The sequence below is a fragment of the Gallinula chloropus genome (assembly GCF_964237585.1).
Source record: "Gallinula chloropus genome assembly, chromosome: 2".
Taxonomy (NCBI): domain Eukaryota; kingdom Metazoa; phylum Chordata; class Aves; order Gruiformes; family Rallidae; genus Gallinula; species Gallinula chloropus.
This window is the reverse complement of record NC_140086.1, coordinates 40,277,215-40,349,303: the sequence shown is the minus strand read 5'-3', so window position 1 is coordinate 40,349,303 and position 72,089 is coordinate 40,277,215. Positions and strand designations below refer to the sequence as shown.

The window sequence follows — 72,089 nt, the reverse complement described above, 5'->3', positions numbered from 1 at the left end:
GTGCCTCATTCAGATCAGATTTGCACCATGGGATGATCCAGGAGCACACAGAACTTACGCTGGGGATGCACAGCCTGCATGCACCCTCTTGACAGAAATGGTATGTGACAGAAAAATAAAATCTAGGAAGAAAATAAAAAGTATAGAAGCTGTAGGAAAGCTGATGAGCAAAAAAGAATGAGATCTAACTTTAGAAAAAAAATAATAATAAAAGATGTGAAAACCATGCACAAAACTGCATGTAATGCAAATATGGATACACACAGTACCAGATGTAAAGCACTGAGAATATAGATTAAAGATAATTCAAGACTAGGCAGAAGGTCAATGCAAGCTTCTCGACTTGATGAAGGAACTACTGGGTGAAAATCTGTGGTCTGTTTTATGAAGACCAGAACAAACAGAGCGAACTTTTCTGCTTTAATGTTGGTTGATCATAAGTAATTGCAAGTCACTTTGGAGAAGCAGTCTGGATTGCACATATGGGCTTGAATATATTTTTACTACAGCTCTGAACATAGGGCTGTGCAGCTGGAAACAAACAGGAAAAACACACCAATAAAATGGGAGGACTCTATCTGGAGGACATGAAGAAAATCTCATTAAAATCTAATGAAAGACAATGTAAGAGACTAAGGAGATAAAAAATACCACATGATCTCGTTAAATCATTAACTGAAAAACTCTGAGAGTAGGTTTACAATTTGACAGTTTTATAATTCCGTTCTCTAGCTAAATGTCCTCTTCTTCCAGGTTTGTTTTGGGTGTCAATAGCTCTACCCCTGTATGTAGACATCCATCAAAGCTAAAGAGTCAGCTGGAATTCTTTGGTGGGAAGGAGATCATGTTTTGAATTTTTTTCCTCTCCTTCTGGCTCCTAGGGAAAGGGACAGGCATAAGGAAAGTGAGAACAGGAGTATCTCATCACCTGGTCTCTTGCTACCTAATGAGCTTGCCAAAATTGAAGATATTTGGGTTCTTCCTTTGTAGAAAAGGGTGAGAAAGCAGCATTATTAAAAAAAGTTTAAAAGCAATCTCATAATTTTTATAGATGTTTTTCTATATAAAAAACTTAATCAAAGTAATATCAAATTACTCTTTTCCAAGGGGTTAATTAGCAAGAGGAGGTGCGTATTTGAGACCACAAAGTCTGTCCTGTTTAGCCACAGCAATATAATCACGTGTTATCATGCTCTGCATTTACAGGACAAATGCCAGATACTTTCTCAAAGAGCTTTTTTTTTTCCCCTCTGTCTTTGAGAAATAAAAACAATCATTTAACAAAACAAAGATAGAATCCAGGTTGGACTACAAAGGAGCTGGAGGGTAAATGAAAAGAGAAATTTAGCTCATACAACGGAAGTCCTAGAGTGTTACTGAAACTGGTTGAAATTTGAAATCTCAATAATTTAGGGTATAATGGCATAAACTAAAATTGCATTTTAGTTCAGAAAAACACTGGAAGTGTCAAAAGAGCATTTACGTTTCTTGCAGGTAGGATAAAGACTCATCTTCAGAAGGTGTCGTGGTTTCACCCCGGCTGAGAGCCGAGATCCACGCAGCTGCCTGCTCCTTAAAGGAAAAGAGCAGGGAAAAGGGAAGGGGTGTGTGTGTGTGTGTGTGTGTGTGTGTGTGAAGAGGTAGGGGAAGGGAAAAGGAAGGGGCAAATAACCCCAAAACCAAGAAATAAGAGGCCCGTGGGTTGGGATAAGGATATTTTACTAAGATAACAGAAAGATACAATATAACAATGCTAACAGGACTTTAGAGCAAAAATATATGAAGCTGTTGATACCCAATGCAGTTTCTCACCAAACCCACAACTCAGGCCGTGCCACCCAGAGCCATCCCAGAACCCGACCGTCCCCCAAGAACTGCGCGTCCTGGAGCCGCCCCAGGCCTTCCTCCCCTCAGCCCCCGATATCCTGGGCAGGACGTAATTGGCGTGGAATACTCTCTTTGGTCAGTTGGGTCACCTGTCCTGGCTTCGCCCCTCCTTTCTCATGAAGAGCTGAGAAAGTCCTTGACCGTCTGGCAGCAATTAACAACATCAGGGTGTTATCAGCAGTACTCCCATTTTAACTCCCAAACACAGCATTCATCTGCTGTTACAAATGAATTTAACTCTATCCTGACCAAAACCAGGACAGAAGGCTTCACTAGTTCCTTACTTTTGAGACCCCAAGGTTAGCCACACTGTGGTCTCTTCTATCCAAATAATCTCATCAACCCAAAATAATTTCAGGACTTGGGTGAACTAAAACCCAAGTGTTGCTGTGCAGAAATGCAATGAACAACACAGTTTAGCACTCACTTAAATGGACATGGGATTCTGCTCTAATTCCAAAAAAAGTGTTAATGTCAGGCTACTGGCTGCACCTTCATTTCCTAAGAACAGAAAAAATGTCCTTGTCCCTCTGTCCCTCACCTTCATGAATTTGACATTCGCTGTTATGGGTGGGTTGACTCTGTCATTCTCCTCCTCAGCTGGGCAGGGGAGAAAATATATAATCAGAGACTTACAAGTCAAGATAAGAACAGGGAGAGATCATTCCACAATTACTGTTATGAGCAAAACTGACTCAACATGGAATAAAATGCATTTAATTTATTACCTAATCAAAGCAGAGTAGGATAATGAGAAATAAAACGAAATCTGAAAACACACTCCTCCCTTCTTTTCAGGATCAGCTTTATTCCCAAATTCTCTCCCTCATCCTCTCCCCACCCAAACCAGCACAAGTGGGACAGGGAGTGGGAGGTGTGGTGAGCTCACCACAAGTTCTCTCTGCCAATCCTTCCTCTTCAGGGGAGGAATCCTCACACGCTTCTCCTTCTCCAGTGTGGGGTCCCTCTCTCAGGAGACCAACTTCTCCAACATGAGTCCTTCTCCACGGGGGCTGCAGTTCTTCATGAACTGCCCCAGCATGGGTCCCTTCCATGGGGAACAGACCTTCAGGACCAGACTGCTCCATGGTCCCCCATGGGGTCACAAGTCCCCCCAGCAAATCTGCTCTGGGTGGGCTTCTGTCTCCACAGTCTGCAGGTCCTGACAGGAGTTTGCAGGCTTCCCACCAGGTTACAGCATCCTTCAGGTGTCAACACCCTCTCCCTCCCATTCTTCACCAACCTTGGTGCCTGCAGTTTCTTATATCTTCTCACTTCCTTCTCAAGCATGTTACCACAGAGGCATGATGATCGCTGCCGACTGGCTTGGCCTTAAGCCAGTATTGGCTCCGTTGGAGCTGGGGGAAGCTTCCAGCAGCTTGTTGCAGAAGCCACCCCTGCAGCCCCCACCACCACTACCAAAACCTTGCCATGCAAAGCCAAAACATATGGACAGTGAAAGAAAGTTTCTGCAGCTCATAACTGCAAGACACCAATTGTATCTTCCTTCTCTGCAGTTAGCAAATGAAAAGGGTGTGAAATGAGCTTGTTAGCCTCTTAGTGATTAAAAACAAAGTTAATTGTGATGGAACACTAACCACAATTATGGTAATCAACTCTAAAATGAGAATGAATCCTTAATATTAGATTCAATTTTGTTAATGAGAAACTGGGTTTAAAAACTGTTACTTGATTAACTAACCAAGACATGTAAAGAAGCAGAGAAAGCCAGAACAAAATACACCACTCAAATCCTTCTGGGGAAGGGTAAATACAACAGTATCTCATAGCACACAAAAAGCAGCTGTGCTCTGCTGCCACACTAGATGTGGGAAAGAACCCACATCAGCAAGGGAAGACATCTGATCGGGAACAGCAAGAGGAAGTTGTATCTTGGAGCAAAGAAACAAAAAGCAATGCAATGCAGGTGTCCAGAGGCCTTGGAGGGAGGGTTAAAGGACATGGTTAACCTGACTGTAGTGGTGCTCATGTGAGGCACTGCAGGTACTGACTTGCACAAAGCAGCAATTTTCAGAAAACTTCACAAACTTCACTCAATCCCAGATTATCACAGAATCACAAGTCTGGAAAAGACCTTTAAGATCATCAAGTCCAACCATATCTGTCCTCTACTTAACCATATCCCTAAGTACCTCATCTACGTGTCACTTAAATACGTCCACTTCCCTGGGCAGCCTGTTCCAGGCCCTGACAACTCTTTCAGTGAAGAACCTTTTCCTAATTTGAACCTGTCCTGGCACAGTTTTGTGCCATTTCCCCTTGTCCTATCTCCTGTCACCTGGCTGAAGAGACCATCGCCCACCTCTCTACAACCTCCCCTCAGGTAGTTGTAGGTGGTGATAAGGTCTCCCCTCAGCCTCCTCTTCTCCAGGCTAAACATCCCCAGCTCCCTCAGCCGTTCCTCATAGGATTTGACCTCCAGCCACTTCACCAGCCTGGTTGCCCTTCTCTGGACTCACTCAAGGACCTCGATGTCCTTCTTATGGTGGGGAGCCCAGAACTGCACACAGTACTCAAGGTGTGGCCTCACCAATGCTGAGTACAGGGGCACAATTACCTCCCCAGACCTACTGGCCACAATATTTCTGATATAAGCCAGGATGCCATTGGCCTTCTTGGCCACCTGGGCACACTGCTGACTCATATTCAGTCAGCAGTTAACCAACACCACCAGGTCCTTCTCTTCCTGACAGCTCTCCAGCCAGTCTCCCCCAAGCCTGTAGCACTGCATAGGGTTGTTATGTCCCATGTGCAGCACTCTACACTTGGCCATGTTAATCTTCATCCCATTGGTCTCAGCCCATCGGTCCAGTCTGTTCAGATCCCTCTGAAGAGCCTCCCAACCCTCAGGCAGACCAACACATCCTCCCAGCTTAGTGTCATCCAGAAACTTACTGAGGGAACATTCAATCCCTTCATCCCAGTCACTGATAAAGATGTTGAACTAAACTGGACACAGGGCTGAGCGCTGGGGGACACTCAAGCACTACTTGCTTTCCCAGCAGTGGCAAAGGCCCTGAAAGCAGAGCATTTTTTTTTCCCACCCCATTCTTACTATTTCTGCCTAGCAAGCATTTAGGAAGGGCTGCTCATCTTGTGCCTTGGGGAAATCCCATGAGAACAGTGTTTGTGCCAAACAGGTATGCAAACATCTGCCCATGCTGCACATACTTAGGCTGGGCTGCCCTATTGTTTGGGAAAGATGTGTTCATTGCTTTAACAAAGTAATACACAACCTTATCTTTATTACGAAGGAAGAACTTGGGGGCTACACCAGGGCTCACAGTGCTCGCAGCTCCCCGCTTTGCATTTCCTAACACCACCGATTGCATTAAAAAGTCAGATGAGCTCCATTTTGTGAGTAAGAAGCAGCAGAACTTCCCGAAGAGTTGGAGGCAACCCAGTGCCTGGACTCATCGTGCTTCTCAAAGCCAGTGGTGGCTCTGCTGCCACGAGCCCCAACAACCGTGGAGATCTCCGGTGCAATGGCAGTGATGCCAGGAGAGCAGCACCCTGAGCCACGGGTGTAGTGAGAACCCACTGGGGCCACAGGGCTGGCTCTGTAGCCACCTTTACTCCTGGGGACATCGGTACAGCAGCCTGACTTGCTGCTCTCTTTGTTGGTGGTTGCTCTCACCTCGAAAGGTGCCACGTGATCTGCTCAGCTGGAATTCACAAGTGGCAACTGGGTAGTGGCAATTCAGATTTGATTTCTGGCATTTATTTGCTAATTTTATCTGAGTAGACACGATCTCAACAAATGGCTCAATCTACAGTTTCCCTTCCATTTTTAGCAGAAGCCAGCCTCAGTTTTCATGCATGTAATTTTTCTTGCAGATGTAATTTTCTCTTTGCTCACAGATCCCAAGGGGCATAGGTCAGAAAAAAAAAAAAACAGATGCCAAATTACAATGCTGAGAGAAACAGAGAGAGAGGAATTTTCTTTGTTTGCCTTTTATACTGGGGAACAAGCCCTGCCTGAAGCTCTATGGTATGCAGACATCTAGTGGCTGGATAATATAGTGCAATTAAACATCTTTGCAGGACACCTGTACAAATTCTGCGCTGTCATATCATCATCTGAAGGCCAGATACCTCGAGTCCTGTCAAAACCAGATTATTTGGCTCTGCAAGTTCACTTTTCATTCATTATGGCCCTAGTCACAAGTATTTCAAAATACTCTGGCCTCAATATGTTTCTAAAATTTTGTTCTCAACTGTGTGGAACAGGAGTGGTCAAAACATAAAATGCCAAGAAATCCGGACGGTTCAAACTGCTGCAGCACATCTGCTAAATCACAGCCCATAATTTCACACCGAGACTCATGCACTTGATAATCATTATTGGCTTCCCTGCCAAGAGCCCGCAGCGCTCGGCTTTTTGTGTTTGTTTTTGATTTGTCTCCTGACTAAACATCTCCTTATCTATGTGAATTACTACATGTTTCTAAGCCATGAATAAATCTTTCCACTACCTTCGGTTTGCATGTTTCCTTCTTGCTCAGCCTCACATAGCGTTATCCAGCTTAGACCAAGCCTTTTTTCTAATTATGATTCCAGATAATGAAATTCATTTCCAACTGACCTATAGCACATCCAAAAAACCCCCTGGCACCCTCACATGAGGTCAAACATGCATTTTTCCAGTATCATTTCAAACCTGTTGTTTTAAATACTGATGACATAGTGCATCATGTGCAGTTGCATGTGTTTCACCGACGTACCATCGCTTTCATCTCTTTCATGCTCACCACTGTCAGATGTTTACATGGGAGACACTTCAAAAAGCACTGTTTGTAGTGTGTATTTGTATTGAAGCCTAAGGGAGGAGAGGAGTTTATGTCTATGTAAGATCAAGATGTTTTTGTCTCCACCTCAGACACTAACATCCCCTTAAATAACAAGCACAAGAGTTGCTCATGCGCTTCCAGATCCAGCCTTCACTTTTGAACAGAATTGAGTTTGTGTTATTTCTTTATTCTCTTCTGGGGGGAGGTGTAACCCAACATAAGGAATGTAGTGAGTAGCCAGAGTTTGGGATAAGGATCCGTGTGTGCTGCCCAAGGACAAGCAGCCGATTCCCTGGCAGTGATGGAAAAGGGGCAGAAGAGTGGACTTGGGAACAAGGCTTTCTAGATGTGGTTTCTAATCAGTGGTTTGGGAGCTGGCTGAGGGTAAGTCAGCTGGTTTTACCCAACCTGGAATGGACCACTTCCAACACAACTGAGTTGAGATTGAAATAGAGAATGATATCATGCCCCTGATTAAGAAGTTTCTTTATGCTGTTTTGGGTTTGTGCTATCTTTATGCTTTCTTCTTTCATTGTTATTCAAGGCTTAAATAGCTCATTGTGTACTTTATAGGGCAAGTTGTTTTCAAGTTTATGTAATATTCTCAGGCCCCATCTTCAGTTGTTTGTCTGATACCTGGAGAGGAGAAGGGCCTCTCTGGATCAGCACTGGGTCAGGCTTTGAGAAAGACCAAGCAGAAATGAAAAGCTGCCACTGCCTCTGTACAAAGCTTGGTAAGAACACTGGTGAGGATGTAAAGATACTGGACAGAATGGTCACCAAAAAATGACTGAGCAATGAAAAAAAAACTTTGCAACAGAAGTCATCATCTCAGCAGTTTTATCAGGGAGAAGACTGCAGAGGTGACTTGACTACTGAGTCAATGCTGGGGTTTTACCTTTGCAGGTAAGTCATAGCAGGAACTCCTGGACAAGGACCACATGTGTTGCAGGACAGTACAAAGAGTCTCTCTCTAAAATGGCTGCCTGCTGAGTCATCTTCTTAGTCCTGGCATCATACAGATGGTCAGTCTATTATCAGAGAGAAAAATCCCTCAGGTGATAGAAGAGAGAAGGCATTTGCAGAGTGCAAAGGTAGGTTCATTAATAAATCTGACACGTTTGAACAAATGAGCTAAGAGAGAAAAGCCCCATGAGAAAATGAGTGATCATGTCTTCAGAGCAAGTCTTGAATGGCATTACCTATAAAGGACTTGGGACTGAGCAGTGAATAGTGTGGGGGAAGAGAAAGGAGCAGGACTTTAACTCATGTCCACTAAGCAAAGGGGAAAATACTCAGCCATGCAAATGCCAACAATACCAGTACCATCCTGGTGAACTGATGCGAGGCACGCAGGCTTCATACTGGAATTTCTCAGCTTTAATTAGGAGGTCTGAAATTCATTTTAAATTGTCCTTGTTTTAAAAATAGTTCTATGTATAGTGATCTAATGATAAGAACATACAAAGAGATGTGTGCTTACAATGACAGTTTCATAACTAAATGTGCACATAAACTCTTCCAAACACATCCTGTGTGGTCCAGCCGCAGGAGATGTGGTGGATGATTCTCCCGCCGCCTGAGACGTCAGCAGGCAGCACCACCATATAAAGCAAGAACGTATCTCAAAATTTGCATCCATGGCTGATGATGCCACCATGAAACCCAGCCAAGAAGGAAAAGGCAGGCCAGAATTTGTCCTCTGTCTAGAGTCCTAAACCCTAAGACATGATGTTTTTCCCGTTTTTTCTGCAGCCTTCACTGACCATGGGGTTCCCTGGGATCTATAGGGAAGGAACCTTCATTCTCACTGGAGTTGATCTGACAACTACAGAAGGATTCATTTGCACAAGGCCATTACTGCTCCAGGGCTGTGCCTGCCAGTCAAACTCACTGAAGGCAAGCCTGAGCATATGGCAGGTTTTGGAGAACACTGCTGTGTATGAAGGCTTTCTTGTGAAGCTGCCTGTGGATCTCCCTCTCCATGTTGCTTCTGCAGCCTCAGCAAAATTCAGCTGAAATTTCTCAGTAAAATTAGTTTTTCTTTCTGTTGCTCTACTATTAAGCGTTTCTAATACTTTGGCAACAGTAGCCTTCAATTCTCCTCTGGGATTCAGGAACACCAATGGATAAACCTTTAGGAGACAGGCAGGGATGCTGGCCAGGCACCACCCTTTCTTCTTAGATTCAGTGTCCTAGTTCACACCTGTTTCTATACACAGCTACTATACCATGCCTTCTTCCACCAAAATGTCTGGGATCAAGTTTATCCTTTAAGTCACACCAATTTATGCTTGTTCACCTCACAGGCACATTTTGGGAATGGACCTAGTATTCATTATTGTTCCCCCTATGCCATGTTTTTTCATGCAAAGGAAACAAGGTAGTCGGGGCAGAAGGCAGCCGTAGGGAGCCTCTCCAGGAGGCTCCTCAGATGTGAACAGGCAGGAAGTCTGGATCAGAACCCAGGGTGCAAAGCACACCACATCATAGTCTGAAGTCAAGCCAAGAGCTTAAAGCCCTAAGTTTTCCTGGGAACTCCAGAGAACTAGAGAGGAACCCAAGAACATGTCACATGCAGAGGGAAGGTCATCAACAGCAGTCCCAGTTCAGCTGCCTTCTCCCAAGAACTGGATTTCTTCTTATTCCCAATACCATCCTTCAACACCTGCAGGGATGGACACTCCACCACTTTCCTGGGCAGCCCATTGCAATGCCTAACCACTTTGTGAAGTGTTTCCTAACATCCAATCTAAACCTCCTCTGGGGCAACTCCAGCCATTTCCTCTTATCGTATCTCTTGCTATTTGGGAGAAGAAGTCAGCCCCCACCTCTCAACTACCTCCCTTCAGGTAGTTGTGGAGAATGATTAGGTCTCCCTAATTTTCTTAATCAGTAAGTAACTGCTCAACACCACTTGGAAACTCACAACACACATTTCTAAGAACTCTTCACAGCTACGTGGAGTATCACACACATTCATACTTACCTTTCAGAGTATTTCCAGAGCAGACAGCAATCTGATTCAGAAGAATTTTAGCGGCCGTAGGCTTGAAGAGGAAATTATTAATTTAGAACCTTACACTTCCCTCCGAACACCTTTATCAGTTTTCATGGCTTCTTGAAAAGGCTAACACAAAAGCAGGCACGTGGAAGTCTAATTGGAGAGTAGCAGAGCCTCGCCACGCTCAATAAAACCTCTCACGAGTGCAGCGTAACTGAGTAATGCAGGGCGAGCCCTTCCTGCAAATTCCTCCCTGCAGATTCCTACCGAAACCAGAGAGACCAATTTACCTTCTCCCTGTACACCACCAATGTGGGTTGACCAATCTGGAATACAGAATGGGTGTGTTTTGTGAATGAGTTTGGTGTGATACTTAGATCTGGTTCTCAAGACAAAATACAGCTTTAAGTATTTTTACCAGTGGGTTTTGGTTTTTTTTTTCCTCTTTCAAAGCCAAACCTACAAAAATAAGAGTCTGACAACCGTTGAGAAAATCTCACTAAGCTCAGCTCCTCAGCAGCGGTGTTTATACAACTGGAAGTTCACGGCATAAGGCAATGCAGGACAGAACAGCGAACACAGGAAGGGAACACAGGAAAGGGAAAACATGGACTTCAATTTTTTGGTGGAGACATTACATCATTTGCTTTGTAATGTATCTGCATTTCACAGCCAGGGTATTATCAGCCAGCGCCAAGATAAGGAACGTGTTTATTTAGAGAATAAATCTAGTTCAGATTTCATCATAATGTCAATATTTGCTGTATTAATAGCACAGTTCCTCTCAGTTAACACGCAGGAGTTAATATGTTGTGTGCAAAGGGAAAAGATCTTCCAAATGGACTGTGCATATAACCTGGGAGCTGCCAGGTTTGGAACACGGTTCACTCCGCTTTTGGCAGATTCCTTCATTTCTGGTTGCAAGGAGACAGGAATAGGTCTTCCACCTTGCAGGACAGGGTGGGGCTTTTTCAAGATTTTAGTACCAAACCTGACAACTAAGTCAAATTACCAGGTTCTTGTCAAAAACTGCAGCCAGTCCAGCCGAGCCACCGCAGGCCACTGCAGCAGACTTTATGTACAGCCTTCTCCCTGCCCTACAGCATGACATGGACCAGGGTGAGGCCTAGCGCTGGTGACCTGCATGTGAGGTTGGGCTCTGGCTCTTGTTTCCTGGGGAGTCATTGCTGAAGGCAGAGGGGCAACAGCCAGTGGAGCTGCTACCTGGACATTATCAAAGTGCTGGGGACATTGCAGAGGGAATGCATGGGGTTGGCCAGCACTGAAATCTTGACCCCCTTGACTAGATAATGGGGTTATACTTCATTAAACCTGACTAAAAGGTGGAGAGGGACTTCCTTAAACATAACCCTAGATTTAACAATTTTCCAGAGACCCAAGGAGCAATTTACCAATTGCTGCCTCTGCTAAGCCCAAAAATGATCTCTGAGGTGCCTTCCAACCCAACCCATTCTATGATTCTATGACTGCATGGTGGGCTGCTTGCTGTGCATTTTCTACACATTTACTGCAAGGCATGCTGTCAAGGACAGCTGTGTCTCTCTCCAAAGGAACCGTGTGCTTCGCCTGAACACACAGTTACCAACACATGAAGCAGTCAGTGGCACCCACTCTCCCCAAACCCAGCTCATGTGTGGTGTGTGGGCTTATCCTATTGTTTCTGCTGCCCCCAATACACATGTAAATAAATGACCAAGAGAATTCCTAACTCATTATTCAGCAGCGGCTCTCCCCATAGCCCTTGAAGAGGTGAATTAAGCACGCCTTCTGACACTGCATTCAGTATTGCCTGGTGATGACTTTATGATTGATGACTCACCAATCTGCTCCAGGGAGTAACCTTCCCTTTGTGATCCAAGGGAGTAACCTCCCCTTTGTGAACCCTGTTTCCATCTCCATTGTGCTCCTGCCTGGAGCTTGCCATCTGTGCCTCCCGCTTTCTTCCACTCACGTAGATCACTGAATAAACCTACCCTCCTCATGCCAGGAATGAGGACCTCACTGATGGCAACAGTGGACAAAGCTACTGCCCATCATGTTATTGATCTGTTCTTGCAGGAATCAGAAGCTATGAGCTTGACTACTTGGCTTAGATCACTATTCTCCACTCTGTCAGATGTGTCATGTGTGGCACAGGATGACAACTCCCATGCTGCGCAGTCAGCTCAAGACAGGCAGAGCAGGTCCTCACACCACCATCCTCAGCAAGGTACAGAACATAGGAAACTGTCACAATTCACAGGAGAACAAAGGCTGATCGCTTCCTACTCAAACACTTCTTTGCAAACTTCCATGACTCACCAAGTAGAAACAATCCAGATGATTCTGTTTATTGTTATTCTGGTTAATTTTCCATATTTCAAAATTTCAAAATTGTCCTTTATTTCAGTAAGGTTCCCAATAACGCAAATGTCTCTCAGCTTTATTCAGACAAACCATGTTAAGTGCACAGGTTTGGCAGAGATGTGCTACTTTCTGCCCCCAAATTAATTCTGAATTGGCATAATACTCTCTATAAACAAACAACGTGTTTATTAGCTTTACAGAATGCACCTCCCCACTACAAAAAAGATGGTTACTGACAGCACAAGAGATGATACAGAATAAAATTAAATCTAATATTCAAAACAATGATGAGTATTTCTACATATTCACATTCAGACCAAGCCTAAAATAAGTACTGTTTGGATCACAGGCCACTATTGAATGCTATAGCAAAGAAACTACATAAGCAATGATAATTACCATTTAAAAATAGTTAACAGTGTGAATCGGAAGATTTAGTGTGTTTTCTTCTTTTAATGTACAGCCCTATTCCCAGAATTTCACTGGACCATGCGGACAGACCAACTGTCACAGCTGTCTATCAAGGCTGAATTAGATGAAGACAAACAATACAGGCTTTGTGGTTCAACTGAAGCAGCAGCCTCAAAAATTTCCATTTCTCATCCGAGGGCACTGTGGGAGCATTGTCTTCCCCCTCTCTGAAAAGAGAATGGAACAATTATGTTACTGAAGTTCCTCTGCAGTGGGTCTGAAAGACTGTTTATGTCCAGCCAGGGAGACAGGGAAAACTAAAAGCAGGGATTTCATGACAGCAGGTGGGGGCAGTTTCAGGGTATATACTTCAGTGACATAATGGTCCCAATTCTTCTCATTCAGGGTAAAGTCAGTGCCGGAAGATTTACTGGCAACAGAGGAAACGGCAATAAAAACACAAAGTTAAATGCAGCGGCGAATTTTTTAACTTGAAACAGAGCTTTACAACTGGCTTTCCAAATCAATCAGGTAATTGATTCTAATGTGGAGAGCACAGCAGTTCAACTAGAGAGGAAAATACCCTTGTCACAGAGAAATTTTTACCGTTAACCATTTTAGGGGCCCTCTCTACACAGCTCTCATTGGAGTCAGGTAGGCTCAGGAGATGGAAAGCAATCACCCAATTTGTTTCTCCTAATAGCAGTAATATTCTTACTCATTAGCAGCAGAGATAGATCAACACTTGGCTTCATGCAAACATGTATTCATGGGCATCAGCATAACCTTAAGGAATCAGTTGCTTGGGTTGCCCCAGTGCTTCTCAGTTCTGAAGGGCTAAACTGTTTCATTCGGTCATACTAATAATCTCATTTTTTCCTGAGGTTATTTTAGTGCCCACTGTAGCTCTGTACACACAAAGAATCTGTTAAGTGCTTGGGTGCAAATGGTCACCTGGGATTACAACTGCTTGCAGGGTCAACACACCTCCAGAGTTACCACTCTCCTTCTTAAAGAGAAAGGGAGCGCAGAAGCAGTCAGTCACTGGCAGTGCAATTAAGAAGTCAGTGTCTACCCATGAGACAATCTGTGCCACAACTTCCACGTGCTCACTGGTTATCACCCAATACCTCCAAAAGTCATGGTGTTTGGCAGCCAGAGCATTTGATGGTCAACTTGAAGAACTTCCTACCAGAAGCCTTCTAAGGGAGGCTGTAAGCCCTTCACAGAGTGGCTCGTTTCAGGAACAGTTACACTGTCTGTAATAGCACAGAAGATTCCGAGTGCTTCCCAGGGTTTGGCCTAACAGTGTGACATTAAAAGGATGCATAATAATAAAATTTAATGTTAACAGAATAATATTTTCTCTCTCCAGAAAAGCTCTTGGCATGTTTTTCAGTGGGCTGCTGATACAAGGGTGCAGGGACCAACAAAAAGTTCCTCTTGTGTGGACAGTAGATACTGGATCAGGGAACTAGACTGAAAAATCTGAGCCAGTAAGCTCAAAAGAAATGAAAAACTTTTGTGTTCTTAAGGTTGTGTGTAGGCACACTAATGCTGTGACATAGTGACACTTTCTCAATCTCAATTAGTGCTAAACTAATTAACAAAGCTGTTTTATACACTGCAGTGAGTAGTATCTCTTTTCTTTCTTGGATAATCCCTAGCGTGATGTAAGGGTGATTGAGTATCTAATTACTCCTTAATTGAATGCACATTTTGTACATTTTTCACTAGTTCAAGCTTAATGCTTTTGGTCCAAAAATCAAAGTCAGTGAAATTAAGTTGAACCGGGATTTGGGCAGCTATTGCATTAATGGATTAGTTTTGGAAAGGAGCCTAATTACGAGCCAGTCTGAAGATTTCAGTTGTGTTTGTTATAGAAATACTTAATGTATCGTCTGACAGAAGAGCGATTGAACATATTGGTAGTGTTGTTATTCACCTTTACCCTTTATTCTTGTTTAAGAGTAATTTTTGTACCATGCTTAAATTAATAGCACATTTCCATAATATATAGGGTCAAGTGACACACTATGTGGGCTAAAGGTTTATGTAGATAGGAAGATACCTGCTAATCTTCCAGAAAACTTTTTGGAAATGCAACATTTGAGCTATAATTGTATGAATGGGCATATGTATTATGACCAGAAAATTGACCAGATGCCTTTCTTGTTTATAGATTATATTTCTGTCTCTGAAATTTCCTCTGTTTGGGCTGAGTCCTACATACATTAAATAAAGCCCCACTGTTTCTAGGGAGAGTCCTCTAAAGATCAGACAACCGTCCCTAAAGACAAGCTCTCAGGATCAGTGCCATAAAGTGTAAATGCCTGGGAAATCTGAGCACTATTAACACAACACGCATGCTTTAAAAATAAAAGAAATACCAGCAAGATGAGTCAAAATTCAGAAATCAGACTCAGAAGGTAAAAAAATCATTATGTGTCCAAGAATATTTATTTTCCATTCTTTCATATAATAATTTTATGTATTAGACTCCTCACAGATAATAGGGGGGTTTTGTACAGAACTGGGATAAATGCAAGACTGCACCTTTATCTCAGAAACAAGGAACAGCAGAAAGTGCTAGGACAGGGCCAAGCTGGAATATTTTTAAGAACCAAAGGTCCCAATGTTCCCATAGTAATAAAAGAGGAGATAGAAGAAAACTTCAGTGAAAGGGATTAGTTTTTAAAGTCTTGCAGAAGTGTTGAGAAAGTGCAAAAAAATGGACTATGGAGACGGATTCAGTGTCGCAGAAAAGAGAACTGACTACCTTGTGAATCCTTATCTTTCCAGAAACACTTTTTATTTAACAATACCTAGCTAACTAAAATGCATCTTTGTTTCCCTTGAGCTCTGGGAATGCATACAAATCTTTTTTAAAATTACAGTAAGTTCTGCTTCATAGCACTGCTCTGTCATAAACTGTGGTGTTAGCCATAAAACATTGCTAACAGTCACTGCTGCCATTCTCTTCCTTGAGTGACAATTACTAGTTGCAAAAAACATTTTCAGTAACCCCAATAACTTGGGTTAACTTTGTTTGCTATTTATTTTCCAAACATGTCTGTCTGCTTAGTGAGAGGCTGCTTGTATACTTTCATTGTTTTCATCCATATGAAATAATTAGAATTCCAGTAAGGGGAAGGACCTGTGACTACCTGGCTCTTCAGTTTCAATGGAGTAACAATGCCCTGCCTAAAACACGTGTGATTTCATCCAGGCACAACAGAGTACACTCCCACTGCCTAGCTCCTGTAACACTGCCAAAGGAGGAACGCACATCGCAGCCTTTCTTCTCTCTCAGTGGTCAGACACACGTACCCCTACGTCCTTCTGATATCCTTGGCGTTGGAGAGCTCTTCCATTGCTACAGTTCATCTGTACCAATCTGGAGGTTTTAAAAAGCAGGTGCAGTATTATCAAAGATGATTTAAGCTTCCCACCACTTTGCCTCACTGCTCATTGGCAGCATTCTCCCCATACGTGAAAATCCCGTCGCAGAGTTTCAGTGTGGGTTCAGACTCCAGCTTTTGTGCTGAAATTGCCAGTAAACATGCTTGGTTTTATGACAGGCACTCCTGGCTACATTGGCACTTCCCAAGTAGCAGCCTACAAACCATGCATGGTTTATGGTAAGCAGCTGGAAATCACACTCTCAAAATGCTTCTCGTAAAACAGCTGATGGTAACGGAGTGCAAGGTGGATAGCAAAGTATGTACCATGCTGATAGAGAGCTGGATGAAGGATCTTTTTTGAAGCATAAGCAAGGGTGATTCCTAGGCTACCTTAGGAATTTTTTTTTAGCTTTGAAAGCGAAGCACAGTATTTTGTTTCTTCTTTGTTGCTTCTTTACATGCCAAGGGATTATTTTTTTTCCATTTCTCCACCAATATCTTTGTATTTCTAAGAGCTCAGTAAAGGCTTGAACATGGACAATTCCAAATGGTACTCATTCTGGAAACAGCTACAATTCAGAACTGTTTCCTTCCTCATTTAGGGTTTGATCATTCCCTGTAGTGATGCTCTGGCCTGGACACAGCATAAATTCCTAGTACAGCAGTGACCAGTCTATGGCTCTCGGGCTGCCTGTGGCTACTAAATCCCTAAACTGTGTCTCACATCAGAGGCATGACACACAAGCAAAAAGAGTTTTGCTACTCACTAATTTGAATCCCCAGCAGTGAGAAAACAAGTTAGGCTGCCTTACATGGTTCACCTAAAGTCTCAGTGCAAACCCCATTCCCTGCTGTTCCAAGTAGCAGGAAACAACCTGAGGAGTTGCTTTCATCCATTCTTGACGCTCTTACTCCCCTGAATGCTCCACAAGTTTTGGTATGCTTCCAGTAGGTCTTGGATTGTGGTGTGCCACTCACAAGCCAAAGCTGGTTTGCTGCCCCCTGCCCTCCCCCCTGCCCCATCGTCACACACCCAAACATAAGCACATTCTCAAGTACTCTGAAGTGCCAGCACAGTGCTGGGCACCATACATGAGCTCTTAAAAACAGGAGAACAATAGTCAGTTTTGTTGATAACATGAAGTTGAATTTCTTTCAGAGACTGAAACTTAACAATTAAACCAACCACATTTCAAGCACAAAAACTAAACTCATGGGGACAAACAATGACTGGTGAAAAATCACTTGCTGAGAAGCAGCATAAATACCCACATCAAATCTAGGAAATTGGTGCTTGTATTTCTAAAGAAATAAGAGTTGATAAACTTTGTGTTAGGTTTTTTTTTTTTTTTTAACCAGGAAAAAAGAGAAGAAAGGGCATAGCAGCCTAATGATGTACTGCTGCTCAGAGCTCGCTCCAGCTCTGGATCTACACAACAGGAAAGCAAGAAATCCTCAAGTGCTGGAACTTCCACAGAGCAACTTGGTTGTGAGCTTCAGGAACTACAAAGGCTGAGGATTGCAAAGTTCACTGAGATCTGCTTAGGCAAAGAAATACAGGCCATAGCATTGCCTTCCTCTGGAGATATTCAAGACCCGACTGGACGCCTACCTGTGTGACCTGTCCTAGGGAAGCTGTTTTAGCAGGGGGGTTGGACCTGCTGATCTCTCGAGGTCCCTTCCAACCCCTACAATTCTGTGATTCTGTGATTCTTACTCCATTTCTCAAAGGGAAGGCACAGCTCCACAGCTCACTCTGTATGTGAAGGTGCCTATATTCATAACCTTGTTACCACACAGTGTGCCATGCCGCAACGAGGGGAGTGCACCACTGCCTGCTTAGTACTAGCTCACTGCCACTGGCAACACTGATCCCCCTGTTCAGTGCCCTAAGGAAAGGGGAGCACAGCTCAGCAGCCTCAAAAGCAAGTCACATGCACTAACCGCTCGCTAAACACACCGGGTACACACACCACGTTTCCCTCTCTCCTTACTGCCACAACTAATGCTGTGCTTCTCTGCTTAGACAACACTCCTCTCAATACCACACAGTCTCAGCAGCATCAGGAACACAGTGTCTGTTCCTTGCACACCCTAAATTACTCCTTACAGTTCATCAGGGCTAGCACAACCTCATTATTTGACAGATGTCATTTTATTTTCCTTGAATGTACAACTAGGAAAATGGTTATTACATTGAGAATGGGGTTTAATCTAAATTAATTTTTGTATCATGATTTAGAGGACATTGGATAAAATTGCAGCTACTTGCAATCTGAGGTCTACAAAAGATGTACGAATGAATGTGTAAGTGCATCTGTGTATATAAAAATTAATGCATTTCCAGGAGTTTCAGTCACCAAAAAAAATGCTCAGCAGAACTGCAGTAATGTAGATGGATAGATGGAATGGGTGCAAGTCATCACCACACTTGGAGGACAATTCTTTATCTACAGATACAACAAAATTGTGCCTGGGATGTGCACTTTTGAGACAACACATTGGAGATCAAATTCTTTAGTTTATTAATTATGCTCAGGAGAAAAAAAGTTATCACTTTCAAAAGAAAATATTCTCTTAATATTATTTTACTCAGTTATTTTTTAGAATTAGCTCTTACTGCAGTCTCTGAGAAGAGTCTTATTATTTTCAATAACTTTTGTACCCAGCATTTCTTTGAGCTCCTTTTAGTAGATGGGTGAAATGCCATTTAACCAGCTGATGGATGGACTCATGCTTATATATCCTGATTTATAAAAAGATAAAGACATGTAGGCATGTCATGCTGAATTCAGTATCACTATCAATTCAAGTTGATATTCAAGTGTTGGAAATCAGACACCTTGCATATTCACAGATAAAGCTAATGTAATAGAGGAGAAGCACCTGTCTATCAAATCAGCTGCATGTAAAGCAACAAGGATTAAAAAGAGGGTGATGTACCACTGGAAACCACCAATGATGCTGTCTTCAGTGAAGAAAACACTACTGGGAAAGTACTTACCCAAAATAAAACAGCCTGTAGCCTGCTGGAACACTGACAATTCATGTGTTTAAAAATAGTGAGTCAGGACTCAAATTGAAAAAAAAAAAGAAAAAAAAAGCCTTTAATAAAATGGAAGATATATATCTTATATGATTTCTAGGAGTGCTAGCATTTGTTGTCCCCATTGTTAAGCTTTGCTGTATAACAAGAAATACAAATCTTTTTCCAAAATCACCTGAGATTATCAAGAAATACCCTGATGCCCATAGCAAAGGTTCTGAGTCAAGTATTAAGTATCAAGAAACGTAATGGTAACACTGAGGAAGCCACAATGTTATCCTTTCCCTCTTTTCTTTCAGAAAAGGACCTGTTAACAACTGCAAACAAGAAGTTGAACATGCACCAGTCATGCACCCATGCATGGCCAACAGCCAACAGCTTCCTGGCTGCACTAGGAAGAGCACTGCCAGCCAGTGAAGGGAGATGATCCTTCACTTGTACTCAGCACTGACGAAACATTCAGAGTACTGGATCCAGATCTGGGTTCCCCAATTCAAATGAAAAACAGACATACTGGAGTAAGTCCAGCTACAGGCCATGAAGAAGATTAAGGGATTGGAATACCATCTGAGAGAGCTGGGACTGTTTAACATCAAGAAGAGATGTTTCAAGAATCACACAGAATCACAGAACGACTAGGTTGGGAAAGACCTTTAAGACGAGAGTCCAACTGTACCTGTCCTCTGCTAAACCATATCCCTAAGTATCTCATCTACCCATCTTTTAAACACATCCAGGGAAGGTGACTCAACCACCTCCCTGGGCAGCCTGTTCCACATCCCTACCACTCTTTCAGTGAAGAATTTTTCCCTATAACCTAATCTGAACCTGAAGATGGACCTTATCTCTCTGTATAAATACTCTATGAGAACAAGTATACCAGACAGTGCCAACTCTTCAGTGGTACCCAGTGAAAGGAGAAGAGGAAATGGATACAAATTGAAATATGGGAAATTTCATTTAAAATTAAGAAAACTCTTTTTCCCCACAAGGGTGGTGAAATACAGATACAAGTTGCTTAGAGAGGTGGTGGAGACTTCAACTTTACAATACTCAAAACCCAGCTCGGTATGGCCCTGAGCAGTGCTGCTCTGAGGAGGATAGACCAGAGGATCTCAAGAGGCACCTTCCAACCACAACTGTTCTGTGATTCTATGGTACTTCACTGAATAAAACTGAACTCATTTTTTTCACCTTCCATGTATGAAAGCAAATCTGTACTGAGCTTTGTCTCCAAATTCCTTTACACCTGACTGGTTCTATCACTACCGGATACCATTTAAAGAGGTTAGAAATAAGGAAAACATGGCTTTTTTGAAGGAAACATGAAAACTTTGGCAACCACAGAACAGAAAGGATGTACAGGCTATTCTATAAGGGATATATTTCAAAAACACCCACACAACAGAGTCCAAAGACTTATAAACCCAGGCTATAGGAGGGAGATGCATTTTTAGCAGAAAGGCAGAGCTAGAAGGGGCCAACAAGATAGCAACAAACTCATTCTAAAACCCACTGGTTTAAAGAGAACAGTGAAGCTACGAAGTTCTACCTGTATTTTCCTCCTGAAGGCCCTCTTTACAGGGTGGCCAAACTTTGTTCTAGAACTAGAGAGGGTATTTTGAGATCTGGGCTTTCCAGTGACAGAGAAACACTTAAAAAAAACCCGAAGTTCTTTACCTGAGATTACACACCATAATATATCATGTTTGTGTCATCTCTGCCTTCAATTTGACAAACTACCACAAATTGCATCAAAGATCAACATATGCCATTTGATCACAAGCCACAAAGGGTTCAGTTCCGTCAAGGTTTAAATCAAGGCTCAGGAGCAGATGTTCTGAAGATTTGTGAGCATGGCATGCATACAGCCTGCATTCTGATTCAGTCAAAACTAATTAGACCTTTCAAACAACCTCTGTCTGCTCCTTAGTATACAACACTGATGGAAGCATTTATCTCCTTCATTTCCTGACAGAGTGACGAGGTCATGGAAAACTAATGTTCCTCAAGGTTCTTGGAGTGGCTGTGCCACACTGTCTTGGAAAAAGAGAAATTACTGAAAACTCTACTGACAGGAGTTCCAGCAGTTTTGGCAGAGGGGCATCATGTCAGAAAATATGTCCACCAGCATGTGTGTGGTATTGTGATACTCAGGCTTTAAAATAAAAGGTAATCTCTTTGAAAGGAAGAAATACTTCCTCTTGGATCACTATGTAGATTCCAACCTGAAGACTATTATCTCCCCCTCTGCACCGAATCTTTATAGCAGTATTCAGCTGATGTCAGTACTCCCAGCTTAAGGGCCTTATCCATTCCCATGAAGGTGTCTTTTTGAGAATGTCTGAGGTCTGTGTGAGGAGATATTGTTCCTCAACACCTTTCTCCTGGAGAGAACTCAGTGAGGAAATCCATATGATTTCTTTCTACACTTCATATATCCTGTTTCCAGCTCCACAGAGACAAATTAAATAGCAAAGATATACTGTGAATCCTTGAATGGGTCAGTGCTGTTTGGACTGATGCATCCAAAACAAAAAAGAACAACTGGCCAAATGAATTTCTGATAAATAATTCAATCAGGAGTAGAAAGCCAAGCACCATTTCTTCTGTGGGCTAAGCAATGCCAGAAGTGACAGTTCTCTCTCAGTGCTTCAAAGTCTGTAATTAGCATAGCCCTACAGTGAGGACTATCATTTTACATTAAAAATTCCATCATTTGGGAATTAAGACTGGAGATGGTTTTGTGAAGCATGGCCAAGATAAATCTTATTATTTAAAACAAATCCTTGTAAGTATTGACAAATGTAATAAAATTTCAAACATGAAAGCAAAAGGGAAATTTTTACATTTCAACTCCAGCACTGTAAAGGAAACTCTTTCATGCTTAAAATTCAAACTCAGTGTGTCAAGTAATTTCACTGTTACAGACTTGAATTACCTGCTCTGCCCTGAGGGCATTATTCACTCTCTGAGAAAAATTGTACTTTAATATTGCTATGATTTTCCCAAGTAATTTTTATGCAGAAGCTGGGATGAATTTGAAACATCCATTTCAAGATTAAAGTGATGACATTTGGCGGCTGCAGAGAGCCACGTAATTGAGAACTGGGCTTAGGGATGTGCCCAAAACTAAATCCGGGAATGAGAAAACAATATTCATAGAAGGACCAATGTTTTGCTTCTTTGCTTAACTTTGAGGATATAGATATTAAATAGGGTTATAAAGTACAAATAAACTCTTACTTCAAACATTTTTAGATCCATATTGAATGCTTATATATGGAAAGACCATGAAATTGTTGGCCACTGTCCCAGCCTATTTAATAATTTTCTGTCACATGCAGGAGGAAGATAATCTTCCCACTCGGTTTTAATGGATCCATTTTTGGAAGCACTGAATTATTAACCTCTTTTAGGGGTTATCTATTGCCTGATCATTTGTTAGCTTCATACTGAAGTTGGGGGCTGGACCCAGAACATGCTCTGAAGAGGCCTGAGTCCACAACAGAGCCTGGTGTAAACTAAGGTGTTCAATCATTGACTTAGGGCAAGAATTATGTGTACAGATCGGTGTCCTTACCCAAAAGTGTGTATCAGAAACCTTTCAGCAGCATGCTGAAACTCTGGATGAAGTGGTTCTCTTGTGAGCTTTGAAGAAATGTGGAAATAGAAAAACTGATGCTGGATTCTAACAGTAAAATAAGATAATTGGGAGTACTCAATTTTTTTTTTATTATTATTTAACTAAAGTTTATTGTAGGATAGTAGATGAAAACTTGCTACATTAAAAATTAGTAGGACTCATTAAAGACATCATATTAAAAGATTCATTCTTTTCTTGAAGACTTTCCAGATTAGCTTGTATCAAGGTGGGGCCACTTCATTACAAAATCAATCAGAAGTATTGGGGTCTTGACTTTCCAGATAACTAGTTATCTTGATAGCAAATCTTCCTTAACTCTCTTAGAATCTCATTACCAGGTTTTTCACTATCTAAAACATTGATTAACTAAGTATAATGAGGCTTAGGAGTAACTGCCGGGTATTCAGGGAATTTATCTTCTAATTGATTGAGTCTAGGGAACATGACATGGGGAGGTTTTAATAACTGAAGTGGGGATAATGCAGGTTCACATGTGTATTAGCCCTTATGTACTGAATCCAATACCATCCTTAAATTCTTGCTTTGTGAGCCAATGAAGGATGAAAATATCACTAAGGACAAGAAGCAGCAACTACTTTGATGAATGAAATATGAAAAACTAGCCATGACAGAAGTTAATTAGTCTCCTCTTCTATCTGCACTGGTTTTGACCAAGATTCAGTCTGCTTGAGAAAGAACAGCATTGTAAAGCAGGAGGAAGGGATTTAGGGAAAAAAAGCCTCCTTTGAGTATTAAGAGAATTAAAGGCCTCCTTCCTTTTTTAACAGGTAACATTAGAAAGATTCACTAATGACTGGTCTTCCAAAAACATGCTAAGAAATGAACCAGTGAACCTCAGTAAGTGGGGAAATTTGTCCCATAACTTAGGCATACTGTGCTGTTGCCCACCACAGCAGGAAAAAAGTAAAGCTACAAGAAGTAACTGTGATCTAACTGTGCATGATCTGCTACATACCGAAGTCAATAAAAATATTTCAATTCACTAACTTGCATATCAGAATCCAGCCACTAAAGAACTCTACAGTAACCAAATTGTCATACCACAAGCAGTACAGTGTCAGAATTTACAGCTGTGATGATATATCATTACATAAGATGAAATTAACTTAGTTCATTTTCTCCCTTAGCTACATCTCCTCTATGAAAATTACTTCAATGTTTTGATTTTTCTGCTAAGATTTTACTTACCTGAATAAAGACCTGTTTTCCTTGCTCTTCCTCTTCTGCTACTGAAAGGCAGCCCGGATGATTCTATCGCTAAGTGGCTGTGTTGGTCTGAAGTTATCTCCTAGGATTCCATCACAGCCTTCTAGAAGCTCAGCACCTTTAACATGTGTCCTCAGCCTACGAAATTCCTCTATCTGAAAGGTAGAAAAACAGACATGAAGAGCCTGAGATACATTCTTCACTATGGGACTAATGACCAAACCCAGCCTTGCCCAGACACTTCTGCAGCTTTGAACCTTGGGAGTGTTCAGGTACTACATGCTAAAGTCAAAATGCATGATTAATAACATTTTAAAATAGCTGTCACCACTGTCAAAACATTTAACATATAGAGGAAAAGGAGAAATTTCATGCATATGGTTTAGCAAATCCTTTGCTTTTTTGTAATTTCTTTTGCTTTCTATAACCTTCTTAGCCACTGTAGATTAGATCTGAGCAATCCACCTCATGGTTGTGACATGAGAGTAATCATTGTGGTCTTCTTCAAAGAAGTGCATTTCAGGAATAACTTGGTCAACAACAATTTGGTTTTAATTTCTTGTAGTGATTCACTTATTGCCTGAAATTGTTGCTTCAAATAGAGTCAAAACTCAGTATAAATCATGTCAATTGGTCCAAAATAAATACATTTCTGGTTTATAGACTCTTTTTAGATTTTTCTTAATCTAATCTGGTGTAGAGAAGAATGTGAGCAGCTTCCACCTCCATACCCGGTAACAGCATCACGTACCATGTGATAAAAAAACCTGAGAAAATCATTGCATATCTCAACAACATTATAACTTATTGTTCAACAGTGCTGGTTTTTAAGAGTTTGGTATCTGAAATAAGTACCCACAAGTACTATAAAACCAGCGTTTGCTTTTGCTTTGGCAGACTGGCAAACTATCTTAGCTGGATGCAGTAAACCTCTTTGAAGGCCAGCCCCCCTAGCCTGAGCGTTCGTGCTTGTGCTGACCCTGTGAAGTCTCCCTATCCAGCTCAGCCGCAACTTGAAACTGCAGCTACAGAGGAAGCAAAATGAAGCCTAAAGTATTTAATCATCCTATCATCTAAGAAATCATAAAGAGTAAATTTCTGCATGGAGAAATTGAATATGAAGGATTGCAGGGAGAACTGAAGTGTGCTTTCAAATTAAAAGAAAGGAGGTATTTTCTACAGCAGGTAATGACATTTTTATTCCTATACTGCCCACAGAGAATACTTTCTTACTGAAACCTGGAAGACAACTGCCTTCATTGTTGTTTTCCACTCTACAGCAGAACAGATACAGATTTATTTACTTGATTTACAGGCTAGCTCTGCTCTGCTGTATTTTCCTCAGCAGTGTGCTTAGAAATCAACACTTGGCTTCCTGCAGCTGAGAGAGAAGGCAACAGCTTAGACTCAAAAGATGAAAAGCAGAATGAACTGTAAAGCTCCTTGAAGGTGCTTTTAGGGGCAGATCTCTATTTTGGAAGATTATTTTTTTTAAATGTTTATTTTAAGTTGAAAACATGCCCACTACAGGCTTGGAATTGAAAAAGGTTCCAGGAGTCAAGTGCTGGTAAATCGTGGAACGGGTTTTGTAAAGGTACCCTTTTACCACCTCAATCAACTCCAGAAAGTCTGAAATAATTGTAGTTTAGGAAGGACCATTTTACAAGAATGTGGCTTCTGCTTGATCTTTTGAGAATGAGAGACTTCAAACAAACACAGATGAAGGAGAGGGAAGAGCAGACTGCAAAGCTGGCATTTGTGAGCTGTCTCCTAGTACAACTACAAATGCTCTGCCCCAATCCCCACAGCGAAATCTTTCTCCGAGAGCTACTCCTCACAAAGCAGCTTTCAGTTTCTTCAATCAGGAGAAGCAGGACTGACCCGATCCCTGTGCCTGCTTTTTAGTCTTCAGGGAAGTCAAGATTTGCAGCCTCACTCCGAGGGGGAAGTGGTTCTGTCAGAAAAGGACACTAACTGTGCTGAGTCTTTTTTCCCCCATTAAAGTTCCAGGTGATAAGGCAGTATGTGTGCCCCACTCATCCTGCTTCATCACATAGGGAAGTACTTACTACCTCCTTCCAACCCCTCACAAGTCAATGCTGTGAAATACACCCTGTAGGACTACCAAGGGAATATTACAACTAATATTATTTTTTATATTTCAGAGGCACATGACCAAACACCCTTGGATATCCACACACTTCCAACAGGAACAGCCATTTATAAAAGTGTTTCTCATGCCTAGAAGCCACCTAGTCCCATTCACAACAAAATTCAGGACCGAATTCTAATCAAAAATCAACGATGCTAGAAGTCATATTTCTACTGAATAAAAGCCTTTACATTTTATAGAATTTTGCAAGAAAGTTTCTACCACTTCCTTATTTTCAGAACCCTGAATACTGCTTTCTTCTGTTTCATTCAAATATTTGCTGAAGAACAGAACACACAAAACAAACATTTGTATGTTTTCTCTACAAACATTTCTTCCATATAAGGAATAGAAGCATTATCCTTCTGCTTGAAAATTTCACGTGCCTCCATCGCTTCCAAGAACACAAACCTGCCTATCCAAAACAGAATACCATGAACCTCTCAGAGTGCTTTATTTCACAGACTACATATATTTTGCACGATTCCCACTCCAGCTCCATATGCTAGTTACTATTTCTGTTCTTTAGGAGGTATTGATTTTGAATGAGGTAGACAAAAGCACTAGAGACCTCACAATTCAATACAAAACCAGTTAACTCTGACAATGAGTACAGCAGAATGACAGCTCCTTGCCACATCATTGTTTAAAATCCCTATTCTGAGTGGTTTAGACAATGTACTTGTTCTGGGCTTCAGTGACCCACAAGGTGCATTATTCACAAATGTCCAATTTTTTAAAGATATAGTGAAGAGAAGCATAAGCAAGTCTTTTTCAATTATTTCCTGCTCTTTATTAGACCAATAGCAGAGTTTTCTGTTTTCTTCCATTGCATTTCAGCAGGGTACGCACCTGGCTGATGTGTCATAAAGCAGTAAATGCAGTTTTTCTGAGCTCTATATTTCAACACAAGACAAGTGAGGACGATAAAAAACACAAAAGGAGGGCAGGAGTATGCAAAAAGAGCACTGCAGGGTGCAGCTTTTCACTGAGGTCAGTAATAAAACTGGAAGAACCTCATTCTCCAGAGCAGAAGAGTAGCCAGCACACTTCACCCAGACCTCACAGAACCACCCACGAAGGAAACAGGTCTTTGGTGGAAGTGAAGCCTTGTGTCAAACAAAATTAGGTCCAGTGAAGAAACAGCACGAGACTCTGAGAAAACACATTCTGATGCTGCAGTTTTGTCTCAGTCTTTCATGTAACTAACGCACACAGATCCCAGCTGCAGAAGTGAGGTGCATATGGATCATTTGACAATGACTTAGATCAGTAGCAAATCAACCTGTCAGTTGAACTTTACCCTCTATACATGTCTTCAGGAGAAACAGAAAAAGGTTCTCTACTTTTTAATGGCCAGTCCATTATGCCTATGTCAAAATAGTTACTTCTCCATTGTTTCAAAATAAGCAAACTTGAAAATATATAGATGTGACCACAAACCAGAACGGGAATTTTATTAATTTTTCTCCTAATGACCCACGGTTTGTTAAGCTAATCAACACTGCTTTGTTAATTACAGAAGGTGGGAATGTGAATGAGTATCTCGTCTCCAATATATTAGCTAGCTTCATCAGAAGAAGGCAATAAAAACCCTATTCCCTATCAGAGTCTGTCATTCTTTATTGTTACTAGTTATTGACACTCAGAAGTTGATTATTTTATGGCCTGAAAAATGGAAACAGAAAGCCTTGAATTTGTTTCTTACCAGCTATAACCACAGAAGCTACTAGTATTTATATAAAACGTTTGAAGTTTCATAAGCCATATTCATTAGGATCACACAGAAGAAAGTTCTACAAGTTAATGACACATGTAAAAATGATGTATTTAAATCCATTAGAAATACATTTGCACTGCAATCTATGCTTTAACAGAAGGAGGCTTAATAAAATTAAATGCCTTTACCAGCATTCCATGGATGATTCAGGATGGTATATGCTATACTACATGCTCTTACTTTCCACAGACAAAAGCCCTTGCATTTCTAATCTTTCCTGAAATAGAATTTCTCATAGGCACTCATGTCCACATGCCCAAAAGAGGCCAAATACTTAATTGCAGCCAGAATGCTAATTGCAAGTTAAAATCTTGGATGTCTAGGCTGTAGAAAAATATTCTGGTACCCCCAAAATCTTATTTTGAGCATTCTGGAGAACTCTCAGACCCTTTTGACTTTAAAATCCCAGAATCACTGTCTCTCACTTACTTGTCCCTGTATTTAATTTCAACTGACACCTGAAAGCCCTATCTATGTAAGTAAAAATTTTATCCCACCTTTGCCTTCATGTTCTTAATAAATCTCTTCTGCATAACCTTGACTTTAATGCTGCTGCATCCATAACTAGCAGTGAGGACCTTTTTTTCTGCTTGATGCTGACCTACCATAAATACAAAGTATTGTGGATCATATTGGTATAGGTCCACTCCGACCTCTCTGCTCCAGTGCCACATCTCACCTGCACGCTGTGTCAGTGGCAGGGAAGGAGCCTCTCCATGACTTGTGTGCCCTTCATCAATGCAATGTTCTTGTTGGATTTGGTTTGTACTGGTCACAGTAATGCAGCAACACAAACCAGCTACCCCTGACCTACAGAAAGCCATGGTTATAAATCACATTCTTTTCCCAAAGCACTATGGGTCACTTTTCTCCATGCACAACACTTTCTCCTGGAGACTTATCTCCTTCACCCCAAGTTCCAAAACCTTGTTTTTCTGTCAGTAAATGAGTACATAATATATTAACTAAACTTGCATTTCTGCAGGGCTCTGTACTGGGCCCAGTTCTCTTTAATTAATGACCTGGATGAAGGGACTGAGTTCAACCTCAGTAAATTTGCAGTAAGTTAGGCAGAAGTGTTGATCTGCTGGAGAACAGGAAGGCCCTACAGAGGGATCTGGACAGGCTGGATCAATGGGCCGCGGCCAATGGCATGAGGTTCAACAAAGCCAAGTGACGGTCTTGCATTTGGGTCATAATAACCCAAAGCAGTGCTACAGGCTTGGGGAAGAATGGCTGGAAAGCTGCCTGGCAGAGAAGGACCTGCAGGTGTTGGTTGACAAGCAGCTGAATCTGAGCCAGCAGTGTGCCCAGGTGGCCAAGAAGGCCAACAGCATCCTGGCCTGTATTAGGAATAGTGTGGTGAGTAGGACAAGGGAAGTAACTGTCCCCCTGTACTCAGTGCTGGTGAGGCCACACCTCGAGTACTGCATCCAGTTTTGGGCCCCTCGCTACAGATGAGACACTGGGGTGCTGGAGCGTGTCCAGAGAAGGGTGACGAGGCTGGTGAGGGGACTGGAGAACAAATCATATGAGCAGTGGCTGAGGGAACAGGGGTAGTTTAGTCTGGAGAAGAGGAGGTTGAGGGGACACCTAATAGATCTCTACAACTTCCTGAAAGGAGGCTGTGGAGAGGCAGGAGCTGACCTTTTTTCCCTTAGTGACAGGTGACAGGACAAGAGGAAACAGCATCAAGTCACACCGGGGGAGGTTTAGATTGGATATTAGGAAAAAAGCTCTTCACAGAGAGGGTTGTTAGGCATTGGAATGGGCTGCCCAGGGAGGTGGTGGAGTTTCCATCCCTGGATCTATTTAAAAGACAATTAGATGTGGTGCTGAGGGACATGGTTTAGTAGCAGGTAGCAGGTTATGGCGATGGTTGGACTTGATCATCTAAAGGGTCCCCTCCAACCAAGACAATTCTATGATTCTCTACTTGATTCCTCTTTTATTCACCCCCTCGACATCTCCCACCACATGTGAAAGGTGTTAACTGTGCCCTCCTCTGTGCACTGACTGAATTAAAATGGAATAGAGACTACAAAATCTGCAACTAGCAAGAAATAGAATAGCATACAATGTCTCAGCTATGGTCTTTATACTTCTGATAATTTATTGGTATCATACTGGGACAATTAGCTGCCAAGTTACAAAATGCACTCTGACTTTACAAGTTATTCTGAATCTAATAATGCTAACAGAGTTTCCAGTAGCAAGCAGCCATAAGATTTATCCTTTCATAAGCAAATAAACACCATATTCATGATGAGATACGTTTCGGTTGCAGCTATCATACAAATAACCTTACTGGGAGCTACTGCTTTTATCTTATGCTTAGAACTAGAATTCAGTTTTCATATGAAAAATGCCAGTTTCAAATTGTTAAAGGACTGTGGTGGGATAACTAGAAAAAATTAAGATTATTAAAGATGAAATAATTTAAACCTGAATTTATCCCCTTTTATACTCTTTCCCCTTCTGCCTGCACATGCTTTAGAGCAGGCAATGAAAATTAACTAATTCAGCTTCAGGAATTCTAGATAGTTTCACCAAAATTAAACCCACATTCCTCCTGTTGGGATTCACAGACTGTGGGTGAATGTTTATTGAGAGTGCTCATTGTCTTTCCAGGGATTACTTGCAAACAGATTTGAAATGTTTTGTATCAAAAGGCTCACATGGCTTCTTGATACAAGTTAAAAAAACCCACTTCAAAACACATGTGTGAAATCGAATTTAAATAGGTAGTTTCCATTTGACATTTATTATAAAACAGAATTTTAAAAGACCAAGGTAAGTTAAATATAGTACAATGCAATAAGGCTAGCCCATACTTATGTTAACATTTTTCATTCTCCAGGACATAGTGTCTCCCTGTGCTTTTTTTGTTCCTTTAACATCAAAAAAGCAGTGATATTTGAAAGCTTACAATTACAAAGAATTGAATTTCTTTTGCCCATTGACTTCATTCTTTTTTCTTTCACTTAAATAAAGAATTATTTTAAATGCAGATGATAAACGATAACAAGGTTTTTCATCTCTGACCTTTGCATTGCTTTCAGTGACTCAAAAGGCTTAACCTTTACTTGAAAAGCCATGTACTGATCTAATGGGATCTTCAAGGAGAACAGATAGAATGTCCTGATATATATATTTGCACGCTATAACCTTTAGCTCATAACCGTATTCCAAGGTCACTCTAAGCACAGCTGTTACCTGTACTTGGGACACAGTCAAAGGATAGCGAAATAATATCCAGGTGACACCTTCACTGCAGGGTGGAATGGTTAGAGAGCCCTCATACACCCAGTAGTCACGCAGAAGAGGATCTGAAATCAAAAGAAATGTGGAATTTTAATGACATTAAGGAAGACAATTGTCTCTTTCACCTATGACAGCCTATGATAGCCATGGGCTTGCTCGTATGATGAAGTTAGTATGCAGTGAGCTGAGGTGGGAACTTATAACCTGCCAAGCACTGCCCACTACTTTCTCACATGAACATACCTGAGCTTGTGGTCACTGTACCTCCTGCAGATGAGCATTTTAAAGATGAAAATGCCACTTTAAAGATGTGAGAAATAACTCACGCACAACTCCTTAAACTAACAATATGGTGGGAAAGAACTGCTGCTAGAGTCAGAAGCTACAAAAGTCATCCCATTTTGAAGGCAGAGGGGCTGTGGTGATCCAATTTTACCTGAGTTGTACATTTATAATGTGTCTCAAGGATACATTTATTTCAGTTTTTAGAAAAAAATCTGTGACAACAGCTCAAGCAAAACTTTTCACTTCACAGTTCTGGTGACATTTTTGGAGAGACATTGGTGCCTCCTAGCTTTGGAAATGTGAGTTGAATTTCACAGGAGAAAAAAAATCTAAGCTTATTTAAGAATATACTTATTTTAATAGGTTTATAAATAACTGCTGGAATAAACAGTCGTACCTTAAGAAAATGTACAATGGCTTGTCCAAACAGAATTTTAACTCTCCATATAACAGGTCTGATTTTAATTTAATTCCTAAAAAATTCCTGCCACATGACACTTCATACACAGGGTTTTCTTTTGCTGCTCTAGGCCACATTCCCTCACACAGCTTATGAAGTACAGAGTGTAAAGTGCCTAACTGTAGAAGAGGGGACAAGAAACAAACCTAGAGAGGAACTGGAGACAAAGGGTGGTTAATCTTGACATGGAGAGCTCGGGGGAAGGCTCTGACTAGACTGACAAGGACAGAACAGGAGACTGGAAATAAACTTGAATGGTTGACCTAATCTGTTGCTGCCATTTCACTACTAGCTCAGAGGACTATCAGTAGAATTAAATCTTGTTAATAAAGTCTGTGACTGTGGGTGTATGGAGTTTGTTTTGTTGGTGTAATTTTCTTTCTCAGTTAGGGAATTACATAGCAAATCCATCGAAAGCAAGTTGCATTATCAAACACCCAAAAGTTAAGAACTGCAAGAATTAGTTCAGCCCGCCCTGTGCATGCATCGTGACATCATCTTGGTACGTGATGACAGGTCTTTTCTAGAGAACTTTTCACCGTTCACTTGCAAAGATGGACAATTTTCTTTTGAAAAGCATCTAATAGCATTAGGATCTCTCAGTACAATACATGGCCCTTGGTCTTTTTTTCCGTGCTGTGCAAATCCTGCTTGCTACAAGGACCACATTTTCTCAACTTTTTGTATTTCTAATGCACTCATTTCTTCAGTGTCTGAGTGCTCCACAAACATGTATTAATTTATCCTTCCAGTATTCCAGTGCAGTAAGGAAGGACAAATTGCTCCCACACTGTAAAGCTGGGGAACTGAGGCACAGAGAAGTTAAGGTCAATTGCATCTTATTCATTTGGGGTGTTCAGTATGAGATGCTTAGAACCTGATTTCTCAGAGTAGTTAACTTTCTATAGCACTTAATGCAGTCAGAGCACTGCTCCCATTGACTTCAGTTGGAGGTGTAAGCACTCAGCACTTCTGCAAATCAGACCCCATGATCTCAAGTCGGGCACCTAGAAAATGAGGAACACACAGTTAGAGATGACTTATGAAAATTCTGGTTTCTGTGACTTGATCAGCATTAAACTGGAACTGTGAGGCAGGGGTCCTGCAAAGAATAACTTATGGTCACACAGTTAAAAGCTATTTTATAACACGTATGCGTGAAGGAGCACAGGCAGCCTTAATTCCTGCAATTCCTAATTGTTGGGCACTTGAATATGCAACCTAAACAGTATTATTTTTATATAATGAATACAGATTAGTGTAAACCTAGATTACCTCAGAAAATTAGACCTTGCCACTATGACATGGAGTTTAGCTTCTTGCAGAAGCATTTGTCTTGCAGAACTTTATTTTTTAAGTCACTTTTTTTTCCCAAGACAAGGTAGTGGAAGTGGTTGTTTCTTACTGTTACTTTTTAACTTTTAGCTATATGGATCTGAATTTGCTTCCCATTGTTACAACTCCTTGCATGCTATACAACTGTTTCTGCACTATGACATTACCTTGTGATGCTGACAAAAAAGCTAGCTTGGTAAGTGTACATCTTACACTTAACTTTTTATGCCAAAGTACACACAGATCCCCCTCCAGGATCCCTCTCTAGGTGGGATGATAAATCATCAAGAGAGTGAACCACAGAGTTGCCAGAAGTGCACAGACTACAGTATCACACCCCACTCACACGACCAAGATGCGGATTTATCACAACTTTCAAAGGGACTGAAGATCCCATTAGATCAGTACTACCCCTGTTAGCATCACTAGGTGCAAAATGCATCACCACCTTATGGGAGGCGCTCTCAGGCTTGCAGTTAGGCTAGGCTTTAGATCAAGATTATCTCAGCCTCTGCAATTAGCTAGCAATCCACCCAGACAAAAGTAAGCAAAGGCACCTACCTGGCAATAAAGAGTTGGGATTAAAACAGGGTATTGTTTTGGACTTTCCCTGAAAAAATGAATACAAATCAATCTCATCTCTAGTTTCTTATTAAACTTATAACGAATGGAGAGGCAAAACACACTCTGTGTTCTTCTAACATTAAGCCTTGAATTCCTGTGCAAAGCAACCTCATTAATAGCCCCCATCTAATCATTATTGCATTTGTCCTTCCAGCTACACAAACACTTCTTTTCTGGTTTTCTGTTTTATATGTTACTTCTAAGGTTATCTCAGCAATTTGTTCACTTTATACCTGGGCTTCTTCCAGGTCCCAGCCTTGAAATTCTCAACACAAAATTCAGGGGTTCCATATAAAAAGGAGTTTAAAAAACTCCAAAGTTAATTTTTCCTTGACCAACATGGATAAAACTTTAAGAAAGTAAAGCTGGTTCCACACAAGAAAATTATACCTATGCCAAAAGTATGTTTGATGCTGACCCTCTGAAAGTCATTAGTATAACCCGCTCACAGTCACAAGTGTGATTCCTCTACTTGGCTGTCCTGTCAGTAGGAAACTACAGAGTTCCATACACTATTGCTTTCTCACACTTTCATCAACACAAGTTTGCCATATTAAACATCATGACTGGAGTTTACCATATAAAAGGTGTTCAATTCCCATCTAATAACAACTTCTCATTTTCCTACACTTCAGCATCCACTGAAGTGAATGGTTAATCTCTCCACACCAATACAGAATGTGCCACTAATACACCTAAAAGTCCTTTAAAATCAAAGGTAAGTATGATTATTTCTATGTGACAGAGAGAGACCATGAAGCAGAGAGATGGAAGTAACTTGCATTCGCACTGACTCTGTGATAACCACCGAAAAGGTAGTACCTGCAATCAGTTATTGATCTGTACCAGAACAACTGGTGTAGAAGATGAAACCTTCTGGCCATCAGAACAGGAAGTAACTATGAAGACTGTTTATTATCTGAAAGTACTGTAAAATGCTGAGCTCCTGATGCAGGCCACATAAAACTACAGTTTTCCCATGTGCTTTTTCTACAGGTGCATCTGAAACCCTTCCCTTGGCTTCAATAATATAAACCTTTCACTTGCTCGCTCTCTTTCTGGTCAGTAAGGAAGCGCTCCTTCAGACAATGCCTTACCTTGTACTGGATATCCTGGAGAATTTCAGTTACAGCCTTTAGGCCTACGTGCTCTTTTCCTATCTGAAATACAGTAAGGAAAGGTGAGCTTCAGAATCTTGCTATTCCTGAAGCTGTGAAGCAAGACAGCAGTCAATCAGAACAGTAATTGCTTTCAGTTAAACTGTAGTTCTTTTTAGTTAAGCTACACAACCTTGTGTTAATGCAATACATGCTAACACCAGGCAATTAAATCACTGTAAATAAAGTCACGATTCAAAAAGGGTGTAAATAATTTTAAAGCAGAGACAGAAACACAAGAGTCACAGCTAAGTCTGGCAAGTTTTGACTAACCCTGTTTTGCAGTATATACCACATGTGGAGTCAAAATCGCACAGCATTATGGCATACAGCTTCCAAGGACACAGCTTGTCAGAAAAGTCCACAGAAAGAAACAGGGCAAACAAACACAACAGATACTTTTTGAACTTGTTCCCACAGCGTTGCAAATCTCACCCAAAGTATCTCTGAAGCTTGGAGGGGTTTCTTCCTGCCATCAGAGCACAGAATGGCAGATCTCCTTCCTCACATCTCTGGGATCCTGCTGGCAAAAGCCAGGCTCCTGGCAGCACTGCCTTTACTGAACAACTTTGAAGGCAGAAAAGATTGGGCCTTCAAAAAAAACCCATTCTTGAAATAAGATACTCTTATTTTCCATTAATGTCATTCACCCTGTGCACTGATTTCAGCTGCTTCTGGTATCAATCACCCATCCTGGGACCCTAGCTATGACCTTCAGAACAACTCCAGCAAAATATGAAGACTGAGAACAGCTTTCCACTCGGTTTCTTTGCCAACGTGTGCACACACGAGGCGGGGGATGAAGCAGGCCTGAGTGAGAATGGGAGAGCTGGACCCTGAAAAATCTGTTTGCTTTTTGTTTATCTTGGAATAGAATGACACAGTAGTCAGTGGAAGGAAACAACTGAATGTCAACAGAAGGTACTTTGCTATTTCTAGGAATTTCAGAGGATTTTCTTTTGTTTCCAAATGGGATTTTCAATTTAAATCCTTCGAAGCACATAAAAGATATTGAAACCACTCCAAAGACGCTGTTTCTAAATTAATAATCACCAAGGGCTGCCAGTTAAATTAGGAAAAATATTTTTGCTGACCTTAAAATGATGTGTTTGAGAAATGCAGTGCAAAGCTATTATGTTTCCATGCCTTTAACAGGAAAAGAAAATGATCACCAAATTTTCTCTCCCTACTCCTTTAATAAACAGCACAAATACCATTTTTCCTTGGTCAACTCTAATTATATGGTGTCTTTCTCAGCTAACGAAAAAGCCCTTTGGAATGCTGCAGAACTCTGTTGAAGGTGAGACACCAGGAATGGAAAATGTATCACTGAAGTTTCAGATTTAAATTTAAGAACTTATATAAAACTTTCTAAATCAAAGGTTACCTCTGCTGGAATTAGAAGGTGACTTACATAAGCAATTATCACACAGCCCTCTAGGATACAAAACTGAAGACTTTCTAACTTCCATTTTTAGCAGTTCTATCTAAGTGTTGGAGTTGTAACCAATGTACCTTTAAATTCAAACAGAGGTAAAGCTCAAAGGCACTCATAAACTCGTTATGAAATATGACAAATTAATAACATCACTGTGAAAGAAAATCCATTCGATCTAAGCACAAGTTCTAAACCTCCTCCTCCAAACCCATTTAAATACAAAGTTTGCCATTTCTCATGAGGAGGATGAGAATCTGGTGTTTGAGGATGAAAACTAAAAATCTTCTTTATAGGATGTAGCCCTTGGAAAACATTCAACTGCAATTAGATTATGGGGCTAACTTCCCAGTTTGCATTACACCTTCTTAGAAAGCTTTAGGCCTCCTCATCACAGGCTTTTGTGAGGGTCTGTGGCAAGGCTCGTTACACTCTCAGTCTGTCATCTCTGAAGAAGTTATACAACCCCACCTCACATTTGTCCTGTGTGAAGAAACACACTTGTCACTGTGTTCAGAAAAGCACAATCCTACTACCATTTTTTTGGGCTGTGCCAATGAGTTAGTGGGCATTTTTCTTCCTCTTGCCTCCTCTCCCCTATATATTTCCTCAAACTCTGAGCAGCAGGCCTGGCCAGGAATGGAGAAAAGCACATTACAGATGTAGCAAAGCACCTGTACCTCCTGCCATTCTGTGCTCAGAGGAAAGGAGGTTTGATGTCTGCTTATAGCCAGAGTCACAGAGAGATGGCTGCCTAAGTATGGTCCCATCTTTAGCAAACACACTTCCAACATCCTGTTTAAACAAGAATTACTTATTTAGTGCATACACAGAAGACATGACTGAGAAGAATCTTTTGAACAAATACCAGAAGACATACATTGTTTTATTTTATGAAAACATTAAAAATGATAGAAAATGGAAAGTAACTCATTTTCCTCAGACAAATGATAGTGCACAGCAACAAGTGAAACACAGGAAACTTACCTGCACAAACAAAGCAATAATAGCAATGCCGTGCTTCTTCCCTACCGCCTCATCAATGCTGCTGTAGAGTGTGGAGTTCCAGTGCATTAGATGAAGCTAAAAGACAGTAACACAAACAGACAGAGAAATTTATTTTGTAATTAAAAAACACCAGTGGTTAACATCAATTAACCAAACGTCGCTCTGTGTGTGTGTGTGTGTGTGTGTACGTTCATACACGCATGCCTAAGGCTGTGCATGTAGAATCACAGAATCATATGGCATGGGTTGGAAGGGACCCCAAGGATCATAGAGCTCCAACCCCCCTGCCACAGGCAGGGCCACCAACCTCCAGGCCTGGATCTACACAAGGTTGCCCAGGGCCCCATCCAACCTGGCCTTGAACACTTCCAGGGACGGGGCATCCACACCTCTCTGGGCAGCCCCTTCCAGCCCCTCACCACTCTCTCTGTAAAAAACTTCCCCCTAATATCTAATCTAAACCTTCCTTCCTTTAGCTTTAATCCATTCCCCTGTTGTCTGCCCTTTTAAAAAGCTGATTCCCCACCTGTTTGTATGCTCCCTTCAGGTACTGGAAGGGAACATGCATAGAAGTGGATTCCTGTTCTAAACATCAGGAATACCATGGGCAAAAAGGTCAGCTGCAGAGAAAGTGATGTATAACTAGTTACCAAATATCTACAATAAAGGTGTGAATAGCTATGCTAACGATGCTTTACAGACTCCCTCTGAGGGAGGAAAGGGAGGAAGTAAAGGGAAGGGGAAGGGGAAAAGGGGAAGTGGAAGGGGAAGAGGGAAATTGAAGGGGAAAAGGAAGGGGAAGGGGAAGGGAGAGGCAGCACTATCTACTGAGAGGTTATATGCATTTCAAACACGCGTTTTTTCAGCACTAATGCTAAAATGTAATCTCTGTTGCCAGGTCTGATAACATTGCAGAGCTTCAACATCCTAAGCACAGCTGCTTTGAAGTTTATCTGCCAACAACTTTTGCACATTCCGCATAGATAAATCAGCTAAAAAATATACAAACTGTTAGATTAAATTCCCGATGTAAAATCATGATCAAAGTTTTGCTCAGTCATGTGTCAAAGAAGGTAAAATGTCACCCTGTTATCTAACATTGTTTCTGCCTTCAGCAAAATTAGTTTTTAAAACAGATAGTGTGTCTTCCTATTTTGTGTTTGTGTTCTGCCCAGTAACAGCCTCTGTGAAATGCTTATTGCCCCTTACACAGCAGAAGTTCACCCGGGCACCACAGCATTTCAGAAGACCAGTTCCTCAGGCAATCCCTCTCCCCTTATTTAATCTCCAATGAGAATTTTGGGTACTCTTCCTAACAACTGTCAATTCAAAAGTCATAATAAAACTTTACATTAACATACTGTAAATCAAATTAAATGCCAAATAATCTTACAAATAATTCTGCTCATGATTGCCAAAGGCACCTGCTGTGCTAAAAGCAGGAAACCTTTTTCTTAAAAACATGAGTAATTCATTTGCACGTGGGAACACTGACACAAAGGCACCTGTCCAGGCTTACAAAACTTCTAGACACACAAATGCTCCCTGTTAGAACCACGCAGTCTTGCTATTGCCCATGGATTTACTTGAACGTGTGTCTTTTATCACCTATAAAAAGCTCTGTAACACGTTCGATTTGCCTTTGGCTTTTAACGAACAAAAACGACAGGATCAACTACTGAGATACCAGACTCCAACACTCCCTTGAGCAGACACGGGACTACCACCACCTAGGAAGGTAAATCCAAAGCGCTGCGCTCTCCGGGACGAGCCTGGCGTTTCCAGCAGCTATCCACTAGAGGGGGCACACGGAGTCCCCCGAGCTTCACCACAGTCCTGACTTTAAGAAGGGGGAAAGAACGCGTTTGGGGCAGCGCTGGCGGGCGGGCAGTGTCCTTGGCGCGGAGGGAGCAGCGGTGCGTGGCACCGCGGCTCGGTGGCTGGCAATGTCAGGGCAAGCTTGTCCTTCGGCGGCTGAACAATAGCGCTGAGAGAGATCGACAGACGTAAAGAGACCGTGACTCTGACTGTGCCAACAGGCGGGGGCCTTGGCTAAAGCTGCCGTGGCATTAGCGGCGTGTTAGGCTTCTGTGGAGGTGAAGCCCGTAATCTGATGTGTGTCTGCGTTCTGACAACAGTGATTTTTTTTCCCAAAGATTTGAAAGGAAAATGTTGAGCCTCAGCAAGAAGAAAATGAGCAAGAACGTCAGACTGAGCCAGCAATGACCCCAGCTTATCCAGAAGCAGGTTGTTTTCCTGTCTTAGGAAGCAGGCTCATCAGGGCAGAGACTTCCATACCTGATATATCAGCTAGAAAAATGACACTAAAGCCTCTGCATAATACTATAAAACATTAAGAGGTCTGTGCCTGACAGAAGGATCTGCTACACAATATGCTCGGTGTTGCAGAAAGGTGAAATGCCCTGCAGCTGGAACTGCTCTCCAAGGAACACACCTACTGGCCAGCAACCCTTTCCACACCTCCAGGGGACATGGGGAGAGTAAGTTAAGTATTAGCTACACACTTTAACAGTATCTTTAGGTGTTTGCATCCCCACGAGGACTCCTTCCTGTCCGCTAGTTCAACAGAGGTCAGGAAAACACAACATAAAAGACAAAAAAGGGATGTGCTTCAGGCTAATCCAGACACCCCTAGCCTACGCTCAGGTTTAGTAATCAACATTGAACTAAAAGAAGGTAGATTTAGATTAGTTATAACAAAAAAATTGTTCACTAGGTGAGAGTGGTTAGATAGTGCAACAGGTTCTCCAGAGAAGCTGTGGCTGTCCTCTCCTTGGCAGTGTTCAGTGCCAGGTTGGATGGGGCTTTGGGCAACCTGGTCTAGTGGAGGGTGTCCCTGCCCATGGCAGGGGGATGGAACTAGATGATCTTTGAGGTCCCTTCCAACCCAAGCCAGTCTGTGGTTCTGTGATCACTAAAGGTAGTGAAACAGGCACTCAGCACTTCTGGTCCGAAGTTGTTTGTAACTCTGAGGTTCTGCTCAAGGATGTTTTAAATATACACTATGGTCCATGGAACAGGAGCCTTTGTTCTGTGCTGGGCTGCTAAAGCCCAATGTAGAACGGAGTTCTGGTCTGTGTTCAGCTGTTACTGCGTTACTTCTTTAGAGGTGGTGATAATTACAGTAGATTAGTCATCTGGTTTTTACACAGTAGGTTGTAAACTTGCTGGTATAAACACTGTGGTGTTATAATAGTATCAGCAAATTCATGAATGGATTAGACAAACTATGGACAAATAAAAAACCAGTCACTAAAGAAAACAGGTAAAGATGCTGCCTCTAGCACTCCTAGTCCTGTGACAGCAGATAACTGGGAAGTACAACGAACAGTGGTCAGGCTCACATGCTCTCCCTACATATAGCATCCCTCACTGGCACTACTAGGGATAGCAGACTGCATGGATCAATGGCCTGATCCAGCAGTGTGTTTATTATGTTCCTATATTCTGCATCAAAGTGATATAAAAGGTTCTGTCATTAAGGATTTACAAATTGCAATTAGACAGGCAACCTAATGGAAAATAATAATTAATACCATAATATTCCCTAACAACAGACCAACAGGCCTCGCATCTTCTGCTCTGATAAGCCCATGCATGCACTTTTAAATAAATAAACAGATGTCAACAGGCACTTAAATAAATGGAAGTCAAATCAAATTAATTCTTCTACAGAGTAGGAAAAAATGTAGCTCTGATAGGAGCTGGGTAAGCAAACAAAAAAGTGATTCAGAAAGGGAAATATTAGCAAGGAAGTAGTAAGGTCTGAGTGCCTGTAGCAAAGTGTTGCTTTCAATTTGTAGTTTATCCTGTGTGTTCATGTGGTCCTCTGGAGCTGTTCTGCTTTTTGGTTTTGTTTGTAGTATGACATCAGATGAAAACATCAGATAACAGTTACAAAAATACGGTTAAAAAGTCTACAAACATCACAAAATATGAACTCTAGAGAGCACAGTCCACAAACAACACGGCTTGTAACTCCTGTTAACATTTAAGGGAATTGGATGTGCACAGAGGCAAGAGCCCTGTGCCCCTACACATCTTGAAACTGTCAATATAATACAATGCCTGTGTACACTGACAGCTTCATACCCATGTGTCTACCGGTAGCAATAGCCAGAGAGGCTTATTAAATTAACACTCTGTATTTCAGTAACCTTCAGTTCTCTGTTGATTTGGGACTGCTACATAAAAAGTGTGCACTCACAAGGGGTGCCAGTCTCTGATATGGACACAGCCACGTGGATTTTTTTAAATAATCAGCTGCAGTGCATTGGCAGCTTACTGCTGTGTGTTCTTCATCTGGAGCACAAACAAGCTGTACATGTCAGCATGGCAGGAGAGGCTCTGCTCAACTTGCTAGCCAACGTGTTGATGCTCAGTAGTTACAATGGTTCTACACAACCAACGGGAGTCAGCTTTGCTGTTACCAGGGGGGGGTTGGCTCAGCGTGCCAGACAGCACATTTTCACAAAACTATCAGAAAGCTGTGAGAAACTTTGTACCATAAAAACCAAAAAAAAAAAAAAAATACACTTTTCTCTTGTATAAAAAAAATTAATTTGGAGCCTTTTAACATTCCAGCTGAAAATCAAAGAACTGCAGCAGTGACTTGTTTAAAATCAGATAAACTGAAAACTCACAAAGTCAAATGATAGTAAAGTGCTGATAAAATTGATTTGTTCTGTGAACACCTGGAGAGACTCTCCTTCACAGGGAAGATTAAGAAATTATTCCAGGTAGCAGAGCGAACCCTGCAGAAGTGTTATTCTGTATGGAATAAACTCTGATAGTTTTCTCCATTTTCATCCAGTCCCCACTGGACCAAAAGACAACAGAAGATCCCAGTCCTAACGTCCTTGCTTAGGAAAAGCCGACACAAACATTAACTAGGGGCCTCCTGCAAATCAAGGCTTCCTCAAAACCGAGTAAGGACTCTTGCCTTAAAGTCAATAAACAAATGAAAACCCTATATTTAAATCTATTCCTTTCTCTACCACAGAAATAGCCTTTATTTCAATAGAAAAATAAAAGGCCCAGGACAGCAGACTTTTGCACGGAATCAGAGTCCCTGGGATGATAGATTCTGACAAGAATCAGAGTCACTCTACATGACCAAGCACATTTATCAGTTCTTGAAGCCAGTTTCTCTCAATTAAAAACAAAGTTAAAAAAACAGGTATATTATTTCCCTGTCTGGAGCTCTGGCTGCTCTCTGGAAATCTGTGGGGTCCTAAGCTCACCGAGAACAAAAATGATCTTTTAAGCTCTGTTGCTGACCTTATTTTATTCCCAGCTCACACAAAAAAACACATAATGATGGGATAATTTAGGTTGGAAGTCACCCCTGAAGTTCAACTGCCTCTTCCCCCATTCACAGCAGCACAAACTTCAAAATTAGCTACTAATTCAAAGCCAGATCAGGATCTCAGGGACTTATCCAACTAAATACTGCTGTACTTGTTCCGTGTTTGACCTCCCCCCTCGCAAAGGATTTTATCACCTTGTAACTGATCAGAATCTGTCTTGTTGCAATCTGTGCCCTTTGCCTCTTGCACTTTCACACTCCCCAGAAGAGTCTCTGTTGAGGATCCTAGGCACAAATTGCCCACAACCACCAAAATGACACCTCTTTCTCATAACCTTTTAGTCATTGACCTACATGAATGACCAATTTTCACCTACATTTACTTTCACCAAGGTTTAGCCAACTCTTGCAATGTCAGGAAAGTCCCTTACTGTGATGTACTGCTGCATATGTGACCCAAGTGGCAGGCCAAACATGAGACAGGATCATGCTTTATAAGAAAATATACCCTGAAATAAATCACAGCTCATCTTTTGTTATGACATACTTGATTAATGGTAAGGGAAGAAGGACTCTGCACTCAAATGTTTCTGCACTCTTATACCACCTTAATGCTGCAAATTTGGTATTAACCTGCACAATTTGAATGACTTGCTACCATAAAAAGGAGTGCATATACTGTAACTGCTGTTTTAATACTTACGGCTAAACTACTGGAACCCTCGTCTGTCATTGGGATCCCTATGAAACAACGTGCAGGGCTTCCACTGCCTAAGCCAGGCAGATTGGAACAACGTCAAAACCCGGCATCTCACTGGCATCAAGGTAAGAATGTTTGCCAACAGCAGAACTCCTCCTGACCTCCCTGGCACCAGAACCAGGCCCTACAGGGGCCTTACTGCCTGAGAGAACCGCTGGCAGCTGAGGCAGGAGGACACAGCATGAAACACTCGCCTGCCTCAACCTAGTTGGCAACCATAGCCCATTTTGCTAAAGGTTGTGACATGGGGGATCCTTCAGTTCAACAGGCTCCTCCTGTTCGTGCCTTACACACAATAGCAGCCCATCATTTTAAACAGATCCTCTTCAGATCTGTATGGCAATCTATTAGAACATCAGACTGTGACATCGCCGTCACTAGGTTGCTTGAATCTACGCTGCTGCTGCAGCTGCCTACTGTACTAGGTCTACTCTCCACGCTCTTACTCTTTACTAAGGAGCTAATTACTATAAAAGCTTCTTCCTTCAATGCATACTGCATTATGTGTGAATTAAATCTTCTGGAAAGATTTGTTCCTTGATCAGAACTAGGTTATACAGCTGTTTCTTATTAGCTGTGCAACTAGCCATTACAAGCTCCAGAAGAGACTGCTTAGCCTAGGACAGTAAGGCATCTAAGGATGAGAGAGATGTTATTGCTCTTTTATCTTCCCAAATCTTATTTCAATTCATATAGGCCCAAAAGACTAATAGGTAGGTTAATACTGCACCACCAAATCTTAACTAGACTAAAATGTGTTAGCTTGGAAAGGATGACCATATTGCTTTTTGCCATATTTATATCAGGGTTGTGAAAGAGAATGGAGCTGAAAGTCTGCCCTGATTCCACATAAACGCCATGTCAGGGATGTACCTATAGCCCTAAGGTAAATTAAAGCAGCTTTAAAGCTGTTTGCAAAAGATTGTAGAGCTAAGAACTGTTCTCCTGAACTCACCTGAATTTGTTAGACCAGTATATTCCAGTTTCATTCACAATATGCCATAAAATTTCAGGAGGGAACAGCACAAATGGGAAACTGTCTACCTAAGGCCAGCATAGAGTCTTTTTCCTGGTTTGAGGGGGACAAAATGAAGCTGAGGATTTCAGCTATTAATAATGGAAGGCAACACAGCCCAGTTGTACAAATAAGGATGTACAATTCCGACAACGCAAATATTGCATAAACAACACCACAGGAGGACAAAATGTGGAAAATTGTGTCTTGCTTTTATAAATGAACACCAGAATTTATGAGTTGATACTTGACTTGGCACTGAATTGTTTCAGGAAGCAATTGACTAAGCTGCTGGCAGTGACCATAACATATAGTAATTAAGTTCCAAATCCTCACAAGGGGACGGAACCAAGGATATGACCAGGGCACACAGCTTCAAGAAAAGTGATTAAAAAAATAGAAAGTTAGTTATTAACAGCCTGAAGCAGAGGTTTAGAAAATAAAAGTTAATGGAATTGATACAGAGACCACTGGAAAACATCTTAGAAGAAGCAGGAGTACGTGTACATACTCATGCCACAAAGAAATATAGAAAAACCCATTAACAGAGCCTGCATGGTTAAACATCACGGTTCAGCCAAGGTAAATAAGCTTCCTCTGAAAATGCAAATGCAAATAGAAGCAAATGACTAGATCATAAACTCTGGGCAAAATCAAGACGAAGAGGATGAGGAAGTAGCCGGGGGGGGTGCTTAGGTTATTAATCAGTGTACTTGGTTTATGCTTGTAGACTTGAATTTTTCAAGGCTTCTGTTGTGGACAAGTGCCAAAATTCTCCTGTACTTCAGCAGAAAGTAAATCTTTACATTTTCATACACAGATCACTGTGACAGATCATTTGCAACATAAAGGAACACTGTGCCTATCCTTGAAAGCAACACGAATTTCAGTGCTGCGAGAGACGAGGTGCCAAGAAACACGGGTGAGGACACTGTTAGTGTTAAAAAATCCCTGATTAATATAATGTGGGAGAAGGGAAAGCACAGCTTCTGCCAAACTTCTGCTTGTTACCATTTACTGAAAGCGTTAAAGATCTAGCAGGTCTAGTCTGTGGGTTAACCGTCAGGCTCCAAATATGTACAGAACAAGATGACATTCCCAGAACAAAGAAGTCTGTAATCTAAAATCAGAGAAATTAGGTGCAAACAAATCAAGTTGGAGCAGAGTACAAAGTATCCTGTTTAAACAACTTTGTAGTCACAGTGTGAGATGCTGTACATGTCCAGTATAAATTCACAGCTAAAACACAAAGAATAAATGCTCGCCTGGGATATCAGGGTAGTCCAGAACCCTGGCTAACCGGTGTTCTCCTCTCCATGAACATCTCTCATAGAGGGCTGGCTGTAAACAAAATATTTTTTTAGTTCTATCTTAAAAAGAAAGGTTGCAAATACACCTTTCAAACCTCATTCTCCTTCCAAAAAGTCAGCCAAGCACACCTTGCAAAAGCAATGTAGGCAACCATGTGGCATGCCTTCAGGGGTACCACTGAACAGGTAGGAACAGTGGGAGTACTGAATTACTTGCAGCATTCAGGAAACACTCTTGCAGTTGCTATGGCAGATCACTTGTGCTAATGAAGAATCTACACTGGTAAGCCATATTGAAAAAGATTAACAAAACCACTGCAACACCTAATATTAACCAGAGGTTCATGTTTCCTTTGAACAGTCTAAGTACATGCAGTAGCCTCTTTTCCTATAGGACAAAGAACTGTTGGCTCTTCGAAGAAATTACATTAAAACAGCAGGAAGGCTGAGAGAGTTGGGGTTGTCCAGCCTAAAGAAGGCTTGGAGAAGACCTTATAGTGGCCTTCCAATACCTGAAAGGTGCCTATATGAAAGCTGGGGAAGAACTGTTCACAAGGGCATGTAGCAGTACGACAAGGGGCAGCAGTTTTAAACTCGAAAAGGGGAGATTTAGGTTGGGTATTAGGAAAACTTTCTTCAATATGGGGGTGGTAGATCACTGAAGCAGGTTGCCCAGAGAGGTGGTGGAGGCCCCATCCCTGGAGATACTCAAGGTCAGGCTTGATGGGGCTCTGAGCAACATGATCTGGTGAAGATGTCCCTACTTACTGCAGGGGGGTTGGAATAGATGGCCTTTAAAGGTCCCTTCCAACCTAAAACATTCTATGATTCCATGAAGCATATATGCATACAGACAGATTCAAAAGACTACAGCTATAAACAGTGAGGTAAATAGAAAAAAAAATGGAATTGAATGGTCTGTTTTGACAAAAGAAGCCAAAAGGCTAAAAAAATAAAAGTAATTTAAACTTAAGAAAAAAAAAGGAAAACAGGTGTGTCCCTCTTCTAACCAGCGATGGACTAACTCTTCAGAGAGTGGCTTCATTTCCAGTGTATACAAGGTTAGGAAAAGGGAAGGGGACACAAGGAGGCTGACACAAAGCCAAGCACCGTGGCAGTTCTCTCAGTCACAGAGAAACAAGACATGGGTATAAACTATCTTACGGTTAATGTAACCACACCACCAACGTCAATTTGTCTTACTTTTTGTGAAGGACACCAACCCACAGAAAGCTTTGCAAACCCCGCTGAGACCTCTTCCATCCAGGCCTTGACAAGAAGATAAAAATTTCTCCCCATGTGTTCATGGCTGCTGACATCAGCTTGCCTGTTTCTTAGAAAAAACACTGGCAAAACGTTAAAGTGTACAGGGGACACCCATATGCTGTAATTTGTAGTTTGTATTTATTTTTTTCTTCCTGTTTGAAAGGGATGAATTCTAGTGTGTCTACACAGAAGATGCAATGAAAACAGCAATTAATAAGAATTTTTTTTCCAACTGTAATAAAATTATACAGGCTAAGAAAAGGAATAAAAAGACAAACCACCCTTGATTCCATATTGCTGACTTTCAGTATCAACCCAACCAGTAAGAAAATGAAAAGCTAGAGAATTATTATCAGCAGACTCATAGGTCAGGCTCTTCACTGTTCCAAGTTTCTGCTCAGTGTGTAAAGCAAGGAGCACCACAGGGCAGGATACTGTTCTCTGATACCACATCTGGCTCCAATAAGCGTGTAGGCTGAGGTGCACTGGGCCTGCCCTTAGTTATGCTAACAGGAACAAATACAGATTCAAGCCCTTCTTCTTCCTTCCCTTGAACTATGAAGGCCAGGAAAGAAAAAGCAAGGATTTTAGTGCAGGACCCTCCATCCTGCTTTTACTCTGGATTCTGGCCAACCTGAGTGGGTGTATGTGTGTGTCTGCACGTGCTTTTATAGCTCCACAGTTAGAAAGAGCGAAGCTTGGCAAAAGGACTGGCCCTTGATGAATAGCTGATGATATTACTGGCTAGCAATGTCACCAATAAGACAGAAAACACCAAGTGCTATGGGTTAAGTATTTAATTCTGGAAGTGCTATTATATGACTAAGCATTTAATATAAGCATGTCCAGTTCCACAAAGTGTTGGCTTCAATCTGTTACCCTGGATTTAAAACTAGAAGGTTCATATGTAGAAGGATTTAAATCACAAGTTTAATTTTCTACAATGAAGGCAGAATAAAAAATACTCCTTCTTCGCTAATTTATTACGTTTTACTAATAACCAATTTGAATTCCACAGTTCTCTGTGTTTCAAAGTTAAGGGTCTCTCTAAAGAGATGAGAATCTGTAGCTGCATATTATCTTCATAAATCATAATCTTGACTGGTTGCCAGTGAGCAGTTGTTCTTCCATACTACACTCCTCTAGGAAACTCAAGTTGGGGGGGGTGTCTGTAATGTTGGTTATGTTTCCATTGAAATAATAAACTTTGTTATGCATCTCACTTTCCTCCTAAATTGCAAGTTTGCAGATTGCATGATGGAGTTATACATATTTTTCTGCTCTCCTGTAGTTCCATAAACTCCACAGATGTTGTTAAAGTTTAACTGTTGCCAATGCCAAGTCATTATTATGAGGTTTAATGCTGGCACAGTGAGAAGACAGGAATGACCAGCGAGACTATCTCATTAGCAACAGGGTGGTCTATAGACTAGGGCATAAGACAGCCCTGTGGTTGAATTGCTGCACTGGTATTTATAACCAAATCAGGTATTTTGATACAACAGTGTCTGCAAGCCTTACTAGAATTCAAACATCCAGGAATCATGAGTCAGGAGTCAGGTTTCTGTCAGTTCTGAAAAAGGCATCATGTATGATCATACTTAAATCATTTAATCCCTTTGAACTTGTTTTCTGCCAGTTCATTGACAATGGCAGAACTTGTCTCCCTCACACTGATGTCTTAAGGATTACATTATTTGTGCTTGTGAAGCACTCGGGCGTAACAGCAAATACTTGTGGAAGCCTTCAAAGGTTTTCAGCACCTTGATGATCTTTAAGTTTTATCTTTTAAAATGGAAGAATGTGGGCACCATTATCACAAAACACAAAATTCAGGGTTTAGCATCAGAAAGCTATTATATCCTTCTCAGTATTCACTCATGCACCGGGGCCAACCTAGGAACTAGGCCTGACACAAGCATACAGCATGGAAAGGGAGGAAAATAAGGAATCTCCTTTCCTAGCTCATTCCATAAATGACAGGTTTTATATAGAAAAACAGTTAGGCCTAGTGGTTAGGGCAAAGTGCCAAGGAAAACCAAACAGGAAAACCAAGGAACCAGGAAGCTTAGGCAAGATGTGAGCAGAATGCCAGCAACAGTCATGGCAGAAATTAGAAAATTATATTCAACTGAAGCAAATCACGACAAGGGCACACAGACAAGAAAAACAGCAAGGAAGAGGCTTGAACAGCCATCTTGTGCTTAAACATGGACTTAGTTCGTCCTCAAAAGTCCCATCTTCTAAGTGACTACACAAACTCTTCTACCGCAGCAGAGTGGAGATGTTACTAACAGTCTTCTTAGAGCTGTGAATGGGGTTTGTAATAAGGAATGTCACGATAGCAGCCTCTACATCCCTGAGTACAACCACTGTCACCAAGACACTTCTGTGGGAAAGCAAGGTAAGGAGAAAGCAAAGATCTAATCCTGCTCAAGCTGTGGAAAAGATTGACATCTTTTACAGAAGTATCAGAGGCTATATTGCTGCCACCACAGGCAGGGATTCCTAAAAGCCTTTTTGTTCAGTTACTTGCCTGCCTCTGCAGGGATGCACAGCTATCAAACCTGTCACTACATGCTGTGACTGAATGTTGCATCTTAGCCCAGTACAACTGCAAGAAAATTTGGTGCAAAGTGTTTATTGCAGGCAAAGCGCAAGGCCTGTCCTCAACTTCTGGCAGAAACAGACCAATAAGCTGATTTAAGATGTAAAAGGAAGCCCAGAGAAGAGGGTCCCTCTTCAATCAGTATTTGTTTTCTTCTCATTCTCATTTCCTTCACCCAACTTCTTTCCATTGTGACATATCCCCTTAGAAGAGTTTTTCCTGTTACGCTCGGTCATTTGTAGTTTGGACCATTTATTTCCTAAAAGAATACTGCAACTCACCAACCTGGCAGGAGTTACAAATCACAGTCTATTACAACTGCCACCTCTAAAGACTTTTAGCTGCATATGAGTCATGAAGCTTCTCCACACGTGACTAGGTGTAAGTAAGATAACTCTTAAAAGAGAGACAAAAGGATGAAGAAGCTTCTCTACAGACTGTTAATGCCATTTGTCTTTCACCTGGTGTCTGGAAGCTTGTATGTCTTCCACAATCCACTAAATAAATTGCAGATTTTGCACAGAAATCACACTTTCTACCCATGAAGATGTGTACAGTTCTTCTACAGAGCTTAACTGAGCATTTCTCAGGCACTAGCCAAGCTAAAAGCATGTCAGTGTGAACACATCAGCCCATTTACACACCTGCTTTTTTCAAGAATCCACAATACAGAGCACAAAGACGTCACCTGAAATGTTTAAACTGTATGTGACTGAGCAAAACAAGGACCAATCCAAGTTCGTATTGACAAATCACCTAGAAACAAAGTGTACTTCAGAGACTGCATGTGCCTATTTAGGTCAAATTAACCCTCAACCACAATAAAAATATAATACTAAAAGAGCGTAGCAACTAGCAGTCTCAAGAATCATAAGCTGCTCATGTCTGCTTTCACAATGATGGTAATCTTGGTGTTATCTTATTGTCTTTCCTAGTATTCCAGAAGTCACATCAATTAGGGGACCACAGAGCGTATGGTATATAGAAAAACACAGAAAAATATTTAAACAGCTGCACGTAAAATACAATTCAGTGAGAGGCCCAGAACTGGAGCGAGGACCAGTTTTACCCCTGGAGTCCTATGTAAAGCTAAGCATTATTGTTATGTTCAAAAATGGCATCTACATAATGTATAAAAGACTGTTTCTGTATAAATCACTGCAGATTTGGAAAACAAAACTAAAAACATCTGCTTAGATATTGGCCTGATTTTCCTATGTTTTTCCACAATTCTATCCTCAGAAATTAGATAATGTCCAATGGGCATATCTACTTTCAACTATTATTAATCTGCTATTCATAACCTGTCAAAAATATAGCTCTTAGATGAATACCAGCATTTTCTTATAAGGCACACTGTTTTAATCATGGCTCACAGTATTCATTGGCAATGACTCCAAAAACTAGAAAAAATGTCCAAGCCTTTGAGTAACAAGTTAATTTTCCACCAGAAAACTTCAACAATGTCTAAGCAGAGTTCCAGACCCCAGCATGAAGCTACCTCAACCCTTCCGGAATCTGTTCTTTTTGCCTCCTGTTAAATTCATGATTCCCTAAGCAATATACTTTTCATTCATAGGTCTTGTGATGCCAAAAGTGAGCAGAATGAATTAATCTTTTTTTCACAAGACAGTAATCAATAGGACAGTAAGACAACAGGATTTACTCCTTGATTTAAAACCTTTTCTTTTAGGGTTTATGACTGAGACCATAGTCCTATTAAAGCTACTGGAAAAAAATCCACAGGTATCAGAACTGAACTCACATATTAGAAACTACTGGCATAGAGAAATCCCCACACCAGAAACTGTAAGGACCTGAGCAGATAAGCCAAATATTAACAGCCTAACCTGAAGCCCTAAAGCTGTAACTTTTTGATGAGATCCTCAGGCAGGCACCATTTCCTGTGAACAAAGGAAAACTTAATGGTTTAAATCCGATTGCGGGTAGGATACGGTTTTTGCATTGTATTTAACTTCATTGCAGCAGGTATTCCAGTTACTCTGAAAGACCGTACAGAATGAATTAGTCTGCTCTTCATTACACAACAGAAAGGAACATCTTATTTTCTTGTACAGTACTGACTCTGGTCCTTCGGGCAACTGGGTTTTCTTCTGTTCTACTCAAAAAAAAAAAAAATTGTAGGTCAGAAATAGAGTTTTTAATCTTCCTGCACAACTTGGAAACAACTTTTACATTATTTTCTGCCAATCCGCTTCTACTGAGAGCTTTCACATGGTTCTCATCTAGTATAATACTATGTTTTAAAGAGGATGGATGGATTACAGAAAATGTGATGAAAGGAACCTTTTTATTTTCTCAGACACAGTTTTCTTTCAGAGCAGCAGCCTGGAAACAACTCTTCCCTTATGGTCAGATTATGCCTTTGGTCACACCACCACTTGAGTAAGTAAGAGGAAGAGACACCTTTAAAGCACAATTTCCTCTGTTTCCCCTTACTTCAGAAGCAGTGAAAACTTTTTCTTTATTTTTTTTACACGAGTTAAACAATGATGCTGTCATACAGTTTACTTTCTCCTGCTGTCTTTCCTGGGTTTTTTTACTGTGAACTGATTCAATCTGGACCTATAGTATGCTGCGTTTATACAGAAATCAGGTACAATAGGCTTCCATTTGAAGCTGCCCCTATTTTAACTTTGTTAGTAAGAAAAATAAATACCTTTATTTCTTTCCCCTCTCTACCTCCCTTTTATACATCAAAGGTAAGGGAGAGAGCCAGCGTTTCATTAGTTCTTAATTTGTTCTTCCTCCTTCTCTGATCTATACTCTTGGCATGAAGCAGAGGAACAAAAATGTCAGATAGGTTCCTCTCTTCCTTACACCTACATCAGGTTCGGGTAACTCACACATGGGTGTAAGTGTCGGGTTTACTGCTCTGTGGAATGGGTACTGTAAAGCATAGTCTCACCTTTGGTACCTTGTTCCATTTGCTGGCAAGAAACAAGCCTCTCAATGTTAAGACCACTACTAAATGTTTAGCACCAGCAGTGGCCAAAGTAACTTCAGCCAAAAGCCAAAGTAACACTGTTTATATGCAGTAGAAGTACTTGGAGAGTCCAATTTCTGGCCAAAAGGCAAGAACGGCCTTCATGCTCTTGTTTTCATGGAACAGAGAGAGGTGTATTGTACTGATACACACAGCCGTCCACTCTTCCTTTGTTTAAAAAGATGTGATACAGTTTTTACCTATGACAACTACTTATTGTTCTGTCCTGCTTTCCTGGCAGATTGCAAACACAGATGTTTCAGTGAAAATGATAACACTGGCGTATTTCTGTCAACATTCTGGTTCCTTCAGTCAAGGAAGGTGGAAAACATGTCTATGCTGAACCTCATATTGTAATAAAAATAACAGTGAGCTCAGCCTCCAAGCCACGTGAACAGTATTTTTTGACAGTGTGCATTATTTCAAGAAGTTATTCCAGAAGTTACACAAGCTTAGTAGTCCAACCCATTTCACCATGAACTATGTATCCTAACCATGCGCAACGGCCCCAGCTGTCTAGTGATAACAGGTTTTTGCAGTAAGAGATGCAGGATATTACCCAATTAACACAGGATATTGCCTTATTTTTATAAAAATCATTACGGTATCAAAGGTGAAGAGACTAAGGGAGTAACTGAAGAAAGTTCTTCCAAATTCTGAAAAGCAGCATTCTTTTTTGAAGTCATCCTTTGCAAAGATCATTACACTGATAATCTGAAGCTGTTCCACAACTATCTGGTCCAATGCAATAAAATAAAGCCTCACAGTCTTCAGTCCTAAAAAACCAGACTGCTACTCCAGTCAATAAATATAGATAGTCATCTCAGATCTCTCTCTTTAAACTTAAAGTTGTTTTCTGTTGAACTTCTCCAGTTTTATATTAGTGTAATGGAGTATATAATCTGAGCCTAGTTTGTTGGGTTAATGTACCCACTTACACGAAGTACTTCTGTTTTCATACTTATCCCCATGACTTGTGCTCCTGCCACAAGTAGAGAATAATTTAAAATCCTTCTCGTCTGCTTTGTAAATAATTTCTAGTTCCTTAGGGAAAATTCCTATTAGATTTGGTCTACCAGCAGAAGATCCAAACTTAGGCACTTAGTGCTCAACATATTTCTAGGCATGCAGTTGTGAACAAACAACTGCCAACTTATTTTGCATTTCCTACAGAATAAAAGCATAAGCTACACCAGACTGCTTGTATATTGCCCAAATAGGCACCCATTGCTGTTTCTGTTGATTAACTAACAAAGCCAGTGAAAATCAAGCCCAAAATGCATTCAGAATATGGTGATTTCCAACAACTGTATAAACCAATGCTAATGTAAAAAGTTAAGAAAATAAAATTTCCTTGTCCCTTGATCAAAGCAATTGTTTAAAAAAAAACAAAAACAAAAAAAAAAAAAAAAAAAAAAAAAAAAAAAAACAAAAAAAAAACCAAAAACAAAAAAAACCCAACAAAACCAAACCAATGAACAACCAAACAGAAGGGTAATCCCTGACATGGAACAGAAAATCTCCCCTTTCGGAGAACTAGTTCAGTACTATTTCAAAAACATTTACAGACATCACAAGCACCTGCTTTATTATTGCTCAACTGTAATATTTGATTTGGACAATTTGAGATGGATTCAATATAGCAGCTCTTTGTGCATACAGCATAAGGAAATGCAGCTCATCTGTCAATAAACTGCCTGCATTTTCTTGCAACATGGGGCAGAAGACGATGAACTGGCTCAGCCAATACACCTGTGTGCAACTGACCTTGGATATGACAAACGATGCTGTTGTTTCATGCCAGATGAATTAATCTCTATACAGATCTGTCTGCAAAATTAAACATTTGCACGGCATAAAAAGTGTATTATGAATCAATTTTTTTCTGCCACCAAATTTCTGTATCAGTAATTATTTCTTAGAGATCGGAGTTAGCTGGAAGATGTTTAGCCGCAAGAGGCAGGATAGCACTGGCTTGTTCACAGCCAGGTGATGTTCTTCAACTGTGCCAGGACTGTTTGTGCAGCTACCATGCTGCTTTTAAAATAGGTGAAGAATAAAATCTCTTCATGACAGATCAAGTTTGTTGTTCTGTAATTCTGGGTCAAGTGTATTTTTCTCTGGACTGGAGTACAGAATTCTGGGGTTTCTGCAGATTATCGGTACACTGTTCCCACAGACCATCAAGACTGTGTGCAAAGTGATCCTTAATAAAAAGGGAAACAGGGAGACCCTTACAGGCTCACAAGTACAGGTTTTTACATATTTAATGTCAATATATCTTGATCACCACATGCTGAACCAGCCTTGAGGGAAAGCACGAAGCAAAGCTGTTTCTTAATGAACAAGTTATTTCCTGCCTCATGGAAGCACTGCAGTATCCTGACAATCCTACTGCCCAAATAAAATATATTGTATATATTCTGCTCCTTTCCCTTTGGTTGATGAGTCATCTCCATTCAAATAATTTTCCTGAATTGCCAGGATCTGCCTCAAATCAACCTGCAAAGCCTCTGTGATTCACTTTTTATATGGGTTTTTCTGATGGACCAATGCAAAATAGTTAACAGCAGAACCAAGATCTGACCCAAAACTCTTCAATAAAGTACCTGAACAACACTAAGAAATAGACTGATTGTGTAAGTCCACACGCTCTTTACAATTAGTTCTGCAGTAGTTGCTCTAATACATTTCATATCCCTTTCCATAAACTGGTTCTATTCCAGTAGTATAGTACTCATGAATCTAACACTACAGTAACAAACTTCCTAGCACTGAACAAGGCAGAGAAAAAGGAAACAGAATTTCCTCATGATGGATTATGATAGATAAATAAGGAAAAAATGACCCAAAGAACTCTACAAAAACCCATCAGGGTTGGTGTAACTTAAAACCAGTCTTGCAGCGCAGATCTAAGTGATACTCCAAGCCACTCCTTGACAAATGTAAACAAAGAGACAGTGGGAAGTGAAATAATACGATGAACAGCTACCAGAGGGCAGGAGAAACAGGCCCCAGACTTTTGGGTTGCCTAGGAGCCCAAACTGACACCCCATGAACAGCTGATTTTTTTCAGACTGCATTATCACTTTGCTTCTGTTTCCAAATTCTGTTATTCATTGAGATAAAACAGAACATACCCAAGAATATCACATAATCTTCAATTTTCAGGTATGCAAAGCTATTTCACCAACAAATTGCTCTACACTTACTCCAAATTTACCTAAGCTGTTATTATTTCCAGTGGTTAGTTCTCCCCATCTATAACTATTAGTCAAGGTGACACAGGAAGTGTTGAAAAGGCAGATCTCATTACAACACTAATATTATTAAGACAGAAGTTAATAATTCTGCAAGTTAACTTTACGACCAATTAATCATACAATGTGATGAGTGCTGGAGGCATTCTGTTCCAGGTGCATATCCTAATTTACCTGCACTAAAGCACAGCTCAGCACGATAGCCTTGTGGTTGAAATACAAAGCAGCAAGATGCTGAGCTAAAAGCAACTCTCTTTTGAATTACCAGGAATTCAGGCTAGGAAATAAAATCTTTTGCATTTAACGGGTGTTACCCAACATGGTGTCGCTCTTACCTCCATGGGAAAGGCCTTAAAATTAACTGTGTGCTCAGAGCCACGCTGGTTTTCTCTCCCCCAGTGAAATCGAACGTCGTGTAGTTCAAACTCGTGTCCTCGAGGTAACGGCCCCCCTATTAGCACTGGGAAAGGAGACAAACGATAAGGAACTTGTCTTTTGAAGTGTACAAGCCACTGAATATATTCTCCAAATACAACAGGGAGATTGTTGCAAGCTTCTTTGTTATCAGCACTACTAGAGAGGAGAAGAGTGAAGCTGACAGACTTTACATCTTTACTTCTGAAGTACCGTGCAGGAAGAGGATGTAAATTCAGGCAGCGGTGAACAACAGTGAAACTGCTGTCATGCTGCACTCCTTGTTTTATGAGATGGAACAGCTGGTTGTGACACAAAATAAAAACACTGTACCTTTATCAGTCAGAAGAGTTAGTTTGTTTATTGCTGTTATCAAGACAGTAGTTCTGTGCTCTAAACAGATGGCAGGTGTTCTGAACTGAACTGGTGACTACCTCCAGCTCGGCCGAATGCTTAATCTCCATCACCTGTATTTGCTCTAAGCCACCAGAAACGGATAGAGAACTCTTTGACTGCAAATATTTTGCTAGGTAAAGGTGATCAGTCATATACCACCTGTCAGGCCTCAGAGACCCAGAATGCCTCCATACCCAAATGCAATCAAACCTACACACAGGAGCAACAACAAACCTCATTAACTTAAAGATGGCTTCTAGGCAGCTGTGACTTTTTACCTTTATTTTTTAAACATCTGGAATTTCGCAGAAGCATCTGTCCACAGCTGCAACACACACACCAAATGTATATAGTAGCTCAGGACTTCTGTATTAATAGTAATTTTACCACTATATGTAGTAAAAGGAAGGAACTGTACCTTGTGAGGGCCTATCTACTTTGTTATTAATCATTGGAAACATTTTGCCCTGGCATTTCGGAACCTGCTTCAGATCAAATATTACTCTGAGAGCTGTAGGTAACTTTCCACTGAAATCACTGAATATTGGTTTCTAGCAGGGTTGGATTTTACTTAAGGCCATTCACACTCTTCCCCATTAAAACCTAGACTTTGCATGAATCTTTTACAATCTCTGAAAATTTAAATGGATTATTTAATTGTATAACCTACAGCTTTAGGGAATTAAAGTTCTATACCATAAAGCTATTTTGACACAAACTAAATGGTCTTAGTTTGCAGCACAAGACATATTGTAACACTAAAACATAATTTAGCAATTGAATCATATTGCAACTGTACAAACACAAAACCAAAAGTTCAGAATTATTTAAATAAATGAAAGAATCCAATCATTTATGGTTTTCAGAAGCAATTACATTGGAGAAAAAAGTAAAATATTTCAATTAATTCCCCTTTAATAACTCTCTGTAACTAACAGCCATTAAGGTTTCTAAAGTGAAATGCCCTAAATGTAGTTATAGGTTCAGATTTCCTTCTTAAACTTGCTTTATCTATATTCTAGCTATGCCTGTAACCCATAGGAAAAAATGTAGAAAACTGAATATTGGAAGAAACAGACAATTGAAATATTTAGGAAAATCTGGACAAATAAAAAGATACGATACAAATATTTCTTAGGAAAATAAAGCATTTTCTCTTAAAATATTGCCCTTAGAGAAAGTGTGAGTAAAATAAATGTTCTCTGTATGTTGTAGTTCTGGATCTCCAGGAGCTTCAAAGAGTTTATTTCTGAGTCTTAAGCTATAAACTGATCCCATGATAAAAGTACTTCAATGCATTAATCATATTTATCTTTCCTTGGCCTGTCATCAAATCTTGATCCCTGTCAACACATGAAACATGTTTAACTTTGCTTTGCCTTTCAGCAATTTTTGATCCTTGTAAGAAAATTATTCTGAAACCATCATTCACTGTGTCATCAATCCACTGCTGGCTTGAGAGAAGACTGTCTCTTAGTACCGTATCCTCCAAAGCTTTTGTTCAATCTACAGTTCCATTACAGTTGGTCATGCTTCTTCCACCTAATGCATAACACATGTATAATGATCAAACTGGAAGTAGCCTGTGAAAAATGTTTGCAATTAAATAATGAGAAGGATTTAGGAATTCCAGATGGACTGTGTGTCCTGAATTAAAGGATAAAATCAATCACCAGTAATGACAAATTGATTTTTATTACATATCTAAATCAGTTTACTTTTTTCCACAAAGATTTTCTTTGATTTTTAACATAACAGTTGATGATGGATCTCTTGCAAGCTAATTGGATGGTTTCAGAAGCATTTAGTGCTCAACAGTTCCCATTAAAATAATCTGGCTAAATGGATTTGTCATCAGAGATCCCCTGTGAGGAAAAGAAGCTGCAGGAGTTTCCGCAATCCCTGAAAATTGGCCAGAATATGAGGTCAAACACAGCTTATTAACTATTTGCTCTTCTTGACAGGGATAACAAAAGATCTCCCTACCCCCCAAAAAATGGAAAAATTATCCCCAGTTTACAGATGGAGGATGGGAAATTATGTAACATGAAATGTAAGGAAAGCTGAAAGTAGAACACAATTTCCTAAATCATAATTCCATACCTCAGTCATCAACTTTTATTCTATTTCACATTTTCTCATATTTCAACACTCATCAGCGTGGCATCACACTGCATTCAGGGTTAAAAAGAAGTCCTCTCCCCTTTCAAGTCTCCAACAGTTTTACAGGTGCATTTAGGTGAGTTACTCAGATCCTACCAGTTATTGCTACCAAGTTACAAACCGCCCTTGGGAGAACTAAGCTTGATGGTGCTGCATTTTGGCATGCAAGTGATGGCATCATTTGTGGTCACTCTTATTTCCTCCTTAGAATTCTCCTTAGGAGAATTCAGGAACCTCCTGATCCTGCAGACCTTATTCCTTGGGAAAAAAAGTTCTGCTTCTGATGAAAGCAATAAAACTCACTCCAAGTACAAAATTTCTATTCTACTGCAAATCTGCAAAGTTCTGTGGAAAGAAATGTTCTGTGTTGCAGCAATACATGGCATCTATCATGGAAAGGAAATTATTAAGGAAAATAACATTATTAAAATAATAAACTCTTTCTTTTTAAAAAATTAGGTGTAAAACTGGACTCACTCCCTCAGTGTTAGTACAGCTGTAGCTCCCAGAACTACTGGGATCTCAGAAGGAAACAAAACTTGGAACATCTCACAGTTTGACAATGTTCAGCTGTATAAATGCCCCCCAAAGGCTGTTACTGGCTAAGATTGGTTAGAGCAACTTGGATGTTCTTCTAAACACATGGCAAGAACTACCACAGTGCTGGAAAGCACAACAGGCTTTTTTTCTCCCTACTTTGTTGACAGTTGTCTCCTTCATACAGTTTATCCATGCAAAAGGTCTGAAAGAGACACTACACTTTCATTTAGGTTGGAATTGTTTCCTTTATTAGTTGGCTGTAATTATTTGATGAATGGCACCAAAAAACCCACCTTTAAGAACTGAAGATTGCTTTGCTACCTGCTTGTCATCAGTAGCGTGTGCATGCGTAACTGGAATATCTATCTCAGGATGCCCACTTCTGTGGCTAGCATTCAGAACCCACGCAAAACAATGTAAAATGCTCATTTAATTTACATGGTCTTCAGACCAAGGGCAAGTTCTGCCAGCTGTACAGAACAGCTTGGCATCACACCGTCTCTGCAATAGTTTGTTGTTCTTCTGAGCGCAGACAGCTGTTAATGCCAGCGAATTAGACGACACCACCACAAGAGGGAATTCTGGACATGGCCTGAAGCAACCTGACTACTGACCACCCAGTTTGGCAGCGAAACCTGGCGCGCTCGCTGCAGACCCCGCTCCTTTTCCTACCCAACGCCCTCCCGGCCGCACTCCCCGCGGAACGAGCACCGCCGCTCGCTGCTGGGAGCAGCTGCTGCTCCTGCCTTCCCTCTGGGATACACGCGGAGGGAGTCCGAGGGGAGAGCAAAGGCCGTCTTTCAGCGTACCTGATTTCGACTTCAAGGCAATCTGGATCGAATGCCCGTCGTTGGTCACCTCGCAGTCACGACACACGACGTAGTTCGGCGACAAGCGCACTTCCAGGAGCGAGGGGTCGTACTTCGCTTCTCTCGAGTTCAGGTTAATAGGCGACTGGTAATCCCCGTTAGCATCAGGAAAAATCAGCCCCCACTCCACTCCTGAGACACCAGGGAAACCCGTTACGAGGAGACCCGGCACCCCCATCCCTCCCCACCCCCCGCCCCGCACGGCGGCTTCCCGGGCCGGCCAGACCCTCCCCGCGCTCGCCGACCGCCTCGCCGCTGCCCACCGGTTAAAGGCGGGGGGAGGTGGGTGGCTTGCCCCGGCACCTCGGCTCGCTGGCTACGGCGACTGCTCCCGAGCGGCCGCCGCCGCCGCCCCTTGCTGATCTCCCGCCGGCGGTGACGGACCTGCCGCCCGATGCGGGCCGGGGCTTCCCCGCGTCTCGGGTCGCCCGGAGGGGCGATTTTCTCTCCGTTCCGCCACTCAAAATAGTCCCACCGCCACCTCCTCCTCCTCTCCCGGCCGCGGCGAAACTTTCTCCCCGCCAGCAGCGCCGCCAGCTCCTCACCTTCCTCGTAGCCCCACTCCGGAGCCTCCTCCCGGTGCGGGAAGGGCTCGTCGCCCTCGATCAGGCTCCTGTCAGCCATGGGGAAGCACCTTGAGAACGGCCCCGTCTCCCGTCGGCCGGGCGATGCGTGTGAGTGCGTGTGTGCGAGTATGTGCGTGTGTGAGAGCGTGTGTGTGTGTGTGTGTGTGTGTGTGTGAGGGGGCGAGGCGGGCTGGCGGCGCTCCGCACCGTGCCTCGGCCCTCCCTCCGCCCTCCCGCCCCCGCCGGCGGGTGTCGTTGCCTTGGCGGGGCAAGGGCCGGGGCACAGCCGCCGGGCAGGCCCGGGAGCCGGTCGCTGTCCCGGGGCGCGGCTGAGTGGGAGAAGAGTAAGGTGGCAGCCGGTGGAGGCGGGGAGAGCGGACCGGGTGGTGGCGGGAACGCCGTGACCTTCTGCCGGAGCTCCCCGCGCCTGCCTCGCCTTCCCGCTGCCCTCGGTATCGTCCCCCTTTCCCCGGCAAGCTGCTACCCTCCCGTGGGTAGGTGTCTCCGCAGCTCCCGCTGCCGCTCCTGGGCTTAGCACAGGCGCTCGGGAGAGCAACTTCATCAAGGGGAAGGAACAAGACAGGCAGTGCTAAGGCGGGGGGTTGACTGGGTGGAAAGCAGCTTGGCAGAAAAAAACCCGTGGGTCCTGGTGGGACAAGAGTGACAAACATGCCCTCACTGCAAAGAAGGTGAATGGTACCATGGGCCGTATTAAAGTGTTTCCAGGGAGTATCACCAGTGGAGGTGTTACTAACTCTCTACCAGGTGTGCTGGGCCCAATTCTGGCCTCCCCTGAACATGAAAGATGTAGAGCTACTGGAGAGAGGCCCCATGGCATGGGGCCATGAAGATGGTTAAGGGGCTGGAGCATCTGTCACATGAGGAACGGCCGAAGAAACTGGGACTGTTTAGCATACAGAATCACAGAAGCATAGGGGTTGATAGCTCATGGAGGATCTTACACACCTGAAAGGTAGGTGCAAAGGGGAGACAGATCCAGGCTGTTTTCAGTGGTGCCCAGTGACAGGACCAGACAATGGACACAAAACTAACACACAGGAGGTTCCCTCTGAAGATCAGGACATACTTTTTCCCTGTGGGGATTGTATAAGAACTTGTACAGGTTGCCCAGGGAGGTTGTGGAGACTCCCTCCTTACAGAGAATCAAAAGCTGCCTGGACATGGTCCTGGGCAACCTGTCTCTGTGTGGCCCTGCTTGAGCTGATGGGTTGGACAAGGTGACCTCCAGAGGTCCTTTGCAGCCTCTTCCATTCTGTGGTTCCTTCTCACCCCACAGCATTGTGTTCCTCCTATGGAGGGATGGAGGCCCTCGGGGACGATAGGGCAGCCCAGCTCTGTCCCTTCTGTTCTGAAGGACGGTTGATGTCTCTGTGCTTTTTGGTCACACCTTCATTTAGGCCACATCCAGGGGTGTGGCTTCAAAGCCTCCTGCAAAATATACAGGGTGTAGGGTTTGAGAAAAGTCTCTCCCCAGTTGAGGATGTCTCAATTTGAGGATATGAAAGGACTGTTCCTTCTCCCTTGCCAACAGACATGTATGGGCCCAGAGAACATTTATTCTATCACAGGGAAAAAAGGACAGAAGGGACCTCTGCAATAGAGATCTTCAGGAGGCAGTGGCCCAAACACTTCCATCAGTGACAGCAAGAGGGAATGGGAACGCAGCACTGGCAGTCTGCAATCCCTGACAGCAGCCAGGAAAGACAGCAGAGGCAGTCAAATAGACCTGCTACAACAGTAAGTGGAAATGCCCTTTGCTTGCCATCCTTGGCCACTTAAAGACTGCACAAACCTCCCTGCATTCTGGTATCGCAAGAGGGTAATATCCCCATTCTGTGCTGTGGATCAACAAGCTTGGATCTATGTGTGGACCTTGCTGTGCTTCACTGTTCGTCAGCTCAGTGGTAGTACCTGTGATTCTTGTACAGGGCTGACATGGGAACCGAAATTATCATCAGTGTGAAATTGAGATGGAAGGAGAGAAAGCTGGAAATTTATTAATGAAGCAAGAGAGCACAGGTTCATGGGCTGCATGCAAGGTGAAAAGAAAATAGGACAAAATAAGTAAAACGTATTAGATTGGGTTGTGGTTATTTTAAGATCAGAGCAGAAACACAAGTCACTTCCTGCAGATACATTAGTTACTATCTTTACTATTGATGATTGAAAGGAATAGGTACTGCCCAAACAAACTACAGCCATGGTACAGCTTATTCAGGCAAAAAAGAGCAAAGAGACATTTTTCATCATACAGTGAACACCTGACACCTGTACAACAGAGAACTTGGAAGATTTTTAACAAGAATTTTAGTGACATGAGATGCTGTATATGCATACCCATCTTCCATGCCAAACTGGCTTTATTGGTTGTTAAGTTTTGTCAGCGAATCACAGAACAGCACAGGTTGTAAGGGACCTCTGGAGATAATCTAGTCCAAAGCCTCTGCTAAAGCAGGATCACCTAGAGCAAGTTGCACATGATCATGTCCAAGCAAGTTTTGAATATCTCCAGAGAAAGAGACTCCACAGCCTCTCTGGGCAGCCTATTTCAGTGCTCTGTCACTCTCAGAGTGAAGAATTTTTTCATTATATCCAGGTGGAACTTCCTGAATTCCAGTTTGTGCCTGTTGACCCTTGTCCTGTCACTGGGCACCGCTGAAAAGATTCTGGCCCCATCGTCTTGACATCCACCCTTTAGATAATTATACATATCTCCCAATCACTTATAAACACACACTAGTTGTTTCTATGTCAGACCCTTTGATTCATTGCTCAACCACATGGAGAAAAAACAAACGCTCCCCTAAATCATCACTGATTCTGGTTCATCAGAAGGGAAATTAATTTTCCTCTTCAAGCAGAGTCACATTTTGAACAAAAAGCAGTCCTAGGAGACTGGGTTCATCCCCTTGCTCCTTCATTCATGCCCTCTATTAAGTTCTTTCCTGCAGTAACTTTCCTGTAGGACGTCTGTTCTGGATTTTACACTTATGAGGAACAACATAATCAGACCTGCAAGATCCTGTTTTGTAATAAATACTTCTTATGGCTTTCCATAGTTTTCATGGCTTCCATTCATAATTAAAAACTTAACTACTTAGATTTGTTGCCTTTCCTTTTAATCTTTCCATTCTTACCATATCTCTCTGCAAACACTGCAGTTGAATAGCTGGCATTTCATTATTACTGTCTGCTCAATTGTTCTCTGTACAAATAACCTATTTCTTCCATGTTTACTATCAGGCATAGCATGATCTAATCAGCAGTTTAGATTCTGCTGAAGATTCCTATGACTCATTTGATGGCAAAGTGTGTAAGTAACAAAGGACTTCATGGGTATGTCTCCACAATGCAATGGAGCGTGGGACAGAACCCTCACATTTACCTCCAACTGCAACTGGTGATGCTCACCTGACCAACCTCTGCACAAGCCAACTCGTTCATTTGTGGACCCAGGCTCACGCAAAAGGATTGAGACAATTAGATGGAGATTATGGCATGTTCTAAACCACGTTCAAGATCAGAGGGATTTGGTCCTCTTTAATGATGTGGGAACTCTTGGAAGTGTTTGCTCTGTCGGTCCATTGTTGTTCCTCTGCACAGTGTACTGACAGTGTCTACTGCCCTTTGCCACATATTGATGTACTGTGCAGCTATCTAGAAACACTCTCAGTTGTAGCATTGTTACCCGATATACTTGTCCCAAGTCATCCACGTCCACTTTACAGTTCTATCCTCTTTAATTAGGTGCATCATTTAAGCCAGCCATCTGTGTTCTGTCTCTCTCTTAAGCCAACCTTGTATCAATCTCTGGAAACTTCATTATCACTACACATCTGAAGCTGAAGTTTATGCAGAAGTTCTCGTTATTTGACTTTACAATGAAAAGATGTAAAAGACATATAATGCACATAAATAAACTTATTCTGTAAAAATGCGTTGCTTGTGGTGTTTGCTACATTGGCTCAGCATACTGAAAAATCTATAGGGAAGCATAGTTAGGGCTAATATTGAATTGATGGGCAGTAAGTAGGAGAAGCCTAACCAACATGACCTTCCTAAGAGACATGGAACCTCACCAGCAGAAGCAGGAGCCAGGCACCTCTGTCATGGATCCAGATTCAGCCTTTGATTCTGTGGAACATGCTGGCTTCTTGTTTAACTGGGATTAATGATCACACCCTTTGATGATACCAGGGAAAAAAAAGCTCAGGCACAGATCCAAGGCTTAACAGTTCCTCTTTGAACTCGGAGGACAGTACTTGAGAAACAGCAGTCTCAGGCATTCCCTTTTGTAAAACGAGAAATGGCATTTTGAATCACATTTGGTACAATACTTCATCCTGGTGAGACTGCAAACAACTATTCTTGTACTTTCTAGATCTATATATAATTATTTGTTATACAGTTACTTTTATTTTTTTTCCCAAAAGACAACATACCTTCCCTAAACACTTAAAATATATACACTCAGAAAACCAGGCCTGAGCCAGAATTCTGCATACAACCCCCGTGAAATTTGTATGTATAAATTGTCCTGAATGACTAGCAGCATTTTTTAAGAGGTTCATTTTCAAGAACTATACTTACGGGTTTCACCACTCTGAAGGGAAGAGTCGAATGCAGAGATCTGCACAGGTTGCAAAGAAATCTGTAGGAAAAAGAAAAGCAGAATTACATACAAGTTACTTTAAACTATACAGTCCTACCTGCAGGACTCTGTGCAGGCCACAGAACTGATGGTTATTTCTCTCATTTGAGGGGTAAGAAATGCAGAGGGCAAGAGGATCATCTGTCCTTTATTCACTTTTTTCTTTGTCACCTGGCTGCCAGCAAAGAGCAGTTGAGGGCACGCAGGACTTAATATTATGCAAAGGAAATAAACATTCTGTGGGAGTATTCCATTTGGGGCAATTCAGAGTACATTTATTCTTCTCTAAGCCAGATCTCCATTCTTGCCAGGGTGTCCTGAAAGAAAAGGCAATGTTCATACAGCAACATAGGCGGTGGAAGAGTCCAGGAGCATCTAGCTTTTTCAGTGAATAGAGCTTCCCAATTTTCAGCCTGTGTTTGACTGTGAGGTTGGCCAGCAGTCATCTCTCACGTGGTCTTGTTTCTATCTTTATTTCTTGCCAGGTTGCTCACCCAAGTAGGTTTGATTCTTTTACAAACTTAGAAGTGTAAGCAGAAAGTTTCTGCATTTGGCCATTAAAGCACAAGCATATATATAACACAACTGAAAATATCTCTGCATATTTTCAAAGGAACTTGTTCATTGAAAGGAATAATATTCCAGTATTCCTGGAATAATATTATTTGCTTATCCTCTTTTTTCTGCATCTGAAGTCATGTGTTTCAAAAAGGAAAAGGATGGTCAGGTAGTATAAATAATCCAGGATGAGAAGGTAAAGAGAGACCATTTTCAATAAAGGGACCCTTTATAGCAAAAACAAACCATTTCCAGTCAACGACTTCAGATGTTTGCTGGTCAAGTTTACATTGGCAAATTCTGTCCTGCAGACATTGCAAAATATGTCAGCTGGATCCAGATTGCCTCTTATATTCACACCAAAGGGTGGTTTCAGTGTTTTATGGTCTGTAAGTGTAAATTTGTGCTTCTTGGGTTTGCCAGCTAATAGGACAGCAGACTGGTCCTGAGCACGCTTCTCACGTTCCACTTTACAGCGTGCATGTTGGGGAGTGTGTGTGTGGGGGGATATTAAAAGATGAAAGGTATAAAACACTTACATGCAAAATCTCATCCATAAGAGTGCACAAGAGATGAAGACCAAATCTAAACAGGCTATTTCTGAACCAATGGGGGCAATTGGCATGTTTTCTCCCAGTGTTCAAAGGTGTAAGACAGGACTTGCAGCCGCCCGTGACAATTCACCCATGCATCTAGAGGACACTAAAACAGGACCATTTGCAAATTCTTTAAAGAAAAGCCAAGGAGTAAGAAGCTATTTCTAAGGACTGAAAATAACAAGACCAAAAGTGAAGAAATAATAAAAAACACAATGTAATTAAGGATGCAAAAAAAAAAAAAGAAAATAGAGAATAACCTAGTGTAGTCTCCTCAAGCTTTTCTTTTCCCTACCAGGGTCTAGCCCTGGAAAAAAATCTGTAAAGAATTATAAAAATGTCAAAGACAACAGGAACTGCTGATGAAGTAAAATAAGTACCAAAGTAAAGTGAAGTCCTGCAGACAATAGAAGAGCAGAAAGGAAGTTAGATTTTTTTGCCCTAGTAGGCTAAAAGGAAAAGGGAGATAAAGGATGAAATAGGATCTCTCTGAGGCACAGAATGCAAATGATAATCAAGGGCCCTGACATGGCAAAACTCCTGTATAAATAGTTCTTTATTTCTTTAGGAAGGAAGCAAAACTAAAGATAAACCCAGACCCAAATTCAAGGAAGAAGATGGGAAGCTCAGAGGAAAAATCTGCAATAAGGAGATGATAAACATTTATTTACTGAACTGTAATAATTTCAGACCTTTAACATTAGATGAGATTGCTGAAGGATTATGACTTTAGTACCTATTGAAATGAAGTGGCTCCTTGTCGGTGGAACTGATAGATATTAAATCTGCTACTTGCAAATTAAATGTTTTTAAAAGAAGCACCAAATCAGGGAAAGACGTTGTATCTTCTGTTGTTTAAAACAAGAGAATGATCTAAATAATGAGCCTGAGCAGTTTTTCACTCGAGCAGCACAAGCAGGTGTTGGCTTAGAGGTGTCTGCTTCTCATCAGGGAAGCTTCTGAGAAAGGGAAGCATGGATCAGGATCTGGTGGCAAGGGAATAACTTATTTGAGTCTCTTAAATGTTGGTGAAAGGAGAGTTGGTTCTTCATTAATTCTACTAAGTTTTGCTTATCAATGCATAAACATCACAGATGACAAAGTGCTCACATGCCCGGTCTGGTAAAGCTATGAAATCATACATTCAGAGTGCAATCTGGCATCCTGTATCACAAGCTACTACATTTCACACAGTTACTCATGTATTAAGTTAATTATTTGGCTATCAGTAAATAATAACTTGGGGGTTGCCACAGCATATTTTCCAGAAATGCATGACCCAAAGAATTCAAGAAATGAAGTATTCATTACTTTGACAGTTTGTTCCAGTGGTTAATCCCCTTCAGTGCAAACTAATGGGTACCCAATTCTAATTTGAATTTGTCTGGCTTTTACTTCCAGCCACTGGTTCACATTATGCTTCTTTGCCTTGATGGAAAAGCCATTATAGCTTTGGTTTTTTCTCTCGAATGTACTCACTGCTTTAGTCTGGTCACCTTTGCGTGGTCTAAACAAGAGGAGCTCATTAACACTTATTAGAGGGTTAGAGGGTTGAGACCAGGATGCCTTGGTTTTAGCTTTTTTTCTGCACATTTTCCCATTTTTCACATTAAAAATACAGACACCAGAATTCTCTTGCTAGCTCTCATTTTCACCTCTTTTTTCTTAACAATGTCTTTTTTATGTGAAAAAATTGACCATTCACATTAGTCTTTTGGGGTGTTTGTTTTCAGACATTGGAGCTCTTATTCTACTGCTGTTTAGTATAAAAGCTAAATCAGGGTACCCAGGAGCCAGTCTACAGAATGTGGCCGCAGCCTACATTATCATTTTACACTTAGATGACCTAAAATGCCATTCATTCAGATGATCCCTAATGGTCATTTTTAATCAAAATCTTGTACACAGGTAAATCAGATGCCTCATAAAAATCTGTGAGCTCATTACATGTTTGTTTGACCAGACAAAACTTCTTGTACACAGGTAAATCAGATGCCTCATAAAAATCTGTGAGCTCATTACATGTTTGTTTGACCAGACAAAACTGTTGTCACTGGCATTAATTATACTCCTCACCATCAAGCTTTTATGGCTGTAATCCCATATCAATGTTTTTCATATTTTTCCTGGAACTGTCATCAGGCTAGTCAGGCAGTAATTACCTAGATTGTCTCATTTATATTGGGGTTTTTTTCTTAATATTTACATAATGTTAACATTCTTTAAGTCTTTTAAAGTTTTCCTAGATTTGTTAAAAATTGACAGAAAACACTGAAGACCTGGTCAGTCAATTCTTGTAGATCTCTAGGGTATGAGTAGATAGATTTCAGTCAGATTTTAAAAATCTAAGTTTTATGTTGTGTAATACCACTTAGCTGTTATTAAACTGCAAAATTCATTAGCCACATACGATGCAAAAAGATCAGACTCCTTCTCTCCACACATGGGACCTCAAAAATATTTATGAATATTTTATTTCTTCTTCATTATTAAGAGTTCCACGTTCTCCACCAATACTTAGTTTGGGGTTTCTTTTCTCACCAATGCAGCCAGAAAATGGTTACTTATTTGTGTGAACCCTAGCTATGGATTTTTCCCTGAAGTGTTCATCAATCTTCTTGTGGTCCACAATTTCTACTTCATATCAATATTTTTTACTGCTTTTTTCACTTATTAAAGCTCTTACTTTAACTGTTTTTTTCAATTCACCACTGAATCAGCACCAGATTGTAAGTACAGACGCTCCTTTATTTTTCAGTAGTTACATTTTGTCATGGCTTATAGCAATTAAAGAGCTCCCTATTTTCTTTCCATTTTGTCTACCTTTTTCCTCTCAAGTCATATCGTGTGTAACCCCAGCCATAGAAAGCAAACCATATGATTTCAAAATATATACAGCAGGAAGCAAAAGATATGGAAAGCAGGTTGCAGTTTCAAAGTTCAGTGGTCAAGTGCAGTTAATAATTATGAAGGAGCAAGTGTTTAAAGGGAGACTAGGCAGTAAATGATAGAGGACAATGCGAGATAACACTGCAATGCTGTTAGAAAGACTCTTGGCTCACATCCTGGGTTCCACTGGAACCTAGGAACAGGGGATGTTTCCATTCAGACTGACATTTTACTGTGCATTAATCATATTTAAATGTAGACAACTGGGAAGAAGCAAGAAATTTTGTTCTAATATAAAATGTTTGGGGTAGGAATGCTGAACACTGACTTCTTGAATTAGTATTCTTCCAGGCTGATAATATCATCAAAAATAATGTAGTGATACCTGCCTTAGATCAGTTGTGTTGTAAAAAGAACCATTGAAGGGATTTATATCTGTATTCCTGTCCTGCTTTCAGCTGAGATGATAGAGTTAATTTTCATTTTAGTACTGGGTACAGTCCTGTGTTTTGGATCTAATATGAGAATAATGTTGATAACACACTGATGTTTTTAGCAGTTGCTAGGTAGCTGTAGTGTCTATACGAAGTTAAGGACTTCTCATCTTCTCACACCCTGCCAAGTGGACAAGGAGCACAGCCAGGACAGCTGACCCAGACTGGCCACGGGGATATTCCATACTGCATAACGTCATGCTCCCTGTGTAACTGGGGAAGCGAGCTGGGAGGTGGGATCACACCTCAGAAACAAACTGGGTCTCAGATTGTTGATGGGTTTTGGGTTTTTTCCTTCTGTAGTGTTCATCGTTTACATTTGTGCACCGCTTGATTATTTTATTATCCTATTAAACTGTGACTGTCCCAATCCATGAGGGGTTTTTTCCATTCTCCTCCCCATCCTCCTGGGGAAGGAGGAATGAGTGAGCAGCTGCATGGTGCTCAGCTACTCACTGAGGCAAAGTCATGACACTCCCAAACCTCAGAAGTCTAAGCTCTTGCATGGATACAGAAATATTCATATTCAGAACTGCAAAGGGACTACTAACTTTCCAAGCCATTAAACAACTTCAAACCAGCTGCCATTAAAAATAAAACTATAAACAATCCCTTCACACTGAATCTTTGCCCAAAACATCCCAGATATCCATCCAGTAAGGTATGCAGTGGGTTTAATATTTTATCCATGTCCTGCAATGCATCCATATACAGCAGTTTTATATAAGAAATTTTTTCAGAGGCATCAGAAAAGTCTTATTCAGCAAAAGAAGAGTTTGATATAAATCTTTTTTATCTTTTTCCTACAAATTTTTTTTATTTCACAGTCTCCACCCTCCTGTTCAATAATCTGAAAACAGGCATTTTCTGGTTTACACTGAAACATGGGAGTCTTAAATATCTCTTCAGCTGCTTCCTAATGTTTGTTCCACAGGAAGGGAGTGAGTTCATTGCATAGTGTGCTTTGTTGTATCTGCATCAGCAAAGCCAACAAGCTCAAGAGCACCAGGAGACAGTGTAGTACTTAAGGATTGTTTGAAGGTTTTGGGGAAAAGATGGCTCTCAGGTCAGCAGAAAAGGTCTCCTGATATTTATGTTCCTGTGCTGCTTACCAAACTGCTAGAATGTGAGTAAGCACTTTCTCTGAAATGGCATATTTTTGTCTCCCAGCTGTGGGTCAGTATTTCTCACAGTGAACCAAAATGCTCCTAAATTCTGTTGTTATTCCTGCTTAGCACTTAAAAACTCATTTTGGCATTGAAAAGCTCTGTCTTGGATATGTTCACATACATTCAAGTGTCGGGTATTCTCTTCTTGCAGAAGCCTTGTAGTTCACCTTGACTTCAGGTAAGCCTTTGACAATCTCCCACAGTATTCTCCTGGAGAAGCTGGTGTCTCATGATACACACTTTGCTGGGCTAAACACTGGCTGCATGACCAGGCCCAGAGAATGGTGGTGAATGGAGTTAAATCCAACTGGTGACTGGTCACAAGTGGTGTTCCCACCTGGAGTATTGTGTCCAGTTCTGGGATCCCCGGTATAAAAAGGACAGGGATCTCCTGGAGAGAGTCCAGAGAAGGGCTACAAAGATGATCAAGGGCCTGGAGCATCTCCCCTATGAGGAAAGGCTGAGTGAGCTGGGACTGTTCAGTCTAGAGAAGACTAAGGGGAGACCTTATTAATGTTTATAAATATCTGAAGTATGGGATGCAGGGGGAAATGGCCAGCCCCTTTTCAGTGGTCTGTAGGGACAGGACAAGGGGCAATGGCTGCAAGTTGGAGCACAGGATGTTCCACACCAACATGCGCAAGAACTTTTCCACAGTGAGGGTGACAGAGCCCCGGGACAGGCTGCCCAGGGAGGTGGTGGAGTCTCCTTCTCTGGAGATATTCAAGACCCGTCTGGACGCCTATCTGTGTAATATGAGCTAGGGAGCTGCTCTGGCAGGGGGGTTGGACCCGATGATCTCTAGAGATCCCTTCCAACCCCTATAATTCTATGATTCTGTGATTCCTCAGAGCTTGGTACTGTGGTCCATCCTCTTTGATATCTTTATTGATGATATGGATGAG

The 72,089-nt window shown here is 41.5% G+C and overlaps 1 protein-coding gene across 1 annotated transcript; it reads right to left on the bottom strand.

Moving 5' to 3' along the window:
• Positions 1-23,823: 23,823 nt before the first annotated feature.
• On the bottom strand, positions 23,824-60,942 carry CA8 (carbonic anhydrase 8; the record flags this gene model as incomplete). The annotated part of the gene is made up of 8 exons (XM_084260076.1): positions 60,786-60,942; positions 60,181-60,372; positions 56,194-56,318; positions 37,283-37,378; positions 34,801-34,863; positions 33,641-33,689; positions 30,952-31,064; positions 23,824-23,958 (listed from the first exon to the last, which is right to left on the bottom strand). Exons 1-8 carry the CDS (start codon positions 60,862-60,864, stop codon positions 23,824-23,826), a joined length of 852 nt encoding a protein of 283 aa, XP_084116202.1. The 5' UTR covers positions 60,865-60,942.
• Between the last annotated feature and the right edge of the window lie 11,147 nt (positions 60,943-72,089).